We start from the raw sequence: 69,491 nt of genomic DNA on the forward strand, positions 1-69,491 counted from the left end.
CGTGATTTACCTTTGATTTTGGTAGCATCTATATAGAAACTGATCTTTGCTCTTTGCATAGGTAAAGGACATTTTACATGTCGACAAACCAAGCATGCATGCTTAACTTTAACCATCAATGACCAGCTTGTACTCTTTGCTTCTATTCCAAAAAGAAAAGAAAAGAAAAGCTCTAACTGCTCTTCCTGGCCCAATCATCACTGAACAAGTTTAGCCTAATTTCTTTCACAAAAAAGAAGTGCATTTAGTCTTTACTTTCTTTGTATGGGATTCTATGTCGGTTAAATTTATCATGATCACTTTAAGGGTGGTGTGTCCTCTGCTCACAACTTTTGATTGGTTTAATGAAAATTGGGTAGGTAATTGAATTATTAACTTCACCAAAAACACACTAACGACAAGTAAATACTAATAATTACACGTTAATAAGGGTGATCAGTAGTTTTGTTTGCTTCCAAAGGGATTTTAAAGGGGTTAACCATTTCTTTTGGATCATTCAATATAGTACAATAAAGAAAAAAAGACCATTTTAATTTGAGTTACACTCTGTTGTTCTAATTTGTTTAGGGGTCCCACTGGTCCCTATTCTTCTAATTTATAAGTGTTAGTCATGTTAGAGAAGAGGGGCAAGATGTCAGTGTCAATAGCTGGAAGGGAGGACCAAAAACCTCCATTAAACTACTCCTCTAATGACTCGGTACAAGAAGAAGGAGAGGTGCAATAAATTATAGAGGTATAGTTGGAGAGGAGAGTCAGGATTTGGTACCTAAAAACATCCATGTCTCCTGCACCTACCTTTGTCAAATATTTAGGTATATGAAGAAAAGCTTCCTGCTTCTTTTTCTTTCCTATATATAGGGTTTAATTTCCAGCAAAGAAAAAAAACCTTTATTTTTCGGTTCACCCCTTATTGTTTTTCTCGTATATGTTGGTTTGAGAGGTTGAAGCTGCCAGCATGATCTGGTAATGAACCTAGCCATCACCCTTTTTTGTTTTTATGTATTCTTTTGCCTCTTCAGTCTTTTTATAGGCAATTTAGCTATCTGTATTGATGACAGATACCAATAGTTAAGTAGATTGTACGACCACTTTTGGATCAAAATTCTTGAGTCCAACATGGGTTGCTGCTGTGCTCAAAATATTTTCAGGACAAGGATATTGTTCATTTGTAAAGGGGCTTTTTTTAGTTTGCCAGGAAATTTAATTAGATAAGGAACCCTGCTAGAACTTAGCTTCATAGATATGGTTCACCCATCAGGTCATCTTGCAGCTTCAATCACTCACTCACCAGCAAAAAGGAACTTTCAAGTTAGCTAGCTATGGATATTTGAGATTTTGCTCTCTCTTACAAGTGAGATCTTGATTCCAGGTAATTCCTCTATGCTTGGCTCAAAATTTTCCAATTCTTGATGAATTTTTCCCTGATTGATTTTAGAAAGAAATTACAGTCTCTGAATGTCTTATAATTTTCTTAACCTAGTGTCTCTAACTGATCTCTATATCTTTGTTGCTTGCACAAGTTATTCATACTTTTGCAATTATGCTTACATAACTTATACATGAAGCCACATACACAAATCTGCCAGTCAGAGTCAAATTAATTAATATGATAAACTTTCAACTGTATTGTGCCTGTTAGACCTCTTATTAATAGCTGAAATTTTTGTCAAGGAATTAAAGATAATGTTGATTCTGTATCTCTCTCTCTCTCTCTCTCTCTCTCTCTCTCTCTCAGTTGCTTGTGTTGTTTGCATGCCTGTGTGTGCAAATTTGTCTTGACCTTCAATGGTGGTATCCAGAATCAACAAGTAAAACAAAGTCCCATTACACAAGAAAGACATGATTGCTAATCAGACAAATGCACAGTGTTACAATATTTGTGATAGTGGTGTATCAGCAAAATTAACAATTGCAATTCTATATATAAATATATATAGTCAGTAATTTTATTTGTGATTCTTGAGTTTTGATGCCCTTTATAATTACCACATGCCTGTTTTCATATTACTTGTGAAGTTGAATTTGAATTCAGTTAGGGGACAAAAATAAGTGTGATTTGGTTGCTTCTTTGCCTCTCCATACCAAATACTGTTAGGGAACCAGTTTGAGGTTCATGACCCACCAATTTCAATACACTTTCATTCAATATAGTAAAAACCATTTCACCCAGAGATGGATTCTATTTATATATATATATATATGTAAGTTCATTAATATTGTATATATGCCCTACCTCAGAAATAATGGCATATCAATATTATTGGTGAGATACTACTGATGGGATTTAAGATAAATATCCAATGAAGAAGATAGCATGTGAAATGAATTGATTGTGTTTTTTTTTCAACTTATTAATTTACATTTTTAGTCAAATTAGTATAAGAAATTGTTTGATTGATTAGACTCATGTGTCCATATCAGAGAACCGATTTATGCTTGAATTGCTTTTGGGAACATGATTAGCTGATTTAGAATTGTTCACATCAACTCGGTGCCCCCCTTTTAAGTGTTTTTCATTTTCAGTAACTTCAAAGAAACAGTTAAATACAATTATTTAGTCATACAATCAGCAAATTATTTTTCTTAAACATACACCTTGACACACAAATAAAATTCAAGTTTTTTTTTTTCCAGTTTTTCAGGCTATTTCAAGTTTGGTATGGTACTTGTTTCGATCTTGTTGCTTTATTTTTGTCGCATTAATAAATTTATTTCTGTACGTTGAGCTTAGTAAAAATTAGAAATAAAAAGAAAAATGACCTTAACACAAAGCATGATCAGTATCAAGAGCCTTTTTTGCATAAAATCAAAGGCTTCACACACCTCATTATTTTGTTTTCTGTCAATGATCATGTAATGAGGAAACAAAAGAAACTGTCGTTAATTTAATATTGGTGTATAATATACATAAGATGCATGATTTTATTGCTTTTCAGGGTGGATATATTAACTTCTTCCCTAAAGACTTAAAAATTCTTCCAGTTTAGCCTTGTCATCAGCTTAATCTGGGAATATATAACACCATCCTCAGTTATATGTTCTAATGTCTGAGCACTCAGCAGTTACTTTGTATTAGTATGGAGTTAAAAGGAAGCATAATCTTCCAGCCTGTTTGCCAACAAAATATCTAGAGTTGCTTCTTCACTTTCCAAAATTATGATCAAACCGGGATGTTAAACAGCAATTACCCATATATGCTCATTATGTGTGTGTGTGTGTGTGAGTGTCAAATAATTAGCTTGGAAGGTTGGTATTAATTGGAATTACTGTGGCATAAAATGATAGTATTTATTTCATCATTAAAGTTTTGAACAACTGACCATCTGTGATGTTTTTTTGCCATATTCTTCACATGAACATTAGCACATGATCTTGGAATAGCAGTTGGAGGCACTTGAATTTGTGGATCAACAAAAACTTTTTATGGAAATATACATATCCCTATATAGTTTCTATGCATTTTCTTTAGTAGTTTGTTTCATGAAATTTGTTGAAATTAATTGAATCACTCAAAAACTGCATGCTCATATATATCTATATGTAAATATGTTCTCTTTTTAGCCTATACCATTCCTTTTTAGAGGGGTTAGAGGGGTCAGCTTCATTAGTTGTTATTTATGTAGCCTACATGCTGCAACATCTGACTGCAATATTGGTTTTTTCACATTTTTTAAAAATGGATACATTATTATCTGATAACTACTGATACTTAACTGCACTAATTAGGGTTTTATTTTCTTAATTTAGCAGGGGAGGAGAGAATTAGGGATTGAACTATGAGTAAGAATTCCATCCAAAGTTCCAAAAATCTTTATTCTTTATATTTAAGCTAAATTTAGATGGCGACTATACTGCATGGTTAAATTGATTACGCACACTTTTAAACGAAAGATGGTTCTTAAAGGGTTATACTTACATAGGCTAGCTAATGGTTTATTTATTTTTGGACTTATGGAAGTGATTTAGGGAGTTCATAAAGTAAAGGGTTTTTGAGTTTTCTTTTCTACTGCATAATTAGTTTCCAAATGAAGGTATAAAAAGGTTAAGAAACTAGCTAGGAGAGATAGTGATTTTCAGCAGTTTTTACACTGTTCACGCACACTCATTACACATACAAAAAACACACTTAGATCTTGCAGATATAAAGGTTGAATGAGAAATGGGTTTAAAGCTAGAGAAATATTGTCACGCCCCAAGATCGAGAAACAATACGATCATATTATCTGAAAGTAAAATTTCATAATAATACGAAAAAAAAAAATTTAATTATTTTAAAATTTTTTAATAACTGATAATAAATATCTAAAAATCTAAATACAAACTAATAAAAATATAAAATCATTTTGTAAGATCTCATTGGTCAATATCATCTCCAACGACTAAACAACTTTTCTCATTTTGATCTTTCAACTTCTTACAAAACTAAGTACACTTATTATTTATTCATCTGTAATAGGAAAAAAAAAGTGAAATGAGCAAACTACAGCTTAACAATTATAGGTTCACACATTTTACCAAATCAAGCATCATTTTTATACATACTATATAGATCATTCAAAATATTTTTCAAATCATAATATCAAAATATTTCAAAAATCATCATTATGTCAGACATTTCGTAAACTCACAAATCAACATCAAACATATCAATTCATAAATCATTTCAAAATATACTACCATTCAAATATTGTAATCAAACCAAATCACGAATTAATTTTTAAAAATATCATAAATCATCATTATTATTCTTTTATCATTAGCTACAATCAATGCTATAAATCTATGACATTGATCGTATTGATAATTTTATCCTCATGATCATTACTAATTATTATAACCTGCTAACCAGAGCTTACGTTAACTACTTTAATCTGTTAGCAAGGTTATATGATTATGGCTATGCTAACTATTATAACATATTAGCTAAGACAGTAGAACTAATTCTGGTGTCAATGATCTCATTTTCGAAGAATGTAAAAATGTTGCTATCATAAAATCGTTCTTTAAACATAAATAATTTCTCATTTCATTCAAAAGCATGATTCATCATTTACATAGCAAAAATACAAAATAATTATATACTTGATCCTACTTTCATATATAAAAAATAAAAAAATAAAACATTTACTCATTTAAAAATATACACATATACATAGGTTCGAAAATAAGCAAAGTGTATAAGATTATACTTACCTTCTTTTGATTTCACTATTTAGTTTTCTTTCAAAATAATTAATGACCTATTCAAGATCATTTCAACACATCAAAAATTAATCAACTCCTTTTTGGACTATTTATAATAAAAACAACTAAGTTATTCAAGAATTAACTCAACTAACTAATTGTAGTAGCCTGCGCTACTTTTACCAAAATTATCATATCTCAATATATATAACTTGGAATTAAGTTCTTTTTAATGTGTTAGAAACTAGACTTGATAAGTTTTCTAACCATATATGAACCACCTCGTAATTCTTTATAGATTAATTATAAAAAATTTTACAATCTACATCATTTGCTACTACCAGACAGTATGTATACCTTCTAATAAAAACTATATATTTATTCATAAGAGATTCCAAATTCAATTCCACTTATTTCTTTGAAAAGTAGACTCAATAACATTTTCAAAAATATATGGTTCAATTCTTGATTCCTTGTATAAAATTTAAGACAGTTTTCATAATTCAACCTTGATGCTGCTACCATATAGCTTGCATATTCCTAGGTAAAAATTAGACAGATAACTCTTCATAAAAAAACTCATATTCGACTTCCATTTGTTTTATTATAAAGTAGATTCAACATAATTTTCAACGATATATAATAATCATAGCAATATCTAATCATTTAATATAAAATATCATTTTAATCCACTGTTGTAGATCATCTTATCTGAAAATAAAATTTTTCTTTTAACTTTTAAAAATTCAAATTCCCACTTTTGCCTTTAAAATCTATTCAATAATCCAATAATTTACCCATATCAATCATGAAGATTAACAAAAGATTTTATAATTTTTTTTATTTTTCTTTCAAAACTTTAACTCCCAATAATAGCAACTAACATTATATTTTTTCTTAAATAAAAAAGAGTATATACTCACTTTTAAGAGATTAACTTGATTGTAACATCTAATTTTGAATCTTTAACTTATTTTTCATGCTTTCTAACCCTAAAAAAAAAAGAAGAAAAACTCACATTTCTTTCCTATTTCATGACAGCTAGATTTTTTTTCATATAATACATCAACCATTTTTCTTATTAATTAATCTCTTAATAAATTGATGCACTTTGATATTAGTATAATCTAATTATCATTTAGGCTAGGGTATTATAAATATACTATTCATTAGCTTTATATATGTCAATCAAATGACAAAGTTACCTCTAAAATATTCATGGAAATAAAATTTGTCGTCCATTTAGAAATGATAGGTAAATAGTTTTGATTATATTCAAATGAATATTAACAGGTAAAAGATTTAAAGTAGATTTGAATCTAACTGTAAAAAATTTAAAGGTAGATTTGGATTTAAGTGTATTTCATTCGAGGGACAATTAAAATTTAAAAATTTTCAGAGAAATCTAAACGTTAAAATCAGTAAGATAAGTTTCATCAAATATAGCACAAAATTTTTATTATCTAAATCCGACAAAAAAAACTTTTTTAATCGTCACTACAATAACCTTATTCACTATTTTCAATTTTACTGTGCAACTAAATAAATTCTTAAAGAAGTAACAACATTGGATATTATACAGTTAGGGGCTTAGAGTTTGCTTACATTACAAGAAAAAGGGTTTTCCACTGTAGTTTTATCACGATATTTCACTAAAAAAACCGTCGATACGAAAATGACAGTGACATTTATGAAATATATATATATATATATATATTTATGTATGAAAGGTTATAAACCCATTCAGCAAAAGACTTTTGAAAAGTAATTTTTATTTGCTAATTAACAATGCTAAATTATATAATTAGTTTTTTATCTCTTGTTCAGTTAACCAACCCCACCTTTGTTAGTTGTTTTAGCTTTTTCCTCGTGCATGTTTTCGTGGAAGAATCCTTATCCATCAATCCAGCTAATTTGACAGCATCAAACATCCATGGTCAATAATTTTTTGCTCAATATACTTTCGATCTGACGGAAACTTTGAGGCCTGGCGTGCTGTAATTGATTGGAAATACCTAGAATCAGTCATCACTCATCTGTCATTCAATCTCTATGCATTCTCGGTTCTCCTGCAGGTGTGCTGTGCTACATGAACTTGAGGTCATGATGCTCAACTGAAACCCAGTTAAAGATTTTTTTTTGTTTTAATTTATTCAAAAGCCTTAATCCACTTATGTGTTTCTTTACATATCCTCTGTTAACTTCTGATTTGGATTAGGGATGTGATATGGGACCTTCAATGAATAAGCAACCATTCCCTTAGCCATTGAAGAAACCCCTCTGGATTACAACAACGCTAATGCAAAGGCATTGACCTTAAAACAATTTCTGCAACATTACAGGGAAGCCCAATTGCTATCAATCAGGTTGCAGAGATTCATCAACCTTTTTGCTAAGCCAAAACTATAACATTTCCATGTTTCTAATTCTTGATAGCTGTTCATACTCCCACTTTGGGAGTGCTTATGGTACAACAATTCCACACAGTAACACGAATCAAAGAAATATAGCATAGGTGCTACATCAACATTCTTCTTTCTACTAAGACCGTATAACCCATATAGATAAACCTACCGTCATAATTTAACCAAATAATTGTGAAAAGGATGAACCTCAAATTCCTGTATGTGATCTACACTCAGTTTTTTTTCTTTTTTTTCTTTTTTTTTTTTTCATGTTATAATGAGGAAGGCCTAGTAATTTGATGCCATAACAGAAATAATTGTGTGACCTAATTTTGATATGATATCCTCAAGCATTCTCACTCCATTCCATTGCTCTTTCACTTCGAGTCTTTGATGCTACACAAGGAATCCGAATATTTTCTTGTCTTTGGTAAGCGGTCCAGGTTCACCCAACCGCAGTGAAACATAAATCTCCTCATCTGAGCCATTCCTTAATGCTGAAAGATTTCTAGATTCCTGGTTTTCCCGTTGGTTATTATCATGAGCATGAGACCTTCCATTGAAACTCGGAATAAATTGATGTTCCATGTTAGGAGCTGCTTCAACCCTATCTTCTGCTCCATACTCAGAACGCAGGATTGGTAGTATAAGTCCTTGCCGGGGCTCATCTTCAGCCAAAACTTGCAGGATATTTAAATTAATTGGCTCAAAGTTCTCTTCAATCTCATCCTTAGATGGAACCTGGACCAGGGAAGAAGACTCCCCAACCATAGAACCAATCCCTGCTGCAGAAGCATTTCTTTGATCTTGCATGGCAGCTATGTCAATAACAAAGACAAATAGAGAGTGTCAAAGCTAAGCTAGGACCAGATACAGAAAATATTAACCATAAAGGTAAGAGGCCTTTTTTACCACTTTCTTCCATTCTCCATTTACACTTAGTTTTGCTTGATAGATACTCTGCCTAATATACTGCATTTTTCCGACTTCAGAATCTAAATAAATAATCAGTGCTAGGAAGCATAAGGGAAATAAGGAGCCCAATACTCAAAACTGAAATTAACCTTTTGCACTAAATAACCACCTGGCCAATATCGTCTATTTATGCATTATCGTTCAGTGAGTGCTGTAATCTATTTATTTTTTCACTTGTAACTTGCAATGCGGGGTAATTAGCCATTACAAATGTAACTTCCATTTCAACATGTAGCTTGTTTGGCTTAAATCATAGTTTGCAGCACAATGTCATTTAACCAGATAATCATCCATAAGCACCACTAAGAAAGAACAAACCAGAGAGCTACAAACTGGAAAAAATTCCTTATTGTATTGGGAATACAAACCTTGAAGCCCTTCATTGGTTGTGATGAGATCGAGTTCAAGGAGGTCTAGTAGACGCCCAAGATCAACTCCACTAGTCCAATTTTCTGGGGGTTGGCCAACTTTGAGTTTCAACCGACCCCTATTAGCAGTCCCACCCCAAATGATCCCAACAGGCTGTGGCTTCTCCACAGTCTGACCTGTTAATAGAATGAGGCTTCCACTATCACCTTCAAGGTCAAAAGTCTGCTGGTTCTCCCCAACAACAAGAAAATCAGTAAAGAAACAGATCCCTTTCTCATCATTGTACTCTAAAGCATATGCCATTATTGTCCCAGTGGTCAAGCCAGAGCTTCTTCCCACTTTGACAACTTGCCTTCCAATAAGACAGCTAATCGGAGACTGCAAGTCTATGATATGAACATCACCAATCTGACCTACACCTTTTACAGTTGTAGTTACATTGTTCATATTGAAATCTTCAGCAAAGGGAATAAAAGCCCCATCTGCTCTCACAAATGTTTCTGCAGGAGGACCAAACCGAAATGGGCATGTAAGGGAGTCACCATGCAATGAAAAATCCATTAGCACAAATGCAAAGTTAAGCATAACATGCTTCAGGATACTGAAACCTTCAAAATCTTCTTTGAAATTAAACACTAGCCCCTAGCATCCAGATATATCATGTTCAATTTCTCTCTTTTTTGCTTAAATTTTCTAATGCAATAACCAATGAATTTCGTTGCAGAAGAATTGAAGGCAGATAATAAATTTGGAACTGCATTACCTGGATTTATACCAGCAAAGATTCCATACCAAAGGACATCTGTGATAAAAGAGGTTGCCCGCTCTACAGCACCAAGGTACACTCCAGGTCCAAGGCTGGGCGGTAAAGGATGAAACATCTTCTGATTTGGGTAGTCCAAGTCAACCGCAACATGCCGATTTGTGAGGAAACCTACCTGCCTATTCCCTGTTCGGCTCTTCACAATAGCACCCAGTGTTCCATATGTCTCTTGGCTGGCAACCTACATGTGCCAGGAGTAACCAAGTGGTTTAAATGGTAACAACCAAAACAAGAGATATATCAACATTTTTCAAAAACAGTACTCAAGGTTAAGGGCAGAGTACAAGAGGGAAAAAGCTTTTTTTTTCTTGAAAGACACAAGTTACTCAAAGAGGAAGTCCATCTATCATCACTTTATGAAGAAAGGTCTTAAGTCTTAGCATTCTCCTAGAAGGATTAGGAACGGAATTTGAAAATAAATTATACACATGATGCAAGCAAAAAGATACCAAGCACTTCTAGAATGAAGAACTCAAGTTTGACACTGTTGAAATGTCTGCACATCCATGATTCAGAGTGAGATGATTGATTCAATCACAGAAAATAAATCATTAATAAAGCAAACAGGCTTCAGTACTTCATTAATACTGGCAATAGCAAACTGCTTATTTTTACAATTCACAAATGCCCTTTTTCATTTAACCTTTCATCGATCCATAAGTTTTAGGTGCTGTATATCTATAAATACCCATCAAATTACCAATTCATACACCCTTAATAAGAACAATTACCTGTGAACCAGAACCAATGATTGGATCACTTCCCCTCAAACCATCTACAAACTCAGTATATAATTGTTCCTTGGGAGTTGCTGCAGGTGCGCCATAATATGAAAACTCCACAACATCTACATCACACCACACACCACCTGGCCCCTGACCCAATATTTAAAAAAAAAAAAAAAGATAAGCCAATTGAAGAAAGGTTAATCATACATTTGAAAACTTTATTGCTTAGATCATATGCTTGTTTAGAAACTTCCAAAACTATCAAACAACTCAAAATTTTAAAAGAGTCAAATCTGACATGAAATAGAAAACTTCTCAAGGATACAGATGCATCACATTAGCAGCTATGAATAATATCAAAACCAACAAATTTAAGGTAGTGTTAGAACAGAAACAACCTTTCCCTTCAACCCCCCCCCCCCCCCCCCAATAAAACTAGGAGAAACCAAAAAAGAATAAAATAAAGACAGAAAAACCAAGGAGGTTCAGAAAAGCAGTGAACCTAGAAGCATTAAACTTACACACCTCAAGAGCAGCAGGTAAACATTGAAACTGGCTAAGCCATTGCCTATGAACTTTTCGAGAGACAAAGACAATAATAGCTGGTATATCTGTCAAAACACCCTGTCGAATACGGAACCCAATTGCTGTGCCAAGACTAAACCTACGCAGTTTTTTACTATGAAATGCCCTAATAGTCATCAACTCAAGTAAGGTGGTTGCTTGCTGCCCCGATGGCAACTGTTCAAGGGTTTCTGGCAATACCCCTTTCTGTAGGTTCCCAAAATAATTTGCTCTATCTTCTGCAGCATCAATTAATCGACTTGAAGTAGGCCATGAGAAGTAGGCAGCATTGCTCTCAGAATGCTGAGTAGCAGATGCAATGGGTTGAAGAGGTGAAGGACTTGATGAAGGCAAATTAAGATGATTGCAGCAATTTCTTTCCAAACCTAAAGCAGATTCCTCTGATTCTGTTGATCCAGAGTGATAAATCTTAAATCCAATCTGGTTCTCTCCATCTTTCAGCTCTCCTTAACAATAATAATTCAATTTGTCTCAAAACGCAATTTATATTTTATTGATATAAAGCAAACCAAAGTAGAAATGTGATCATGATCACAGACAATACTTGTCATGGTTACATTCAATACTAAATTTATAATACCAATAGAAGAAAATGTTGATAATCATTAAAATAGATAAACAAGTATAAGTGAATCATGCTAACTCTGTTAGTTCCATAAAGGCCGATAAAATATATAGGCAGCTAAATTGCAAACCAGAGTAACTGCCAATGGCAAAAGATCAAATTAAAAAAAAAACAAAAAGAAGAAAAAGTTTCAAGAGCCGTGCACTCCAACCTCTTACATGGAGAGAATACTAATACAATACAAATCTATGAAATGTCAATCATACTCAACAACTAATTAAACATGGATAGAGCAGGTAACTAACCTGAAATACATCAATAATTCACCCAAAAAACAATAATAGAAACAAAACAGAACATCATTATATTCAATGTCCAATGGCCATAGAGGAAAGAAATTTCTTCCAAGGGTATTTTCACATGTGAAAGCCAACCCAGATAGAAAAATGATGTCATCCTCTTCAAGCTGAAAGAGGCATGTAAGAGTGAAGAAAATAAGACCAATAGGATGATAGCTTAGATAGCTGTAGAGAGGGATAAAACAACAGCCAAATTAGATACCCTTTTAATGGAAGATGGATGTTGAAAAATAGTTCCCCAAAAGTAGAACCTTTCAAATATGGGTATTTAGGAGTTGAGTAATAATGGATTAATACAAACCAAGAAAGCTAAAAAGCACTAATTCAAAATATTAAACCCCAAAAACAAAAAGAGCTCAAAGAAAAGACAAAATATTTGGACCAAAATTAGAAGCAAACCCAGATAAAGATATGACCTTTATGAGAATCCTGAGCATATATTAAGCTCAAACTCACCTATAAACAATGGTGGAGCTGGAATGGAAGACTCAAAGTTAAGCCTTTGGGGGATTTTCATGCCCTAGTGATTATTGCACACAACCTGCTAACCAAAAAAAAAAAAAAAAAAGAACTTTAAAACTGTCACTTTGTGTTATTCTATTTGTATCTCGGTGTAAGAAACAGAGACTCCAAATTTAGATAGATTGAAGCTTTTTTGAGGAAAAGAAAAAAAGATGACTCTACTTCAGATAGAGAAAGAGAAAAGGCCTCAAATCGCTACTAGGTCTAGCTGATACTATATTGTATTGCAGAAGAACTGTTTTAGTAATGGGTTAAAAAAAAAAAAAAACTTGGGAGAGAAAATAAAAGGGGTAACCTTTTTTCTTTCTTTCTTTTATGCACTCTTTACTATCTATCTTTTGTTTTCTTCTCTTTTGTTTTCTTTTCTTTTTTTTTTTTTTTTTCTGGGGGGGGGGATGGTGGTTCAATGGCATATAATGGTGGAAAAAAAATGGAAGCATGATAGTGGAAAAGAAATAAGTAAAGGCTAAAACAATTGCACATTGATATTTAGTGTCCAGGTGGTGAAAATTAGGGGCCCTCCATATTTGCTCCCAAAAATAGCACTTACTCTCAAATAATTCAAAGCCCACCCATTGAAGTGGGATTTAGGCTTTTGATTTCTTTTTGTTTTTACAAAAAATTTAGTAGTAATATTTTTATTTCCATTGTAAATTTTTTAACTCCTAAAACATATTTTATATTGATTTCTTTTCTTGATAGAGATACTTAAAAAGATTTCTGCGGCTATGATTTAAAGGTGGTTCATTATCAGATAATATAAGATAGAAATGTGGGGCATAAAGGACTGATATGGGGGTCGAAGCCCTTTTAATATCATTACCACTTTTACTTTTGCCCTTTTAATGGATTTTATCTAAACAGTGAAAGCTTCATTTCTCTCTCTCTCTCTCTCTCTCTCTCTCTCTCTCTCTCTCTCTCTCTCATATCATAGTATTATTTATGGTGTGTTATTCCATTGTTTTTGCTTTCCATAGCCTATCTCAATGGCAGCCCTTCGCTAAAGAGAATTGCCTTTCTGGACGTTAAAATCATAAATGATCAATTACTTTATATAAAATCTATTACTTTTAATTTGCCAAAACAAAAGATCTAATTCAAAAATAAATTAAAAAAATTATAAGTGTTGAAATTTTAATTTTTTTTTTGTTATCTATCATTAATATAATTAAGGAGGACAATTTAATGAAAAAGAAATTAAACCCTCATTACCTGGTACTTTTTTATTTGAATGTCAGAAGATTTGTTAGTCTTAGTAAATAGATTCCTATTTCTAGCATTTCCTAATGTATCATCCATTGAAAATCATGAAACCATGGTCTTCTAGTTGAAAGAAATAATGAAACTGTTTTTTTTTTTTTTTTTAATTGGAAATAACACTTGTGGCTTGTGTAATAACATCAAATTTGGCTATAGTTGGGAAAAACAAATATCATGGAAAATGTAAAACAATTTTCAAACATAATTTTGTTCAAAACTTGGATATGATCATTTGTATTACTGAGTCTCAAGTGTGAAGTGTTTGAGAGTGTGATAAATGGATTAGAAATGGAGGAACTGAAAAGTTCTTTGGAAAGGGACAATGAAGGGAGTTCAACAATGCCATTATTGAATCAATGTACCCAAAAAGAAAAGAAAAAAGGGCTCCACCACAATCAGGCCCTTTAAAGAAAGAGTGGCTGATTTGGTGAGAGCACTCACTTATTGTTGGATGTACTGAATTTCAATAAATTACAAATCAATGCACACTTTTTCCCTTCTTTTTTTCCGATCTTCATTTTACAATCTTTGGCATTATGTAAGAGAGGTGTAATGCTTCAAAAGAAAGCTGTTGAAGCCACCCCTCCATAAAAAAATTCAAAAAAAAGGCAAACTAGAGATTCTTTCACTGTCTTATACTTGGTGAAGATGGTTCTTTCTTTAGTTATTTCAAACTTTAATGACTGTTGAAATTTTTTTGTTATAGGTTATTCCAGGGTCTAGAATAGTGCCTTCTAATGGACATTCATTCTCTTTGGGTTTTCTTTATACTTGCTTTTTTTGTTCTTGAAATGCAAGAAGATTTCATGGAAATGACTGATGGTTTAAGCTCTTTGCTTCTGCTCATCAATTAGCAGCCATGTTTGATTCACCACTCAAACACAGCTACATTTTGCTAGTTAATCAAATCTCCCAGCAACTCAGCCCAGGGAAATTATTTTTAGCCACAAATGATGATGAAGCCTGAGAAGAAATACATTATGCTGATTATAAAGCAAATATTAGTTCATCTATTGTATACAGCATTGCAACTGTTATGGAGTAAAAACCTTTATCTAAGAGAGCAGATGCATCCTTTTTTGAGATTTTATTCATCTTCACATATGGTGAGGAGAGAAGTTGTCTATAGCAAAGCAAGCATCAGTGCATCATCATCATCCAAAATAAGCAACGGCTTACAGTCTGGGATACATACTGCCTATGCAGAAAACCTTGCTCTGTCATGTGGAGATGAATAGTCAATATTAGGGCCATGCGGAATTATCCCAAATGGATTTATAGAAGGATGACTTCCATAGTAATGCCGCTTGATGTGTTGCACATTCACTGTACTGTTCATGCCTGGAAATTGGTAAATGTCTTTGGTATAGTTGAACAAGTTTGGGTACTCTCGTAGAAGCTTCTTGTTGCACTTAAAATGAACTGCATAGACCTGTAAGCACAATAAATTCGTCGTCAAAATGCATGAACGATTCCATTGTAAAGATCTCAAAGTTTTCCTCTTTTTGAAAAGAACAATGGAAACCTTTTCCTTTGCTTCAGTTTTGAAGCTGTCAAAGTTAATAATTGCTTCTGAAAGAAATGTCTAGATTAAGATGTTTTTAGTTATACCAAATACATGATATTCGAAAGTTGTACGGGCAAATAAAATACCTCATCAAATCTTATGAGGGTCACAAACAATCGGATATCTGCCTCAGTCAGAATGTTTCCGCAAATGTATCTCTGCTTGGAAAGAATCTCCTCACATTTGTTCAAAGCTTCATATAATTGTTTTACAGCCTGACGGTCAAATGAGAAGACATGGTTAAGAAAAGAATAGGAAAAGGAAGAGCTCTTTAAATGGAAGATAGTAACCACATAAAAATACCTCATCATAAGGCTCTTGCTTTCTAGCAAAACCACATTTGTAAACACCATTATTAATTCCACTGTATATCCATTCATTTGTCTCATCAATTCGAGCTCTCAAATGAGGAGGATATAGGTCCAAAGAAGGATTCTCCGCTATATCATTGAATTCGGTATTAAGCATGCGGATTATCTCTGCACTCTCATTACTAACAATAGTTTTGAATTTCTGGTCCCATAGGACCTATCACATAACATAAAGCACCAAATAAACTTGAAAGATTTGAACATGGAAAAGAAAAAAAAGTATAGAGCAAACGAGAGCTGGGAGTGGATTTTAATGTTTAAGAACTTACAGGAACTGTGTACTTCCCAATATAGTTTGTACTTGCAAGCTCGTATAGTTCCCTTATACTCTTTGCTCCATTAAATGGGTCACGTTCAGCACCGGGCTCCTCTGTATTAGAGGTGGGAAAAACCCATCCCATATGCTCGTCAGTTTCCTTTGTCCTTTCCCATATGGGTTTGACTGACTGATCAACAATTGAACAGCAAAGATCATTAGCCTTGTGACAGATTTAATGGAACCACAAGAGCTAAAAGACATAACATAATTCACCAACCGTGAATCCAATGGCTTTGTCAAGTCCTTTGATCTTCAAGTATGCAAGGCACCTGGAAGCCCAGGGGCAAGCATAAGATACATACAAATGATACCTTCCTGACTCAGGTGGAAACTGAGAATTTGGGTCTCTAGAGATGAAGTTACGAAATGTTGCAGCAGTTCTCATAAAAGCCCCAGTATCTGACATTTCATCCATTGCAGATCGAGCCATTTGAAAAGTGTGCTGAAAAATGCATCACTTCAGAAATTATTATAACTTCTCAAAGTCCGACAAAAATCATGCCATCTTTAAGATTCAATTAGCAGACAAGAAAATTTCTCAACCCTAAAACATACTGTATGATCTTTTCTTCCCCACCCCCCTATAAATCTGGTTTTATATATCTTTCTCATTTCAGTTCTTCCTGTTCAGTTTCTTGTTTTTTTCTTTCTTTTTCCATTTCCGAGATAATTACTTAATCCATAAACAAAAATATAAATATTCATCAAGGAAACTAGACATAAACTAAAAGAACTCATTCGGCTGTTAGCTGGAGGCAATAATAGTTGCTCGAAAATAAAAATAAAAGTTCATTGCATGTGCAGCAAATCATTCAAGGCAATAAATCAAGTTTTTACAAATGATGTATCAATGAAAAACCCATTTTATCTTCACAACAGCTATAACAGATCTTTTGAAGCAAATAAAGCATACAGATCAAGTTGAGCCTAAAACCAGAAGCTGTTTTTACTTACAAAGACAGAGGCCTATGCTTAACTGATACTCCTACTGTTTATCTCACTAGTAATAAGAACAGATCTGACTTCGTCAAAAGCATAGTAGAGATACTATAAAACCCATTATTATCAAGAGAAATATGAACTAGAAACAATAATCCACAAAGAAGGAAACCTTCCTTTCTTGACAGGAATGAAATATTCAAGAGTAGCTGGAGGGACTAATTGATATGATGCAGCTTAAAAACTGAAACTCAGAAAGAGAGAGACAAGAGAGATAAAATTAAAGCATAATTCTTACCTTGAAAGCAAATAATGGGAGAGAGAAGGAGTTTTTTGCACCAATTGCTGACGGGGCTTTGCAAAAGAAAGAGAGTATGGGTTTTTATAAAGTGTGTTTTTGTTTTCCTAGAATACCCTCTAAGTTGACTTAAACAGATGCAATGGATATCATGCTACAAGAGGCAAAAACAAAACAAATAGAGCTTATATTGCAAATTGTGAGCTGTGACAAAAGCGAGACACACCAAAGGCATCAGGCCATCAGCCATTAGATCAGAAAAAGCGACATCTTTGACTAATTATATTAGATGGGCTGCTAAGATAATTCCTTAAAAACAAACAAAATTTATGACGAAAATTTGACATCATTTAAAGAATCTGAAGAAACTGTTCTTCTGTTAGTATGATTTTGGAGGTTAAAGAGTTTAAAAATAAGAAAAAAAAAAAAAAAGGAATTCTAATACTACTATCAATTCTAGTATCTGTGAAAGAATAATGCAGCTATGCCTACTTTCTTCTCACTACAAAGCTTCCTGATCAAGGTGTTAAACGTCCACATCCAAAGTTTTTTCTCCAGTCTTTCCAACATAACCATGGTAATGGCAGAATCACCTTTCTTGCAATACTCGTAAGCTAATGTCAACCGTGTTACTTCGCATGGAGAGAGCCCCTTGTCCATCATAGTCTCATATAACTGGCATGCCTCCTACAACCTAGACTCTTTGCAAAGTCCACTGATCAGAGTTCCATATGTGATGCTACGTGGTACACAACCGTGGTCATTCATCTTGTTGAAAAACTTGAGTCCCAAGCTTATATTTCCACCTCTTCAGTAACCACATATCTTGGATGGATATGTTTCCTTGGTTGGAACCAATGCAAGCCTCAATGCTTCTTCGCTTTTTCCTACGGAATGCAACAATCAATGTGTTATATGAATGCATAACAGGCTGGAGGCCAACTACCATCTTACTGAAAAATGCTATAGCTCGCTCAGTATCAGCCTGCTTGGAGTGCTGTGCTGAGTAATGAGAATGGTATATGTAACTCTATCAGATTGGAAACCATGTAGAAGGCCCTCTCCAAGCAGTTCATGGGCTTCTTGAACCCTTGCATTATATGCACATATATTAGGAGCAATGCCTTCTTTATCCATTACATTCATCAATTCATATGCTCGTTCAAACCTTCCCATCATACAATGGCCACCGTTAAGAGTGGTATATGCGTTGATGTTAGGAACAAATCCCTGCTCCTTTATTCTGCTCAACAACATCTCTGCCCGATTCAACTTCTCCTAGTTGCAATATCCACTGATCGTAGACGTATACTATGCACATTCGGCCTGTAATTATCACTCCTAACAACTTAAGGAATAACCTAAAAACCTTCTCAGTCCATCCTTCCTTGCAAAGCCCATCAACCAAAGCGGTATGCACATACACATTAGGCTTCAATCCTTTTCATCAAACCTTCTTCAAGGTTTCAGCCTTTAGCTTCAAGCCATGATTTTGTATCTCGAAAACCATCCCAACAGCCCCCTTTAACCTCCCAACTTCAGCAAAACTCCTTATCAGACACTGCATTACTTCATTGGCCTTGTCAAAGTTGCCATTTTTAATCAAAGAAGTGGCAGTTACAAAGTAAAATCTCATGAAATGTCTAAATTTGCAGATCTCAAGTCCTCAGTAAAAGAAACTCATGAGCTAGCAGAAGTGTCAAGTAATCCACCGGTTAGTGCATGGTGTGCTGGAGATGATCCAACTGCAACTACAGAAATTGCAGATTTATGTGTAGGTTTGTATGGTTCTGGTGCTGGCGGTGGGCATGTGGGTAAAGTTTACAAGGATTTCTGGGGGAACGGGTACAATGTGAACCGAGGTAAGGGAAGAAGATTTTTGGTTCAATGGGTGTGGAATCCTGTGAAAAGAAGATGCTTTGGGCCTAATGCCATGGATTAGAAGTGTAATATGTACAAAATTTTATTATTCGTTAACCATCCCATGCCTGAAAATGATGTACTATTTGCCTCTCAATGCCAAAATTACATCATCCACTGAACCTAATAGACAAATAAATTACAAAAAAAAGAAGGAAAGATTTTGTATTAGTAGGGCAGCCTAATCATTTAGCAAAAATGAAGGACTGAAATTATAGAAATTGTACAACTATACGAATTTCTAACATGAAATTCCGAATCTTAAATTATCACAGAGCAAGAGATTTTGCAACTGATGGTTAAGAGAAATGCTTTGATCAATTCTTGGACAGCACCGAGGACAGATGTGTAATTCACAACAATTCAGAGCAATGAATACAGAGATGATCCATAAGCCTGGTTACAAGGCTCCCCGGTTCTGGAATGAGAGCAGATGTCAAGCTGTTCCAGAAATGAAATGTCACTGACTTGGCCAGAATCTTGTTGAATAAAGCATCTTGCTGTGCGTTCTCAGTTTCTGTTCTCGGTGCAACAAAGTATCTGTTTTTGATCCAAGTTAGTTATGGCAAAAAAGATGAATGTAAGACTTCACAAAAAACAAAAAGGTACAACACGTAGTGTAATTTGGAGACAGCACAAAGAGTCATAGGGCAAGCTAGTGAAAATCCTGTCATGCAACTATAATGTACATTTGACCTCATGGATGCAAGTGAGCATGCCCTGAGGATCACAATTATAAGGTAATACCTTATATTAGTTATGGAAAGATAGCTGCAAGTCCAGTGTCATCGACAATCTGTTTTCTGGTAAAAGTAGGTGTTTTCTCTTTTCTAGGTTCTAACAGAGTTAGGCAAGGCAGAGAAACACCCAACACTCTCAGGTTACAGAAACATCAAGGAAAGTCAAAGGACTAAATGTTTATCCTATAATAAGAACTCTGCTTGAGATCATCTAACCCTGGGAACCCAAGGATCCATTATTTAAAACGTATTTCTAGCCAAAATCCTAGCAAAATTGCCAGTTAGCTGGAAAACCAATGCCCGAAAAGAATATAATAATAAAAGAAACCAGTCACTCATCCTCCCACAAACTAATCAATTACCATGGAAAAGCAGAAAAAAGCAGTAGGAGAAAAAAAGTTGGAGTTGAGGAGCATGGAGATGCTTCACTAGTCAGATTTTGCAATAATAAGAGCCTAATATACAATATGATTGTACACATGTACAGCCATGGATACAGGTTTATGTATGCATACATACATATTCCTGAAAATGCATTTGAATTGTGAATGTTATCAGACACATGCATTAAACAGATCATTTTCAAGAGACGGGAATGTACATGGAACAGTACCGTGTAATATGTTGAGAACTAATTGGGAAGAAAACAAAGTAAGGTTGCACATTCAACTCTGGCTGTTTGATGGATATGTTCTTTTTGTTCAAAAACATTTTTGCAACTCTTGATAGAAGATCAGCCCCATTCCATCTCAACTGGGTATCATCATACGTCAAATAGAACTCCTCCAAACACTCCATTATGAAGGGACTGCACAAGAGAAAGCAAAAATCAAAGAAATGATTTAGTTGCTGGTATGCAGAAAACCAACAATCCAGAAAAATGTAACAAAAATGGGAAAAAATTTGTGATAAATCCTTCTTAACTTCCAAGGCACCCTACCAAAACCCTGAGGGTAGCTCTCCTACAATCCCCTCCACCCAAAACTCAGAGAGCAAGACTTCTTATTTCAGAAACTAGATATAAATTATGGACCAAAACATTTGAAACATAGTCATTCTAAAACAAGGTATCCATAAATATGCAATTCCAATAAATTATGAGAAAATGCCTGAACACAAAATTAAAAAAAAAAAAGATACAACTTGCTACTGTAAAGTTATTCAAAGAAAAAAAAAGATTTTTTCTTTTTTAACAAAAATGAATATGATAGTGCAAAATAACCAAAAAAATTAAAAAGCTTGCTGAGAAGAAGAAAGTTAGCAGTTAAGTAGCAAAACTCTTCAAAATACTTATGAGTGCCAAAGCCCTTTAGACCAAATAGCAACTCAGACAGTTATGCCCTAAAATACAAGTACTGCCCATGTGATTTTAAGAATTAATACAAAAGATAATATATAACTTGAAAAATCCAAGTATAAGCAATAGTAATTTCAAAGAAAGCAGAAACTAGCAAACAAAATTGGAGAACTTAAAAACCAAGTTCAGTCATTACCTTTGCTTTCTAAATGCCATTAAAGCTCCGTTCAAAGAACTTCCAGCAAGCTGATCTTCCAGGCCAACAGAATTATTGAGTGCCAATAATGGTTTAAGAACTATAATATCAGAATCAATATAAATGCCACCATATCTACAAACAAGATAAAAAAAGACATGCTTGGAATAAGTGTACAAGGAAAAAAAAGACTGTAGATATTGAAGCTAAAATATAGCAGTCTAACCTACTGAAGTCTGATATGTAGCAGATCATTAAAACCAATGATATAGAAAGTTCAACTTAAGCAGAAAGGAAACAAAGACTTCTTCATAAATCTTCTATCTCACGCACCAAGTAGGAGTAACTATACACATCTAGCATATTAAAAACAGGGCAGTGAACTCAGAACTCCAAATACACCCACAATGGTCCTCAACATTTACGTAGGAAAAACTAGGAAAAACTACTTCCCTTCTGCATCACTTTAAGCTCATGATTTAACAGTTAGTTCCATTTCCCCCTCAAGGACGTGCCCATAAAGGTTAAACACATTTAATTTTGATGTACCAACAAATCTAATGCCTTAGTTTATCAAAAAATCCAAAAGATATTTAACAATAATAGTAAAAGGGGAAAAGAGATGATTTGACTACCAAAAAAGAGAACAACTCATTGAACCAAGGTCCAATTTCCAACATGTAGGGCAGCATTGATATAGCAATTCAAAACTGCATCCTAAACTTCACAAAGTATATGCATAAAAGAGTAAGCTTGCTTACTTGTAAAGAGCAGCAAGCCGTACAAGCTCACTATAATGAGTAGGATAAAACTTTGTCTTTCTCCATTCAAACCACACAGAAGCAAATACATGGGTGGGTGTATCTTTCAACAGTTCATCAAGGTTTGGCATTGCTACAGCAACTTTGTAACTGTGTGAAACAAGAAACCATTTATATAACAATAGATATAATAAATCAAAATACAGAACCAGAACAAAACTTACCCATCTTTCACAAAGCTGTCTTCGAAAAAATCAAGCTCAATCGTTTCAGAGAACACCATGACACAAGCATCTCGATGTTGAGCAAGCAGATTCTCAAGCCCTCTTTGATGCCTAACACTATACGTCCACGGAGGGAAATTCCATATCATAAAAACTCTCATATCACACTTACCTTTCCTAAAAAATGCATCCATAAAATCCGAAAAAGACAGCCTTGGATCCAATCCAGGATAGTAACCCCATCTCTTTGCATCCGCATATATATGACCAGAAAACTCAGTGTTACTCTTATCAGCCTCTAAATCTACATTCTTGATCTCATTCTTCCTCTTACTACTACTCTCGTTACTCTCATTTCCATATGTACTTGAACTCAAATTCTTACTACTATTTTCTCTTTTGCTTGACGCATTCCTCAAATTATCATTTTTCTTACTCTCACCGCCTCTTTTATCCTCCGAACCCGTCTCCAAAACCCCCAATGGTTTCTTCCCAGTAAAAGGGACCTTCTTAAACTCACTCAAAATTAACTTTTGCACCAGTCTATCCCCTCTAGTCAACCCAGTAACAGCAACCCCATCTGAGTCTTGCAGCAAAGGATTACTCAACGGATTCAAAACCTCCAAATTCGACCTAAACATCCTATCCCCTCTCAAAAAATCACCTTTCTTATCAAACCAATCACCCCATTTCTCCCTCAAAGGGTTCACTTTTTTCCCACCAACTTTCTTCACCAACAGAGCATCTTCAACACTTTCCACTTCACTCATTTTCCTCCTAACTTCCTCATCCAATGGGATATCATCGGATCCAAAGGCGGCCTTAACTTTAACATCTTCTCCCAAAAAACCTTCGTTCATAAACCCTCCATCGTAATCCCAATCTTTAATCGAACGTTTATTGAAAGCTCTTTTAATTGACCCGTTTAAATGGTCGAAATAAAAATGCCCAGATGAAAAGATCTTGTCTTTTTTATTCATTGTCGTGATTTCTTGTTCTTCTTCTTGCTCGATTTCGTTGTTGTCTTCTTCAGTTAAAATGGTGTCATTTTCTTCGAGGGTGTCGAATTCGTCAATTTTGTTGTCGGTTGAGGAGGAGGTGATGGCGGTGACGTCATCGTCGGAGATGAGAGAATTTGTTTGGAAAACTACGTCGTTGTTCTCGTCTACGGAGGAGAGGTGGGGATAGATGTGGGGTCTGGAAGAGAGAGAAAGACGGGTGTGGAGGAGAGAGACTGAAAATAAGTGGAGGAGAGCAGAGATCACGTGTGCGCCGTAACGTAGCCGCCGCCGATATCGGAGATTCCTTAACATTTTCCCCCGCCCTTAGACTCTTAACGGAATTCCGACATTGTATAGAATAGAGAGTTGAAGAGGAAGACGGAGTGCAACTGTTGCCCGAACTGCTTCGCTTCAGTCGGGTGCCTTCGTGGGAAATGGACTTACGTTTCTTACCAATTTTGCATTTTTTAGTAAGGTTGACGGGTGAAGTGATTTTGTCTTAGGTTTGTTTTTCTTTTTTTAAACAATGTTTGATTTTTAAAATAGATATAAAATATAAAAAATTATATTATAATTCGGTTTGTCACGTTTAAGTAGTTGACAAAACAAAAAACCAATTGCACGTCCTTCACCTTCATCATTGTAGAAAGTAATTCCACATCTAACATTTCCGTCATGTATTTCATGCTATGATTCTTGCATATTAAAGCAGTTGCTGCTTCCAAAAGTTGACTCATATTATCTCTTACCAAATACAAAAGATGGTTGCTGCTTGATTTCTCGGGAGTCTCGACTCTGCAAAAATATGTATAGTACTACAAGGACTCCAGGCGAGCCTTTCTCATTTAGAGTCCCGATTCCCTTAGCTCACATTGCTGATGGATGTCTCACCACCAACAGGGCAGAGGTCATTGACCTGTTCAATATTGTAAAAGAACTCGCTCTTTGCAACTCCATTGCCATCATTGTCTTCACAAATTTTTGGAGGTGACTCATGAGTGAAATGGATCACAACATTAGGATCTTGAGATAATCCATCCATACTTATATCTCTAGTGGTCAAATCTTGCTTAGTTTCGATTGGCATGACCCCACAAGAAACTGAAGTCATAGTTGAGATGCTGTGATTTTGTTGTGTTGATTCTTCTCCACCTTCATCAGCATTTCTAGAAGCAATAAAGCTTTGCATACTAAATTGTTCAGAGTTTGAGCCACTTTCCTCATTAGGGATGTTGCCTCCAACTGCGGTTTGGCACATTACATTTGGCAATTTAACATTTTGAGATATATCATTTTCATTTACACAGCAAACAGAAACCTTGATACGTTTGGCATTTCTTCTGACAGAACAGTCTGTTGAGAATGCTATTACATTTTCAGGAGCATCACCCGATATGGCCCTCCCAGGTGACTCATTCTCACAGAAGTCTGGCCTAATCAATTTTCTCTTTTTACAATGTGCAGCTGATGCACTCTTGTTATTCAGACTTTCACAATGGTTTCCAGTCTTACCATCTTCAAAGTTCTTTCTCACTGCACGTAGACGTTTGAAATTCACAAAAGTTGTCTCTTGAGCTTTTTGGCTGCTATTCTCCTTGCTTAATGAGATAGGCTTATCATTCATCTCCTTTGAGATCATAGCCATGCCCTTGTCAGATGACTCAAACTCGCAGAAATCAGGCCTAATCAATTTTCTCTTTTTACAATGTGCAGCTGATGCACTCTTGTTATTCAGACTTTCACAAGTGTTCCCAGTTTTATCATCTTCAAAATTCTTTCTCACTGCACCATGATGTTTGAAATTCTCAAAAGTCTTCTCTTCAGCTTTTTGGCTACTATTCTCCTTGCTTAATGGGATAGGCTTATCATTCATCTCCTTTGAGATTGTAGCCAAGCCTCTGTCAGATGACTGAAACTCACAGAAGTCTGCCCTAATCAATTTTCTCTTTTTGCAATGTGCAGCTGATGCACTCTTGTTATTCAGACTTTCACACTGGTTTCCAGTCTTATCATCCTCAAAATTCTTTCTCACTGCACTACAACGTTTGAAATTAACAAAAGTTGTCTCTTCAGCTTTTTGGCTGCTATTCTTCTTGCTTAATGGGATAGGCTTATCATTCATCTCCTTTGAGATTGTAGCCAAGCCTCTGTCAGATGACTGAAACTCACAGAAGTCTGCCCTAATCAATTTTCTCTTTTTACAATGTGCAGCTGATGCACTCTTGTTATTCAGACTTCCACAACGGTTTCCAGTCTTGCCATCTTCAAGGTTCTTTCTCACTGAGCTACGACGTTTGAAATTCACAAAAGCTGTCTCTTCAGTTTTTTGGCTGCTATTCTCCTTGCTTAATGAGATAGGCTTCACATTCATCTCCTTTGAAATCATAGTCAAGCCCTCCTTCCTGGTCGCCTGTTTTGTGTCCCTAACATTGGCAGCTTTACCATGATGTTTGCCTAACTGTTTACATCTTGTTATCACCCAATGGAAACGGCTTCGGTGAATCATGTCCATGACTTCATTCACTGAGGCATTTGTATCAATATCAGCAGTGCCAGGAGGGGCGTTTCTTTCTTGTTTATATGCTTTAGGAGGCAAAGCCAAGCGAGAAAACACACCACCCCTTTTCTTCTGGCAATCTGGATATAAGCCTACAGAATTCTGATATGCAGCAGGACTCAATGAGGTAACTTCATGGTAATCCACATTTGTAGGTTCATGAACATGCGGCTGGTGCTGAATCTCTTTTTGCTCATATTCCACATTCTTGTATATTGCAAATCTGCCATCCTCAATTGCTCTGTTATCATTATCGAAAAAGTCCCCATGATGTTGGGACTCTTTAAACATAAAACCATCATTACCAAATTCTGCATCATTTTTACGCTCTGGTGCTTGACAATCATGTTTGTCTTGTAATAATGTATCATACCTGTCAGAAAAGGTAAGAGATGGAAACTTGCTAAGACTTGCTCTATAAGATGATGGCTGCTCACTGATCCTGACATTACTTCTAGTTTCAGAAGAAGGAACAGATGCTAAAGAGGGCTTCAGAAGCGAAAGATCTCCACAGCCTTCTTTTTTAGAGTATTCAGCTGCTAGGTCATCAAAATAGTCATGCCTTGCTGGGCTACTCCTAATGGAGCATTCATATTGATTAGAATAAGGCAATGGAATGAAGTCCCTAGAACCACAGTTGACAGCAGGGGTTATGGTTGTCCTTCTAGTCTCTAACAATGAAGGAGACGACTGATTTGTGGAAGAACCAAGGACATTACCAACAAAACTATCATTATTAGCATATTCTTGTAATGAATCACGACCCCGATTGAACCACAAAGATGAGGAGCTCAGATAACTGATACTAGGGACATCGGGATCATAAGGAAGAGTAGTTGTAACAACTGAATCTTCAAAAGTCATTGGATAACTAACATTAGAGTTTTCCAGCTCCATTGACGGAAGGAATGTTGAGGATGAGCCAGTTGGATCATCAATAAATGAATCTATTTCTAGAACATGTTTGCTTGAATATGCCAGTGAATTAACTTTAGATTGAAAAGAACTAGGATATGCTGTTGAGAGGGTTGGTGCAAAACCGTCATCGTCGTAACGTTTTGTTTCAAGCCTATCCCTCACTGCAAACCTAACATCATTGGAAATGTCTCTGAAATTACCCGAAGAATACCCAACTGAAACGGCTGGTTGAAGCTCAATACCAGTATTCCATTCAATCTCCATCCTATCACCTTTGGCATATTCACCAACATCTATGTTCCCTCCAACTTTACCCATAAGGTCCTGAAAGCACTCATTTAAGAAGGCACTTGCTTTATACTCATATCCCACATCTGTGTATGTTCCAAATCTGCCATCAGCAGTAGCCCCGTTATCATTATAGAAAGAATCCCCACAGTGCATAGTTGAGATAAATGGTCCCTGATTGTTATCCACATTACATTCACCCGGTACAAGGTTACTCATTGGAGACCTATCATTATCCACTAGTCTTCTATTTTTACTTGTAGAATACCCACTTGGCCTTGCAACTTTACTTCTGGTCAACTGTCTATGAGGCGCCTGATCTTTCAACCTCGTCAAACTGAACAATGATAGAAGCCTTCGAACCTACACATTTTAAACAAAGAGTAAAAGACAAACATTTTTAAAAAGTAACATTTCAATTTATTCAGGTTGAATTTTGATAGAAAAAGGGAAAACCTGATCTTCTGACAGTCCAAACTTAAACTTGTTTTTGGAAAAATAGTTTTCTCTGATGGCATCACGAAATTCATTTTCAGAAAGTGGACGACAGAACCACAGAGGGGTGAATTTTACCTGTATGAAATTCTGTAAGGATTAACAACTCCAAAAATGCATCCTTCCCCATCCTTCTTTGAGGCAGGGAAGATGCACATAAAACACAAAATAAGTATAAATGTACCCATACCTGTGCAGGTAATTGCTTCCCTGATGAACTGAATACATTAGGCAAAATATTCATTGCACCATCAGAGCATGCTTGAAACACACCATGAAGTTCTCTCCTCCCAAATTCAAACAGGAATAGAATCATCCCATCTTTAATCTGTTTCACAAAGTGGGACAGCGAATATGGGAGTGCAAAAATTTTTCTTCTCAAACATTCCTTTTTCGTTGCATTGTTTGACATGAAGATAGCTCCAAACTCGGGACACCTCCCAGGAACACTATTATGCTGCTCATCATCCATTTTGATCACAAGGGCACACTGTCAAATCAATAATAATAATAATAATAACAATAAGAGGAACTAAATGAAGGTGCATATGGTTAATTTAATTGGTTAAAGCAATTAAATTAAAAACTGCAGTCATGGCTTTGACAACGCTAAACCTATATACCTTATCCAAGTTCTTTCAAGGTACAAAACTTCTTCAGCAAGCAACAAATATGAAACTCTTGAACCTGTTTCCTCCTCCTCTCTTAGTCAAATCAAGAAAGAAACGTCTTTAAATATATATATATATAAAATCATAACAAAAGGCATATCCATTAAACTATTTATGTTAAGCAAAAGGGTTTAGGGTTTGTGAAACAGATTAAAGATGGGATTAGGGTTCAGGGTTTATGTTAAACATATTAAGAAAAAGGGTTTAGGGTTTGTGAAACAGGTTAAGCACAATAAAAACAACACAGCGGCTTTCAATCTCCCTATAATTTTTTTTTAATTACCAAACAAGCAAAGTTGCCATGCCATTGCTTCAACAATCAAAACCTAATTCTGCTTATGTTCTTTCAAGCAAAACAATTACGATTTAGAAACTGATTATTCAAGCAAAACAAATGGGATTCAGCGAAATGCACCATAATAATAAACAAAGATATCAAAGTGTTTAATTTTCCAGAGAAAATCGATCCGCAAAAATAAACTCAACGAGGACAAAATCAACATCGTAAACAATAAAAAAGCAAAAAAAAATCAATAATTATTTAAAAAAGGAGAGATCTAAACCTTGAAAGTGAAGAATTTGTATTTGGTGTTCGTTTTCACAATCCCAGTATAAAAAAAAATTAACTTTTTTGTGATTAAAAAAAAATCGACTTTCTTTTTTTGTAATCTTTTCAATTGACTGTCAAAGGATGGGTCGAGCCCATGGGCCATTCATGGCCCAAAATATTAATTCTAAAAAGCCCAGCCCTGCCCACCTCTCTAAAGGCCTTCTTCCCGAGCAAGAAAACTCCGATCTAGCAACGAGAAAAGGCCACTCTTTTTCTTCTTGCCCTTCTCATTCAAAGTAAATCTCTTTTCTTTTTCTTTCATTACATTCTTCAATTTCGCTACTTTTTTTAACCATTTTTAATTTAATAATTTTCCTTTCCATTTGTTCAGGACTTTAGATTTTTTTTCGTATTTTTGTTTCTTCGTAAATCGAAACCATGGGTGATAGTCAATATTCCTTTTCTCTTACAACTTTCAGGTCTCCCTTCATTCATTAATAACTTTATTTATGAACGAATTTTTAAGTTTTTTTTCGATTAAAAGAATTTATTTTTTTGGGTTTTTAAACAGTCCTTCAGGAAAGTTAGTTCAGATTGAGCACGCCTTGACGGCCGTCGGGTCGGGTCAAACATCTCTTGGAATCAAAGGTTTATTTGTTTCTTTTCTTGTGGTTTTTTTTATAAAAGATGGGTTTAGGGTTTTTAGAACTAGTGAAATAGTTGCTGATGGTTGAATTTTTATGCTTGTAAATAAATACATTGGGTTTAATTTGATGATGGGTTTTAAATTACAGCTGCTAATGGGGTTGTAATTGCTACTGAGAAGAAATTGCCTTCGATCTTGGTTGATGAAACCTCTGTGAGTATTTTTTTTCAGTTAATTTGAATTGTGGATTTGCTTTAGACAACTTTATTTTTACAGTTATTCTCAAATTTGTTTAGAAAAAATTAAGTTTAATGTTAATTGATGAATGAAAATGACTTGCAACTATGTTGTCTCGACCTTGGTGTCAATGATTTTGGGGTTACAACCCGTGACAGACTAGGAAATAGTTGAATGCACCCGAGTCTGAGTGATGTAAACTTGCAAGGTTTGTGTTTGCTTTGTCATTCAATGTGTTGGTTTTCGGAATATCCGTGAGACTATGGTTGTTTAATGAAACCAATTTTAATTTGTATTATCATATAAAGGTAAACTCATAATACATGATGCTTTATTTGTCTCTTCCGGGTATAAAAAAGGGTGGCATTTCTGAGTTATTGTTTTAGAATATTTGAATTGATTAAAATCAGGACTATTCTATTTCTACTTCCAAACTAATGAGTAGTTATTAATTACCTTGAAATGCGGTTGTTTGATGTTTGATTTCAGGTTCAGAAAATACAGTGCCTGACACCAAATATTGGAGTTGTTTACAGGTTTGATTTTCATGTCTACAAGTATTTAGAAAGCTCCATTAGTTGGTTTTTTTTAGTTGGGGTGTATTGAATCTGATTAGCACATAAATGCATATTGCATCAAATATGGCTTGATCATACACCAATATTTTACATCTATGATTCTCTTTGTGTTTTCATCAATGACTTGAGTAAGTGCTGCTTCACGTGCACCTGTAAAATGCTTGGCTTTGCTAACTAGAGAGTTCCAGAAAAAACACTATAAACGACTTAACTTCATGTTTTATCAGGTGGACCATCTTAGAATACTGTTTTTCTAAATGGTGGATATACAGTACAGGGCCTCCCTTGTGGTTCATGGAATTATTCTCCTTTGAAAAGTTTTTCACTTTTTTTTTTGTTCTAAGCTGATTTAGTCGATTATCGCTAAAGTTTTAGTCAATTGAGGTATAAAGAATCATGCTACTCATATTAATTTCCCCAAGAATTTTTCATTTATGATCCTTTTTTCTTGTCAAGTTTTCTAAGAAAGCTTTTGAAGTGGTTTACCACATAATATGAGCACTTTTTATGTGGTTTATTATCCTTGGTGCCCTCCATGTACATCATCATTTATACAAGGCTTTGTTGCATATCGCTAATGTTGGATTACATATTGCTATCTGCAACAAAGGAAAGGAGACTCTTCTTTTGATTTTGAAAGGGAAGGCTGGGTATGTAGAAAGTTTAACATGCATTTTTGTGTACCAAAATAAGTAGTTGGGATTATTAGGCTTCTAAATAAGTATGCTTGTGACAGTTTCTGTGTTTAATCCAGTTATTTGCTGATAATATAACTTCTCTACTTGTGAGATATATATAGATTCATTGATACTTTCTCATACTTTTCTGTAGTGGTATGGGTCCTGATTTTCGGGTTTTGGTTCGGAAAAGTAGGAAGCAGGCAGAACAATATCATAGGTTGTATAAGGTATTGATGGCTGTTAATGATGCCTAATTATTTAATTTACTGCTTTATTGTGCTGAAAAATTAATTTCAGATCAAATCATGGGTGTAAAATCCAGCCTTGGTCTGTTGATCAAAGTTAATCTTATTTATACATTTACCTTTATACGTTTGGTTCAATAACTACTTAGTTCAAAATAAAAGGTCATATGTTGTTGTATCTTGCATGGCTTTCTGACTTGTCTGCAAAATTTGTGGTTGCAGGAACCTATTCCAGTAACACAACTTGTAAGGGAAACTGCAGCTGTTATGCAGGAGTTTACTCAGTCTGGGTAAAAATTATGTCCTTATGTACATCAACCATCCTTCTTCCCTTTTTCCTTTCCTTTTCTCAGAATTATGACAAAGAGTTTGAGGTGTCTGAATGTTTGGAGTTTGGCAGTTTCTTATAAGTGAAATTTGGGCTGTGGTTTGTAAAATAGTTAGTTTTATTTGTCCTAGAAGAAAGTAGCAAATGATTTTAATATAAGGTTTTTTCTTAGAACTTTTTTTATATTATAAAGTTTCTTCGAATGTAATTTTGGCCTTAAGATTTGTGCATGATAAGTGGAATGTGAGAATGAAAATTATGAGAAAAATTGCAATGTTATAGATCACTACTTTGTCACATGCCTTTGCTAAGAAAATTGCTGCTACATTGGGTCAATTTGAACTGGATCAAAAAGTGGAAATTGACAATTGTGCAATCTTCTGGACTTGATAGTTAAGTTGACGCATCTGTCTTTTTCTTTGTAGTGGTGTAAGGCCTTTTGGCGTGTCTCTACTGGTTGCTGGATATGATGACAATGGTCCACAACTGTATCAAGTATTTCTCATAAATATTTGATTATATTACCACAAGTAGAGATTGTATAGAATATGTTATGTGTTTTTCAGCTGTATGATTCTATTCCTTTTTGCTAGGTGGATCCGTCCGGTTCTTATTTCTCATGGAAAGCGTCGGCAATGGGTAAAAATGTCTCAAATGCAAAAACATTTCTTGAGAAGAGGTATTTGCTCTAAAATCCGGTTCTTATAGCATGCAAAACTAAGTTTATTGAGAGTTTCTTTGCTGTGTTATGTTGATTGTGTTCTTTACTGGTATTTGATATGACTGGTGGTGTCACTGTCACATAGCAGTCACCAGTCAGAACTTCTTTTGTAACCTTTCTTACAGATGGTTGTGGCATCCAATTTTTGTCTTTGCTGCTCTTGATTTTATTGATAGGACTCTTCCTTCTAGGCGGCAGACTATGATTGCATGATCTAATTAATGGTTGCTCCATGAAGTGACCATAGGATGACCACTTTTTTCATAGTAACCTTTTGGATGGAGGGGAAGGAGACAGAGGAAAGGAAGACCCTAATTTTAACAAGCTGAGAGAGGGGGTTGGGAGAGTTTCTACATTCCCTTCTCCTCCCCTCAATAGTCTAATTTCTCATGTTTCTCAAAATTTGGGGTTGGAGAGGAGGGGATAGGTCTTAAGTAAATTTTATTTTGTCTGTTCAATTTTAATCTCCCAATAATCTTTAGGAAATGGTAGAAGATTAGATGGCAATTTATTCAGCAAAGGGTTGTACAATAAATATGCATCTTTTCCAGAATGAAGTTGGACTTTCATTTACCTTCCATTTCATTGTTGTTGAAACACTGAAGATTCAGTTGATTATGGTCTTTCATTGTAGATACACTGATGATATGGAGCTTGATGATGCTGTGCATACTGCTATTTTGACTCTCAAAGAGGGGTAACTGTCGATGTTAAAATTTCCTCCACCTGGTTATTTATATGTTACACTTTAGGAAGATTTATGATCTTATATTTCAAAGAACATTGAGAAAAATTGTTGGTCTAAGGTGGTCGCTAACATGGTGTGTCTTTAGTTATCTTACGAGCCATTTTCTAAATTGTGCAGATTTGAAGGACAAATCTCTGGGAAAAACATTGAAATTGGGATTATTGGAACTGACAAAAAATTCAGGCAAGCCCTGCTTTGACTCTTTTCCCTCTCTTTCTAAATTTTTCCCTGGCATTATGCTGATGGGGATATGGCCTTTTGGCTTTAGGAAGTGCCGGAAGTGCCAGAAGTGACCTTTGTGAAATGCAGTTCTGAAAGTGGTGCTGTTTTACCTGCAATCAGCACCAGTGCCTTGCATATTCCAATAATTATTATTGTTCATGTAGTTTTTATTTCTGAATTTCAGAATGATTGTTTCTGTCTTGGTTCTCTGATCACGAAATCGTTCCTTTTCTGGTGGCTGAATTACTCTTATTGTGATTGCTTCCTTGCAGGGTACTGACCCCAGCTGAAATTGATGACTATTTGGCTGAAGTCGAGTAGCTTGTCTTCTCACTCGAGACAATCTGGAAGTGTTTATTTTATGCAACATTTATTTTTAGACTCATTTCGGTCAAATGTTGTAGGTGATGCACCGGGAATTGAAAACAAACACTTTTCCAATGTCTGCATGATCTTGGAAATGAATCCTCTGTGAGATGTGCATCTATACTTGGAATTCACATTCTCTTTGATTATTCTTAATCCAGCTTTCTCACTAAATGCTTGCTCTAGGTTACAGATATCTTTTATGGTATAATTTCTTGGTTCAATGGTAGTTTTCCATGGTTAAACTAGATCTTGCAATCTCCATGAAGCCACTGTTAGGAGATATGGTCGAAATTTCATCCTTCATATCAATGCCAAGCAAGAATTCCCATTATTTACAGAAATTTTTTGGGCGGCTCTGCCGTATCAATAGGGTTATATTTCTATTCTATATTCCTTTCTAATTTTTCTTTTAAAATTTCAAAGTAATCAAATTTTTATTTTTTAATATATTTAATATATATAAGTAAATAATAAAAATATTTTTTATTTAATATTAATATTTATAATTTTATCAAGTCAAAATAGAATGATTTAATTAAATTATGAGATGAGCTCAAGCATAAAAAATAAGCTTGAATTGAGTTTTAAGTATCAAATTTTCAAATAAAACCGAATTAAGCCTAATAATATATGAAGAGATTCTGAGTCCTAATAAAGATTAATAATGCAGAATTATGTCACCTTTTTATTATATTTTTCCAAATACCTCAGCTTTTGGAAATATCTAAAACAAAAGGTTAATAGAAAAAGTATTTCTTTTCTTTTGTTTTCATTCTCCTATTGTTAAAAGAAAACAGGTTTCTTACATTACATATCATATCTTAAGATATTTGTAAGTATTTTTGTCTGCATTATCCTCGCTCTCTCTGCACGTTATCTTTTGGAAAGGAAATTCTCAACTCTCAAGCTTTCAAACTGGAAGCTCCTCTTTGTATTCATGTTAAGTTCATTTCTTAGCTCTTCTATCAGTGCAACCTACTTCTTGCTTCACTTCCATTTTTATATCTGTTTCTGACTTTCTTTCTGGGGCAGTTTTCTTATTACTACTTGCTCTTTCTCTAATATTTTTTGCTTGTTTAAGTGGCATTTGCTTTGTTTTGTGAACTGCCTCTGGGTTTCAACTAACGAGAAAGGGGACAAATCTGTCTAGGCTGGTTGTTGGAAACAGTGCGCTCAACTATGTTTATATTGAACCAAGAAGCCATAGGCCTAGTTTCACATGGGTAGCAAAGAGTTCTTCAAGTGATGTAGCTATTGAGAAATGGAAACGTGATGGTGTTTACATTGACAAACGTGGCAAATTGCGGACCTTTCATCACAAAAAACTGTCCAGGAAACGAAGTAGTATCATCATCATTTCAGTTTCAACACTCATATATATATATATATATATATATATATATATATATATATATCAGTTTTGATTAGTTTTAGACTTTTATGTTCTTCATGTAGGTGGTTCTTTAAGAGGACAAGGATGGAAATATGGTTCTGGTTTTGTGGATGGAGTTTTCCCTGTTTTGAGCCCCATTGCTCAGCAGATTTTGGATTTTGTACAGAAGGAGGTTGACGCTGATAGAGTTTGGGGTTCTCTTGATAATCTTTCTCCCACTCATACTACTTGGGATGATCTTATTAATGTAGCTGTTCAACTTCGTTTGAATAAAAAATGGGATCCAATTGTGCTGGTAAGAAAGATAAAATCACTATTAGTATCACATTTTTTGTTCTTTTCTTCAAGATTTCGAGTGGGATTAACTGTAAATGCATGCTCTTTTTTAGTATTCAGTTATGTAAATTTGGCTTTCTTATAATCTTATTGAGTGTATTGCTAATTTGCTATTATTTCTACAGCTTTGTGAATGGATATTGCACAGGAGCTCCTTTCAGCTGGATGTTATGTGCTTCAATTTGCTCATAGATGCTTATGGACAGAAGTCTCTATACAAGAAAGCGGAATCTACATACTTAGAACTTCTCGAGGCTCGATGTGTACCAACCGAAGATACTTATGCCCTTCTTATCAAGGCCTACTGCACAGCTGGGCTGAAACAAAAAGCTGAAGCTGTCTTTACCGAGATGAGAAAGTATGGCCTTCCCCCAAGTATGTCTATAGTCTTATTTTGTTACCACCTGACTGTTATTTTATTTTGTATAGGGATCCATTATATACCTATAGAATCATTGCTATCTTGTGAAACCATGGAATTCTGGTAATCTCTGCATTTTATTTTCTTGATTTTAATGCAATCTGAGCATGGATTGAAGGACTTAGATTTGCATGCATTTTACTGCATGTAATCTTTGATATTGAATAGAGCTAATCTATCATTTACAATGAATTTACATAAAGGATCTTCTCTTCAGGTGCAGTTGTTTACAATGCTTATATTGATGGGTTGATGAAAGGAGGAAAGTCTCAAAAAGCTATAGAAGTCTTTCAGCGGATGAAGAGAGATGGCTGCCAACTATCTACTGAAACTTACACACTGATGATCAACTTATACGGGAAGGTAAATTAAAAATAACAAATTATCAGGCTTCTCTGATATCATTGCACTGCCCTCATTCAGATTATGCTCACTAGATAAGATCATCAGGTGTCAACAAAAATTAAAACGTTATGTAACTAAAACTTAATTTGAAGGTTCATATATGCTATTTTTCTGTGCAGGCAAGCAAATCGTATATGGCCCTGAAATTATTTGATGAAATGAGAAGTCAAAAGTTTAAACCAAATATCTGCACATACACTGTTTTGATGAATGCTTTTGCTAGGGAGGGACTCTGTGAGAAGGCTGAAGAGATTTTTGAGCAGCTTCAAGAAGCTGGGCATGAGCCTGATGTGTATGCTTACAATGCCCTCATGGAAGCTTACAGGTTCAAATCCTTTATCATTCTATACTTCTGATTCTGGCCAATAAGTTAGTAGTGCTGATGTTCTATGGTCAGAAGATTAATTGGACTAACTGGAGTTAAGTTCTTTGAGCCTGATTACGGATCTTTTCAAGGCAATTAAGCAATGATCCATCATCAAAGGTTATTTTTTATTGAAGTTGCATCCAGGTATGACCAAAACTTTTTTGACTCTTTTATCCCTAACAGTCGTGCAGGTTATCCTTACGGGGCATCAGAAGTGTTTTCACTCATGCAGCACATGGGGTGTGAACCAGACAGAGCTTCCTTTAATATCATGGTTGATGCATACGGTAGAGCTGGTCTTTATGAGGGTAATTACCAAGAACTGAAAATCTGTTGTTACCAAGGAATTACCTCGCAGACATCTTTTGAATACTTTTTTCTGCCTGAAGCCCAGACTGCATGCCTCTATCCTGAAAATCTCACAAGAACTTGAAGCTTGTAATTTCCTCTAAGTCTAAAGGGATGTTTCTTGAAAGAGATAAAATGGAAACAAACAAGGACATATAACTCTTGTCATTATTGTTATTTGACTGAAGTGGGGAATTTTTATTTTCATGAGAAAAAGTAAATCAACGATGGCATTCTTTTCAAGACACTATTTGATTCATATTAGTTAGTATATGATTTTTCTAGTCCAACATGGTATAACTTCAATGTAGCTTGACTGTCAATTTGTCACCAGATACTGTTCTCATGTGTTTTGACGTCTTTACATATATATTTCAGATGCTGAATCGGTATTTGAAGAGATGAAGCGGCTAGGAATAACCCCCACGATGAAATCTCACATGCTACTCCTATCTGCCTACTCTAGAGTTGGCAATATAGCTAAGTGTGAGAATATTGTAAACCAAATGCACAAATCTGGACTTGAACCAGATACCTTTGTCCTCAACAGTATGTTGAACCTGTATGGCCGGTTAGGCCAAATTGAAAACATGGAGAAAGTTTTAATTGCAATGGAAAAGGGACCATATAAAGCTGATATTAGCACGTACAACATTTTGATCAATGTTTATGGACGGGCTGGATATTTTGAGAGAATGGAAGAGCTATTCCAGTTGCTTCCTGCCAAGAATTTGACACCTGATGTGGTGACCTGGACTTCACGACTTGGAGCCTACTCTAGAAAGAAACTATATACAAGATGCTTGGAAATTTTTGAGGAAATGATTGACGCTGGCTGTTACCCAGATGGAGGAACTGCCAAGGTACTTCTCTCAGCATGTTCTAGTGATGATCAGATAGAGCAGGTTACTACAGTGATTAGAACAATACACAAGGACGTGAAGACTGTTTTGCCAATTTGAATGAATACTGCCTGTTAAGTAGATCACATTCAAATATATATCTGTGCAGTTTTTTTTTATCTTCCTTTACTACTTGATATGACAGGCGTCCATGTATTCACAAAAGTAAATTGCTGTATATGTCACAAACTGAAAGTAGATTCTCATGAAATGTGTAAATAACAGATACGAATTGCTTGCTGTCCAATATATCTCAAATGCCTATATAGGCATATGCATCATACCCTGCTATACTACTGAATTGAAATGACTGCTGATACCTCAACTTTCAAGCTTTCCGATTTACATATTCATTGCCTTGTCAAACAGTAAACGATTGTTATGCAAAAACAGTAAATGATTGTTATGCAAATTACCTTAAATTATATGCATGAGGGAACATAAAGAATGATAAAAAGGGAATGAAAGGAAGTAAATGGAGGGTAGCTCTGCATTCACCGGAAAACAATAATCTAGTGAGAAACATTTAGACACTAGACATGATAGCAAATAGAAATCACATGGAAAAGGGCTACTCATGGACTGGATGCTCTTTGGGGAGGACAGATGGACAACTTTGTTGATACAATGTTAAAGTTATATGGTAAAGCTATTATATCTACAGAGTTGAAAAGAATATAGCATTGTTTGAGTTTTAGGAGGAAATAATTATTGGAAAGTATTGATTTTTTTTTTTTAGTTTTTTTATTGATGGATTGGAGTTTTTATCTTAATTAAAGTATTGAAGGCCAACTTTGACTCATAGAAAATGAAAATGCAAAGAAATGAATTTTCAAAAAATGCTTTTTCATTTCTTGATCAATAGCCATACGTTTTTAGCTTGCATACGACATTTGATAACTTTCCTGCATCTCAATTCTAAGGTTATGGTCATGTGCTTCTCCAATTGGTGAGGGAATGTCTTCAGGTTCTCTTCTTGGTTTAACCCATCTGCCATGTTCATTACAAACCAATCCTTTGTTAGCCAATTGGTACCAGCAGCTAGGGATTCTTAGTTCATCCACCAAAATATCACATGCCTTATTCACCAAGCTAACATCCCTACGAGCATTAGATCGAAATGTAGAGTCTGTGCTGAGGAACCCATCGACAAGGTGAAGGTATGTCTCAAGGCTATGAAATCCCAAGGGATTGAATCCACGCTTGAGGTAAGGTGATGAACTAACATCCAGCCTCAATTCAGCTCCAACATGTGTATAAACCCATTCCAATGTTCCTGTTATATCATCAAACCGTTGTAAACTCTCATTGAAAACAATCCCTGGCATTCTAGGGACTAAATCTTGCTTAACTACCACTCTCAAAGCTTTAACTCCTAATTCATCCAGCTCGTCCCGGAAGGCACTGTTGCCAACTCTAGGTGCACCGAAGGAAATCACACTAACATGAAGGCCTGGAAGATCGGTTGCAGCTTCATAGGCATTGAGCAGAGCCAATGCACCACCCAAGCTATGCCCGGTTATTGTTAAACTTACTTCTTCACCGTTTCCTTGGTAGAATTGCACCAGCTTTATCACTTCTTTCATGACTTGCTCCGAAGCACTTGACTTGTTGTATCTTGAGGATTCATTCTTGGAAGTGTAAATGCTAAGAAACCCATGTTCAACTTTGGCATCTCCAACCCCTATTGGTTCCAAGTTCCTTTGAAAATCCTCATACCACTCGGATGGTGCCACCGTTCCCCGCCAGGCCACCACAATATCTCTCCGTCCGATCCTATGGGTCTCCTCATCGTCGCTAACCGCCACGTAACCCATCCAGTTGGAATGTTTGCTCCACGTGTCCATCAAGTGTGACCTCTCCAGCCACTGTGGCATTTCAACATGTGACATAGCATAGATGTACTTGGTCACCTTATAACCATTTTTACCAAGGCCTACTTTCTCAAAAAGCTTGTTACGATTGTACCTGCAGCTTCCGCAATACTCCGAAAAGGAATCAAAGTCAAAAGCATCATATGTTGCTTGAGCAAACTCTCCATACTTGACAATTTCTCGCCGCAGCCAAGGGTGAAGTGGGTCTAAAAGACTGTCCCAATCCATAGAACCATGAATATCACGCCATTTATCAGCAACCAACTCCTTGGGAGAAGTTGTTGGGGTATTATGTTTCTCTTCATCAATCAAATCCCAGCTGGAAAGTTGAAGATTTTTCCTTGAAGAAGGGGGTTCGATATGGAGGTGAAGAAGGTTTGATAGTGATTCAGCCAGACGTCGAGCACCCCTATTCGATGTCTTATTAGTTTTCGGGAGATCAAAAACAACTTCCTGATGGCCATGGATGGCAGAAATCCGGTTAACACCGGTGCTGAGAGTGGTTGGAAGATGGTTATGGATCATTGTTGACAAGGCCATGATTGATGATATAATACAAGAATTGGTAGCAAAATCTTTTGGTTTGGCCAGCAAATGACCAGGAAATGCTAGGGGAGTTTGATCCTTGCGGAGACCAAGGTTTGCAAAGTGCAAGAGGAATTGTATAATAGGAGGAGATATATGTAAGGCAAGGTTTCAATATGAAAACATCGGATTTCCGAGAATACGTGGGAGACTAAAACAACGTGATCCGTACATTGTAGACTCACTCTCTTTGATCAGAACTTGACATATTAAAATGTTGACTAGAATTGTTTATTTGGACTAAGGGGCCTATGGCTAACAATTTATTGGAGGAAAAGTTTAGGCAGAAGGAACACAGAAACAGCAAAGAAGTAGAAGTTGACATTCAACGCGTAATGTTGGTTTTTCAGTTTCTTGTATATGATTTGGAAGTTAAAATAATTCCATTTCACACATTTCTCATTCATTGTTTAACTATTAATTGATATTAGCACCTTAATCAAATAGTGATGAAGCAGAAAGAGTGTAGATAGCTAGTTGTAATTGTCTTTAAGCTTCGAGTTAGCGTCTGATTACCCCAACGGGACCCGCAGTTAGGTTATTGAAAGTGACTGTACATGGTTTTTAGACAAGTATTGCCGTCCATTACCATCATTAAGAAGCAAGGTGGGGTACGTACTTGCCATTGATTACCTCAGATGGCATTATGTTTCACATGTGAGTTATCAAAGTAGGATCAATTATTCAAAAAATTGGATCGATCCCACCTTCTAACGTTGGACACCTTGACTCTAATAACGATGCCTTCGAGAAAAGTCGTGTGACCTGCCCTGGCCCTTGGTCGGTTTCTTCCTTGTTGCACCTTGGCCAACATATCCGGTAAAAGTACTTGAAGAATGCTTTCTATATATTCTCACCTTAAATTGTAAAGTATTAATAAGTGAAGCAATAAAAAGCTGATAAATGAAAAAGTTTTTTATGGCTGAAGCAATAAAAAGGCTGAAAAATGAATAAGTTTTTGATGGCTGATTATATATATATATTCTGTTTTTTAATATATGATCTAGATTCATGGTAAATGATGGTATAAAAGTCCCTAGCTGCTTCTATCTCTGCATTCCGATATCGTTTGGGTAGAGAAACGAGCAAAATACCATTGTTAAAGAGGAAGGAAGAGTAGCATATATGGTCAAATTAAGATGATTTATTATAATTATAACAACGTTAATAACGACGTCCCAGGAAACATCGGCTGCTTCATCAGACAGCTTCTCAATAAAATCCAAATGTCGTTCTTTCTTTTTAGGGAGGAAAAAATCCAAATGTCCCCTTCGACCAGTTAGGTACCAAAAAGCCTTGTGATCAATGGCGCTAGAAGCTAACCAGAGCAGTGAGGCTCGGTAGAATAGGCCATGATCCATTCCAAGTAGTCCATGCAGTAGCTATATATGAGAAGAGGAGGAGACATGGCACCAGCCCCCAAGAATGCATAAGCAGAATAAATTCCAAGTCTCAGTAGTTCATGAATGTGCCCGACAGACACATTTTTTGGCATAAAATTAAATAATAATAACAAGTACAACGGTTCTTTATATGATTAGCTGAAGATAAATTATTGGATGAACGATGTCATACCAACGGCCGATGTTTCACGTATAATTATTAATTTCGTTTCGATATCGATCAATGCGTTTTTATTATATCAAAATATAATATATTTAAAAATAATTTTTTTAGTATAAAATTAAATAATAAGAATATAATATTAACAAGTACAATTGTACTTTATATGATTAATTGAAGATAAATTATTAGATGAATGATCTCATACCCATGAATGATGTTACATGCATATTTATATTAAAATACAATATATTTAAAAATAGTTTTTTTATCGAATTCATATCAAATTTGACATTAAATAATATTAATTATTTTCATTAATTTTAATTTATTTCAATAAATTTTGATAAAATAATATATTTTGACCTATACGTAAATGTAAAATATAATTTGTAATCTTTAAGTTATTTTTTGTTCTTTAATTATTTTTAACTTAATAAAAATAAAATTAACAAAATAATCCTTAAAATTTAAGTTTCTTTATTTTGTATTTTAATTTTTTTACTTTATTTTTTCAAATCAATATTTATAAATATTTCTTTTTTTTGTGAAAACAATTATTATGCTTTTATAAAATTTAACAATCATAAAACCTTAGATTAATTTTTTTTTATCTTTTTGTTTTTATCTTAATATTTATATGAAAAATACTTATTTAAATATCATATAATCAAATTAAGTATATAAAAATATTACAAAAAATTTATGATACTAATTTTTATGCTTTTAAAATTATTTATTTGATTTTTGAATATACTACATATTTATCTTATAAATTATTAATAATATTATAATATACAAATTCATATATATTTATAAATATATTTGTACAAAATTAAAAAATCTAAAATAATATATTGAAACAATCACTACCGGTATATATCATATTTTTTAAAAAAGCCAAAATATTATCTGGTACGGGTATTAACAGTGAAAATCACCATGATTGAGCTAAATCCCACGTTTCTTGGGCTTTAGTGGAACAAATGGTTGGTAATTGGACATAAGAAGAGAAGAAGAAAAGCCGTCTTACCAAGCTAATTGGCAGCTACACGCTAACTTCGTTTTCAATTATCTGGCTGTTAAAGATATTGTTATTCAGATTACAGGAAGATTGAAAGTGGATTAAAAAAAAAAAAGGTCAAAGAAACCAAAACTACGAACTTGGAAGGCTTGCTACCAAGCGCTCCATCGACTTGAATATCATAACGCATATAAGAATATATAATCTACAATTGGCCCTGTTCTTCCAATTCAAGTCAATGACGTACTTATCAGATGTGACAGATTAAGGGGAATAATCTGTATCTTGTTACAGAAAGCTGTAACTCAACACTTAAAACCCTCTAGAGCTCACTTCATAGGACAAAAATGGGGGAGAAAAGTTGAGGAAGGCAAGATGGACGTGGATAAAATCACTTTAAAGAAAGCAAGAGCTACCTGTTGTCATCTGAAGTTACAGCAACGTACCTGACCTCTCGAAAGCTTGTCCCAAAGACAAATCATCTGCCTTGGGGATTGGTAATGTGCAGTATAATAATCTACGATGCATCCATATTGACAGAACTTCCAGTTGTGGGAATATTGGACAGTCGTGGACCTGTTAAATTGTTCAACCCACATTCCCATACTCACATCTTCCATCTTGAAAAGCTGTCAATAAATAAAACAAGGAAGTCGAATCCGATCAAACTGATGAGGCAGATAGGAAGACAACAAAGATATTTTCAAAACCAAAAGAGACTAGATAGGAAGAAAAGGGGAATTAAAATAAAATACTTGTAAATTTTTTCTAGAAAAGGAAAGAAGCAGATAATCTGCAGAGAAAGTGGAGTCAATAAGAAATTTTTTTTTTAATAACTAACCCTCAATTTTCGATTGCCATGTTGGGTGACAATAAATTGGGCAACATCACTGGAAATGATATATCCAGGTCCATTGGCATAGGGAGGATAAACTTCTTCTGGCCACTCCTGTTAAATCAGACAATAATCCTTGAGAAATAGGTTGGCATTAAGAAATTCTCAGCAATTAATTTAATTCTTGAAGCAAGAGATCCAAGCCAAAGAGTTTATTTACTTTCAAATACTTAGAATGCTTCTAACACAACAAAGTTGAAGGTAAAGAAATTTTAGAACTAGTCAAATAGATAAGTAATTAAATGCTTAATCACGTAAATATGAGATTAGAAAGACCACAGCAAAGAACATCAATTTGCAGCTTCTTATGTTTACACACCAGCATTAACAGTTTCAGAGTTCAGACAACTTTGCATTTTGCAGCTGAAAATTGGAAATGGAATGAAAGTGAACATGGCCTTTTAAAATGGAGAAGACACATAATGATGGAAAATCACAAAAAGTACAAATATATATATATATATATATATGCATACCTCAAAAGTGACAGCCCATTTTCCATTTCTCAAAGGACGATGCAGGAGGTTGAGATTGCCCATATAAAGTGACCTTTTGGGCGAGATGCCATCAATTTCTTTCAAGACAGTATCAACTCTGACAAATGTGTCATCATCACATTTCATGATGTAAGCAGCTGACACATTTTGCACCTGCAAGGAAAAAATTTGGAGAATCAGAATAATCTTTAAAAGAAATTCAACCCAGCAAAACACATAAATCTAGAAAAATGATATTCGTGGACAAGAGTGAATGAATCGGATGACCTTTTAAAGATAGGAAATGAAAGAAGGATAAACCATGAACTCACCCCAAATTCACAAATTGCAATAGTTTTAAGAACGACAAGCTCATAGCGGTCCATAAATGGCAAAATCACAATATCACCAAAATAACCTGCCTCTTTCTTCAGCTCTGCGTTCACCTCCTTCCTCGGATTCTGCAATTTATTATAAATGAGTCGAGACAAAAATATTCAAACAAACAATGTACACTCAATGGCTAGAGACGAATGTCTCAAAAAAGGACAGCTACTTAGGAACCAGAAAGAGTATATGAATAAATAAAAGCCATGCTGGCCAACAGACATACCAACACTTGTTTCCATAATCTCATGTAGATATTAGTGAAACAAATTGAAATTAGCATGCATGATATTCAGGCATTTAACATGATTTTAAATTCTTAAGGGAGTTAAAATTAAGGGAGTTAAAATGAGAGACCTCACCAGTGCAACAAAGAACCTGACCACTACATTTGAAGACTTGATGGCCGAAGATTGCATCCAAGTTTTTCTAACTGCCATGCGTTCTGCAAAGTGATTGGTAGCAGAAAGAACCCCAATAAAAAGTTGAATAGATATCCTAGGCAAAGGATAAGCTTTCCAATTTGGTGACATTTCCAATACTCGTTGAGGAGAGAAACTTGGATGAGAGGTGGGAAGAGAGGTTGCATAAACTGAATGAACATCCACGTCTCCTTTTATGGCCAATCCTGTTGCATCTTCAAGTGAATAACCCTGAAAATACAATTTTGTTTTTATTTTTGCAATCATAGTGTGAGATTTCCAAGGCTATGAACCATGAAAGTTAGATGCCTTGATGGAGATGTTGGAAAGCACAAACATAACTTTTTCTTAAAATTAACCAACATACTGTACGATATGCAAATGAAGTCACATGTCGACCCCCAACATTGATATGATATCCATCAACACCAGCACGCAGAGTCAGGATAAACAGTCTGCCCTCTGCAAATGGAAATGGCCACGTAACTTCTGGTTTCTGTTCCCGTCCGATGAACCGTTTGAACCAAGATGTTGTCTTGGACTCTTTGGAGTTTACAACATCGTTCCGGATCCATTTTTCACATCTTCGATGTCCATCAACTGCCAAAAGTATGGATACTGGATAAATGTCCTTGGAAATTTTCAAAACTCAAACACACAAACAAAAATCGAAGAAATAAATTGAACAAGACCACAAAAATACTACATGAAAGCACTCTCACTGCCACGCAAAATACCATACACGTAACATGTCCCTCCTTCATATTCTTCTAGCATGTAGTCACATGAAAACACAAGCATAACAAAGTGCTTCAACTGGAAATAACTTCCCCTAAATTACCAGCTTACAAGCCTTCTTCTAATGCTCCTAGCGAGCATAATCTTCCTTAAAGCAATTAAGCAAAAACCAGAAATCTTTCTAAACAATTCCAGCCTGTTTTCATTGATATATTAAAGGAATTGAATAAATCCAATAGACCGATAGAATTCCAAAATTACTGTAATGTTCTAGTTTCTTGACATTTTAGTCACAAATTTATTTATCATCTCATTTTCCAACAAAAAATTGGCATAACAGGTTATTTCCAAACAGTTATAAACTTGGTAATTTTTTTTTATTCCCCCAAGGACAAATGTATGACAAATTTAACTATTTAAGAGGAAAAATAAACAAGGAGAAAAAAACTGAAAACTATTGATGCTTGATAAAATTTTACCGAGCATGTCTTCATCATCCTTGGATGGTAAACCATCACATCTTTGAGCCGTACCCCATTGCATTCTATAGCATGTGTTGTGCTCAATGACTGGCCCATGGCTCCAATCTCCTTTCAATCGAGGATTTAAATGTAAAATTTTTGGCGGATCCTCCCCATCCACAGATTTCAACCCTTGCAATTCAACCATAAACTGTGAAACCATCACTAGGCCATCTCCAAACCTCAATTTGGCAAGCTGGGGTACAAACTCCTGATGGGCATATCGAGGTGTTCCAACAACAGTAATTGAAGAACCCGCTTTAAGACCACATGGAAGGAACATCAGCCTGTCTCGTCTTGCCAAATCTTCTCCACTTACAGACAACCATGAAGGACAGGACTCAGGCTTCCCTTCAAACAAAGAACTCTGTTCGATATCCTTTCCATCAAACTTATCCACTTCTTCCCATGCCTTTAATCCCAATGTCCAAGCCTCATCCGCCATTCTCTCAAGCACTGACAATTCACTAGTTTTATTCATTCGCCCCATAATCTCACCGGTTATTCGACCATATGGATGCTGAAGTGGCTTTATAGGCTGTACTACACCTTTCTCTTCCTCCAAAGGTTCCTTACTAGGCCTCAAAGGCACATCCTGGTTTAGATTATCCTCTAATTTCCGGTGAAACGCATCTTTGTAAACAGAATTAACCAATGGTTTACTCAAATCCGCATCATTAACATCCCCACCCACTTTCCCACCCAATCCACCATAGCTATCATCTCCACTCAAAATTGCTGCTATCTCCAAAAAATGTGGAAACTTAAAAGCTATGAAGATTAAGTATAACCCTCCTATACCCAACAAGAAATTAGACAACTTGAACCTCCTCCCAGTGGAAAGTTCACTTTTTACCCTCTTCATCTTACAATACCAACAAACAAAAGCACACAATAAACTTCATAAAACTCAAAAATAACTAAAACCCATTTCTTTAATCAGGCATGAAACCATCAAAACAAGCAAAATCTAGATTCATCCAGACCTTCAAAATTCACACCTTTATCACCCTATCAACCCAGATCAATAAAGCCCTAATATTTTTCCAAACAAAAAAACAAAAAAAAAAAAAAGAAAACTCAAACATCCTTCCTCCCAATCAGCCAATATCGCAATTAAACAACATTCAGGAACCAAGAGTTGATCCTTTTAACAACGTAGAACCGAAGCTCCTCAACATTTCACCAGCATTCTTGAAATGGGTTCGATCTCAAGCAAGAAGGAAACAAAAACTTAGAGATTAAGGTAAAGAAAAATGTACAATTTTTTAGTTTGTCTCTTAATAGGACTTCGAAAAAAATGCAGAGAAAAGGGAGATGGCTACTGAAATCGTTACGTGGGAAAGAGTGAAACGGAAACTGTTACGGGAAATAAGTAAAAGTTGAAGGACTTGACTGCAAAAAAAATATGGAATCTATTAAAGTGGAAAGCATGTAAGAATTAAAAAATAAAAAGCTTGCCGCGTCAAAGTTTTTTGGGATAATATCATGATAGATTTTTAAGTTTAAGTTATAAAAAAATATTTAATAAAATGATTGAATTTAAAAAAATTTTAACATGTTATTTGAATCATGAATTTAATAATTATTGTAATATTTAATTTTAATATAATTAATTTTAAATAATAAAAAATGATAAAAAATAATTTTTTAATATAATATTATTTAATAGATTTATAATTTAAATATAATATTTAAAAAAAATTTAAATTTAAATATTATATTAAATATTTTATTATAATTTATAATCATTTATAATATTTAGCTTTTTTATCATATAATGTAAAAACAAAAATATTTTTTTTGTATTTTAAGTGGTTGGTGAGAGTTTATTCTTTTGTTGTTATATTATTTTTTGGCAAAATGATATTTTATCTCTTTCTTTTTAAAATTTTTAATGTGTTATTACATTTTTATGATAACAAATATAAGGACTTTAATTTTTTGTTGTATGGAACTAAATTTATACGGAATAAAAAAATTAATTTATGTTAAGGTTATAAGATATTATATATTAAAAAAATTGAAAATTCTTAAAATTAAAAAATATATATATAGAATAGACCAACATATAACTTGAAAAATAAAATAAATATAATTTTATTTATTTTATTAATCTAGTAAACAAAAATACTATTTTACTTTTTTTTATTAATTTTTACAAATAAATGTATTAATTATGATGGACCGGACATTTGATCTTCTAAATAATGGGCTTGGAACAGATGTGGCCTAATTTCCTGCAGGGCTTGGATGGGTTTTGGACCTGATGGACTTGTTGAATATGGGGAATTAAGAATTTAGCGTATTTCAGGACAGCTAGAGAATAGCACTCATTCGAAACTGGGCTACCATTGGTGGAAATCTAAAAATCTTCCAATTCAGAAGTTTTTGTTATTGGGTCTGCTTTGGTTTGGAGGAGTCTGATCTAAGTTTATTAAACTTCTTAATGTGTTGAAACTATAAAAGAAATACTAAATTTCTTTTTTTTTAATTAAAATATCGTAATCTGATAATAACAAAAGAAATTACATATATATGAGATTTAAATTTTAAGCTTTTTAAATATCATTTTTTAATAGTGATTATATAAATTAACGGAATAAATTTTGGATTTGCTTGACTAATTTTTTTTCTTAAAAAGTGTTAGGAATATTTTCAAGTTCAATTAGGCAAATCAGTTTTTTCTTCATTATAGAATATCAGTAAATGATTAAAGATATTTTTAATTTTTGGATTGATTTGATATATTATGCAATCAACTTGATATGCACAGTGTCATATCAACTTCGATACGTCATTATCTTATCACACAGACTACTCACCTTCTACCATGAATAGATGTATTTAGGTACTATAAATCCAATCTAACTTTTTTTTACTTTCTTATTTTCCTTTATTTATAATCTATCTTGTTCCGACCTCTAATTTAAGTGTCAAAGTGCAAATGCAAAGAACATCTACATTTGCTCTTAATCGCTCTCTTGTCTTTCTTGTGATTTTAGAATTTTGACTCTCAACTCAAAACTCAGCACCAACAAAAACATGAAGAGAATCCCCTAAATAGCTTTGACTTCATTTAGATTGATGATGAGATTAATTTCGATAAAATAAATAATAATAATTATTATTATTATAATTACGATTAAAAATTTTATATTAAATGAATTTTATTAAAATTTATATTTAAATTTAATTAGTGATGTGATGAACTCAATTACATCATACCGAAAAGACGATGAAATCCAAACCTATCCTTAGAATATTTGGTGATCAAGTATTTGTTTATTCTTGAGTTCCAAATTGGTTAAAGGTTTAATATTTCTTCTTCCATTTCCCTTCTTCAGCTATGGTATTAACTATTTACAAGCCTATAAAAAAATTACTACTTAATTACATTATTTCCATGAAAAAAAATTAAAAGCACAGAGTCCCATCAGCTTCAGCTCCCCTGTTTCACCTCAAAATTTAAAAAAGAAGAAAAAATGAAACAGCCAAAAATAGTGAATTGAGGCCTTCAAGCATTGATCTGGTCAAAAAGCTGGAAAAAAAAAGTAGAGCAAGTAAGGCAGCCCATACATATGGTTTCTTTCACACACATTTATGGTTTAGGTTATAAACCATTCAATCCCATTTCCTAAGCCATTGATGATTGAATTTGCAGCCCTTTAGTGCAACTTGGAAGATTTTCTATGATTCAAACCAAAAAGCAAACTTATAATAATCTTTTAAATAATATTCAAAACAATACATTTTCTCCTTCAATTCTGAACTGCAAACCACTTCTGATTTTCCCAAACTCAATGTTCAGCCACTTTTTTTATATACAATTCTAATCTTCAAACCTATTTCTGTCCTTTTGTTGACCGAAACACAAAATTCTTAATAGATTTGATAAATTATATTATCGTGAATTTTATATAAAAATTATATATCATAATTCATATTGATATAAAAATATAATATATATTTTTTAATTTTATTAAATTTATTTATAAATTTTACTAAAATTTTAAATTATATTATTTTCATATTTTTTATTTATATTATTTTTGTATTATATTATTATATTATATTTTAAATTATCATTTTTAATTATGAGTATATATTTTAACTTTGTTAAAGATAAAAATTCCTCTTCCTCATGATTAGGAGATAACATCATTTTTTTTTTATGGAGTGTGGCTGAGAATAACAGATGGACCAAATGAAAAAAAAAAAAAGGCATGGCAATAATACTAGGAGTTTAGATACCTTGAAAAGTGGCAGGAAAGGTCCATAAGAATCCCATGCAAAGGAAGTGAAAGGGATCATTAGGGCTAGACCACCATTTCAGACTTAAAAATAAAAAGATTTATCATTTGTAAGCAAGATTTTCACACTTTTCTCCACATTTCAAAGTTTGGGTATGTTTCTTTTTTGGCCCTTGTGACTTCCAGAGGATATGTATACATGCAATTATGCATCAGAAGCTGTCCCCAGCTACCATCTACCTTAATTTATTCCCCACTGTCCCACACTATCTATCTTGATGCCTTTGCAAGATCTTAAAAGTGCTTTACATTATTTCTTATATTTTATGTTATCATTCCTCTATAGAAATCTAGACATTTAATTAAATTTTTATATGAAAAATATCGTAATCGAAAAATAAAAAAATTATAGATATTAAAATTCAAACTTCTATTCTATTGAATATCATCTATCAAATGTAATTTTATAAATTAATTTAATTAAGCTCATGTTTTGATTAATTTTCTTTTAATGCTCATTGTTCTCCATTTAATTAAAAATCTGGACCTGAAGATTATTTTAAACTGACCCATGCTTTTTTTACCTGATTTGATGTAAGTGTTTCGAAAGTGGTCCCTTTGCATAATAAATTAATAATGCATTAATGGATTCTTACTTAAGACTTTAAATATTCTATTATCAAGATCAGAATCAATACATATCCATCAAATATTCTATCCAATTTCACTTAGTAAACAAATCTAGCATTCCCATAAGAGGATGGGAAAAAAAATATAAATAGGCTACCTAATCACTTTGACTATTTTATTTAAAGTGCTTCAGAAGAAATTTATTGTTACATTAAAACATCCACAATGGTTGGTTGGTTCATTTTTCTTTGACCTTTAATTACTTGGCTCCGAAACTGATGAATGATTTAAACGATTTTGAACAGAAGAATGGCATAGACCTTAGAAATTTTATCTACACATTTTCTAGGGCAGGGAGAAAGGGAGAAAAGAGAAAGTTTGACTTTAAAAACACACTTGGATTATTTGTAGTTGTTGGGACAATAGATTTGCCTGGTTGATATAGGAATGATTAGAGGATAAGACTGGTCAGCAAACAGCAGAATTAACACTAATATGGTAATGATTTTACTGTTTTTGGAGACTCTTTGTCACCCAAAACATGATCAAGAAAAGATCCAAGGCATTGTTTGGTCTGCTTTCTTGCTCTCCTTGCCTCCCCCCCAATATGAAATGCCCCCTTGAAAAACAAAAGATAAAGTTCAGATAAAAGCACTATCACAAACATGAAACATCGGGTCAACTCTGTTTGATTCTACGTACATGTTTGTCTCTCTTGCATCGTTTGCCTCTTGTTTAGAGGGGGAGGGGACTTAAACGTGAGAAAACAAAATAGGGTCATTAATCATTATTAATGAACCTTTCAACATCGATTAGTCATGTTGTCATTAAACATTTAAACATGATTAATAACAATGGGCTCCACATTAATTAAACAATCTACTTATGTTGCCCTCTCCTAGTCTCCATTTGTGTCATTTTGTTGTTCAGCTTGTCTCATATGCATATTCAACTCTTTTATTAATAACAATACAAAAAGAAATCTTAGTTGTTAGGGAATTAAGATTACAACGTTGGGATGATTAAGATTTGAGAGATCTTTAAAAATTTGTATTAATCATCAGATTGCGACGTCGATTTCGACCAATCAAAGATATTTGCCTGTTGGTGTGTATGGTGATTAGGGCAACCATGCATGACACATTTTTAAACATTTATCTGTCCAAAATATGTCAGTCTAATCTTTCGCTAGGTTCCAACTTTGGCCATGAGCAACGCCAGGGGTTTTTCTTGGCCCTTGGGTATGCATCAGTTTTCTTCATTAGTACTTCAAACTACATGCTTCTGTCTGACAAGTCAAAAAGCAAATATGGAAAATGGCAAAAAAGCATGAGAAAAACACAAAGAAAACATCCTCAAAACTATTTTAACTGTAAACTACAGTACTTGCTACAGTATCAAAAGCAAAGGTTATTACTTGAACATGAAAATAGGTTTCAAAAGGCAATGTATCCATTTAAGGTTTCAAAAGAAATTTAACCCTACACTAAAACATGAAATCTCTCTTTCTTTTTTTCTTTTTTCCTCCCTGTTAATACATGCATGATTTAAGAAATTTTAAGTGAAAGTAGGGCATGTGTCTAAAAGGGTTGGCATGCTTCAAACAGACTTGAGAGAAAGAAAATGATTGGTTTCTTTTCTTCTTGTCTTCCCTTTATCAACGAATGTATGCTTTCTAGTTTCTAATAAAAGTTGTTCTTTCAGAGAAGGAATGGGTTTCCTCAGCTTGCAGCAGGTGCTGAAGTTACATGTATCTAACATCTTAAACCATATTATTATATGTACAAATAGATGTTAGATGCAATGGCTTGCTTAGGATTAAAGCTAGGCACACTGCCCTAACCTTGTTTGGACTACTAAAATTCCAAATTCCTTTTTAATAATAACTCTCTTTTTTTTTATTTTTTTTTTGTAACAAAAATACCATAATTTGTGAATAAAAAAATTTCTATATATTGAAATTTAAATTTCAAAACTATTGGATATTACTCTGTGTTCACAATAATTTTATTTTTTTGGTTTTGGTTTATGCAAAATTTTAAGTTTTTTTAAGTGGGGGTTTTGATTTCTCTTCATTCTTTGCCATATTAGAGAGCAAGGTTAGGGTTATGTTTAGTATATTTGTTTTTTTTAAGTTCTTAATTTATTCTTAAATCTTTCATCATATTACTTATTTGATTAAAAAAAATTACATACATAATTTTTTTTTTTAACTTATAACTTTTAATTGTCAATTTTGATAATATAACAACAGATACAAGAGCCGATCGACAATGTATATGCCTATCTTTCTATCACCAACATTGCATGTGTCGCATTTTAAGTTGGGCTGAGATAGAAGTAGTCTAACATCGAGCATGGGCTAAAGTTTTCTCAACACACATTCATGACCGGTGATGAAAGTTTGTACATTGTACAGTACTTCCTCCCAAAACCATATTCAAGCCAAGTTATCACAACATAGTAAATGATCCCTTTCTTTTTTGTTAAATGAGGACAGAAGGGGAAGGGCATTTGTGATGAAATGTGGAGCTTGAAATCTTCCTATTAATTTCAAACAATTACTTTTATTCACCCAAAAAAAAAAAAAAAACTCGAGGACATGTATACCAAAAACATGGTTTCAAAGAAAAAGAATTGCGAGAGACGAGCAAAATAAATTCAATACATTTGAATCAAGTATTAGCTTGAGCAAGAGAAAAATGTACTATATTATCGTATAAATTCATTTTGGATTCAAATTATTAAACTTCCATTTGATCAGTAATATTTATTTTTTATTATGATTTTTGATACTAAGATTGAGAATTTTATTGAAACATAAATAATCTAAATTTTATTTAATTTACAATATTAATTTTTAAAATTTTATTTAGATAATAAATAAAAAATTTTAACTTTGAAACGATATAATAATGCAATAATTTTTTTTATATGATATAAAATGAAGCATAAGTGTATTAATGTCTGATGGTTCAAACTTCAAACAGTAAGAAGGTTCATTTTTTTAAAATAAAATTTTGATTTCGAGTATTATGAATAAAAAAATTAAATTTAAAATAATTTATTTTTTTATAAAATTTAATTTAATTTAATTATAAATTAATTAAAATTTAAAGTGATTATAATACCGAGAATCGAGGCAAAAAAAATTTAAAGCATAAGTGGCTAACATATACGAATCGATTTTTTATATAAAAAATACGATAAATCTAAATGATTAAATAAGATATGATAGAAAAAAGGATTTTAATTATTTTTTGAATGGGACCGACTTGTCCAAATTGGAGCCTACGTGCAAGAAATGTTGAAGAGACAATGGTGGTTGCTTTAAAGTTTTTTCTTCCCATCACTTTGAAATTTGAAATCGAATGACAGTAGCATTTGATATTTTTTTAATTAGAAGAACATGGTAAGAGCGGAGCCGTTAACTAAGGAGAGGCTAGAGCCGGGAAGCCGGGAAATTTGGGGGTCGCTTCAAAGAGGGGGAGATGGGACCACCAAATCTAGAGAGCAGAAATGGCTGGACCCCACAAATCTAAGCGGTGATCTCTTGCTTTTTTGACATCTATCGCTTTTTCTTCTCTCTCTAACCTTTTTTATTAAAAGAAAGATGGCGAGAAAAAATAATATAGCCACGCGCAAAACGTTGGAAACAATTATTAGGTAAAAAAAAATTTAATTTATAATGTTCGATTTAATTCGAATTAATTTTTTAATTAATTTAAATTAATTTTAAATATTAAATATATATTAAATTTAAATCAAATTTTAAATTAATATATAAAAATATAATTTATATAAATTATATATTTTTTTAATTTATATATATTTTAATTTTTTAAATAAAAATAATAATTTTATATCAAATTTTATTTAAATATATTAAAATAATATATAAAAATTAAAAATTAATAAATCGAACCGAACCGATAAAATTTAATTTAATTTAAACCAATAAAAATTTTATTTAAATTTTTATCAAATTTTAAAATTTTATAATATTATATAATAGTTAAAAAAAATTGAATCAAATTTAACTTAATATGAATCATTATCATCATAATAATTATGATATTTAAAAAAATCTTAAATTATCAAAATATTTGATGACTAATTTATATATTTTATTTTTATTTATTTATACTTATTTATTAAATTTATCAAATGATAATAAAATAATATTTTATAATTTATTAATTGAATTAATATTATAAATATTTTTAAATTACAATAAAAAATTTAAAATGATATTTAAACATTAAAATTTTTTAATATTATATTTAAATTATAAATTTATTAATTAATATATTATTTAATATTAACATAATAATTTTAAAAGATAAATATGATAAGTAAATAATTTTTAAAATATTATATTAGTTAATAAATTTATAATTCAAGTATTATATTAAAAAAATTTTAAATTTTAATATTATATTAATTTTTTATAATTTAAAAATTAAAATGAAGGAATTAACAAATTAGCCACCTTATATAATTGGTTGGTACTCAAAGAATCCACTTTGAAGGTGTTCCATCCACTTTAATTTTATTTATTTTATTTTTATAAAATAGACATAATTCATAAAAGAAAAAAAGAAGAGGTTTTGATTTCAAATTAAAATCTCTGTATTTTTTTTTTAATAGCTTATTAATTATTAGATAAAAAAACTAAGAAAATAAGAACACTTTAATTTTATTTTCGACCTACTGTTTCTTACATATTTTTGTTGAAATGAAATTTAATTTATTTCAATTATTGGTAATTGGTGATGTTTTTGGCCTCCATGAGCATGGAATTTACGATGGCTGCCATGAGTCGATGTTAACGGGTGAATCGTGATGGAGACGTAAAATATCTTTGCCGACTTTTTTGAAAATAATAAAATAATAATCTAACCTGAATAAAGTTGGAAAAAAAAAAGTTCGATATGGCCGAACTTTTTTCATATTCCGCTGCGTTTTGATTCCTTTGGTAAAATTAATTTCAATGAGGTCACATAAAATAATAAATGTGAAATTAATTAATATAATTAAATAATTAAATTTAGTGATAAAATATATATTTTTATATAAAAGTAACAATCATATTAAAATAAATTATAATAAAAATATTACAAATAATAGATTAAAATTTATATTTAATAAAAATTTTAAATTATTTAATATTTATAAAATGATTAAAAAACTGAAAATTTATTAAATTATTTTTATGTTAAATAATAATTTTATTAATAAATATTTAAAATTAATAAAAATAATAATGATGTATCAAATAATATTTTTATTTTTATTATTTATGTAGTTATCTATTTTTAGTTAAAATAATAATACAATTTATTTATATAATAATAAATTTTATTTATTTATTTATTGTATTAAATTAAATACTAATAAAATTACTTGATAGTTTTTAAATAAAATTGATAATAAAATAATAAAAATTATTTATATAATAATAAATTATTATTTGCAAAATCTTTAAATTACTTACATGAAAGTTACATTCAAAAAGATTTATTCATTTATTTTTTTCTTTTAAGGTTTCGTTTGGATCGTTAATGAGATAAATTTTAGTAAAATTAAAAATAATGATAAAAATAAAATTAATTATTGTAACAATAAAATAAAAAAGTAGTGATAAGATATATATTTCAATATAAAAATAACGGTGTGATTAAATGAAAAATAACCGTTAAAAATTTTATTGTAAAAGTGTTGATAAATTATTTTTATATGTATATTTTAATGTTATTCATGACATTTATTAAATAATTATTTTTTGGTCAAATATTAATTTATTTTTTAATTATATCAAATTAACAAAATCATTTCAATATTTTAAAATAAAATTTTAAAATGTAAAAAAAAAATCTTAAAATTATAAGGCAAAAATGAAAAAAAAAAAAAAGAATTAAAAGGATAAAATTGAAAGAAACGATGCGATGAGATTACATAATTTTCACTAACACTAATTCGAGATCCAAATCAACCATCAAACATTGCATAAAAATTGATCACTCATTGAAAACATGACACACTTTTTTATGGTAGTATATGTATACATCAAAAAATTATTTTTTTTTTTTTTTTTGTCATTCAAAGAGATAGAACACTACGTAAAGAAAAAAAAATTAAGGTTCGAACCTTAATTTTGATGTCTTGTTTATTATTTATTTTTTATTATTTATATAAGTTTTTCATGCAAAGTGTGGTTCCCACGATTTTTTTTTTTTTTTTATTCCCAATCTACAAAGCGAAGTCACCTTCCATGAATTCCACGATTGGAGTTATATTGGCCCCTAAGTGAATTTATAATTCACCTCTTGTAATTTTCAGTGGACCTTTCCTTTTTTCCTTACCCTAAATTCCATCACCAAAGTTGAAAAAAAAATCTTCAAAGCCCCAAAATATTAATGGTTTATGAAGTTGAACACGTTTCAAGTTTCAACATCATCGATTTTTAACCATAGAATATGACTTAACCTTATCAAATTCATTGTATCTAATATGGTAAAAATGTGGGTCTGAAATTAATTTGCGGGTAAAAATGTCAGTGAAAAAGAGTTAAATAGTAGGGTTATTGTTCTTTCTAAAACAGTACCATATACATATGTTTTGAAAATTATTAAATTTGCGATTTTATTTTTAAATTAAAATATTTTATCAATAATTTAATATTTTAAACTCAATCGAGAGCCTAAACTTAGAAATTCATGTCATATAGGTGGACTCAAACATTCGAGTCACCATGAACAAGTCTAAATCCAAAAAAGTTTTTAGGAATTTTATTAAAAAAAAAAGTGAAATGGCACTGAATTAGTGCTCTCTAATCTTTGAATGTGTAGTAGGAGATGAATTACTTTTTGACTTTACCATGATTCTTATGAAGTAGGGACATGGAAAAGAAAAGTTTCATTTTCTTGGAATCTACTATTCACCAAAAATTTTCCACAAAGAAAGAAAAATGCAAAAAATATATATAAAAAAAGAAAGACTAGTGGCTTTTCCTTTCTTTTTTCTTTTTTTTTTTATACATATATATTCTATTGAAAGGGCTTAAAAACAATAGAATTCAATAAGCCAAATATTAGTTAAAATTTATTTTATTTTATTTTAAATAATTTTTTTATATTTTATATTTTTTAATTTGTATCTTAATAAACTTTTATTTTAAATAAAGCATTTACCCATAAATTATTCAAATAAATTCTTAATCTTTAAATTATACTTCAAAAAATTGCTATAATTAAAAAAACTATTAGGGTTTGAAAGGGACATGGTTTCTACTCCGTTGAATTTGGGGGCTTTTCCACATGCAAATCATAATTCTTGGGCGCTTCATGTTAAAATTAAATATAAGAGTGACTTAGTCAAAATAAGCAAATTTGGTGGCCATAGTGGGATTTAATTATGATACATTAATTCCAAGGAGGTCCAATTTCATTAATGTAACAATTCTTTAAAATCCTAGAATCAAGTCATTAATTTTAATGGAGGAATATATTACAAATCTTCTAGCCTAGGTTCTACTCATGAAACTTGAAAAACCTAGTTCTCCCTTTATACCAAATCTTCCCCAATCCCATATATACCAAAATTTAATCCTTAGCTTTTGCCCTTTGAATCTTTTTTTTTTTCTTTGCTAATTCTTTTATGAAAGTTTGGAAGTGAAAGATTTGAATCAAGAATCTCTTTTCTTAAAAGTATATCTAGTAATTTGAAACATAATATGATAACATGATACAAATAAATTATACGAAGATAGTATGACTTTAAATTTAAAAAAAAAATCATAAATAAGTTTAATAAAGTAAAAAAATTATATTTTATATTTTCATATCAACATGAAATGTGACACATAATTTTCATGAAAAATACGACACGATAATATGAATTATTAGGTACACTTAAAAGAGAGGTATGGCATCTAGTTTAGTTAAAGTTAATTATGTTTTCTATATATTTTTTTTAATCCAATGCAATTTTTAAATAATAGAATAAATTAAAATTTAAAATTGTTCAATGCTACTTTTTAAAAATAATTTTTATATTCGATTGAATTAAATTTTTTCGATTCATTATATATAATTATTATAGGTGAAGTAATCATGAAATTTGAGTTGATTCTACATCTCCACTTAGGGTTCTAGGTAAAGATGAGTATATTCTTACAATACAAATTGGTTGGCTGAAAAATTGCTCTAAACGAGATAAGGTTAGAGAAACAAAAAAGGTAAATCACTAGTAAAGTTAATCAATTCTGTATATGATTTGAAATTCTCAGGCTTTATATATTTGGTGATTACAAAGATATGCCAGCTTATAATCTTGAATAGGATCATATATATTTGAAGTCCTTAGATATTTTTACTTCAAACTACAACTATAAACAAGGAGTAATAAGATAATTAAAACTATCAAGGCGTGTTGATTATCCTTTAAATCAGTTGACATGTTATTAAAATTAATACTTGAAAATTATAAATTCAAGGGAATTTAAACGAGTAATAAGATAACGAATACAAAATTTAATAAATTAATCTTAGTCACATGTTTTTTAGTTGGTACATGCATGTAAGAAAATAATTAAAAAAAAAAGATCAAATTTCTGATAATTTCAAATAAAATAAACATGTATAATTTGGTTTGCTTATTAATTAATTAAGTCGACGTGCATTGTTAGCAAGGGTAGCTCTCTAATGTGCAATTTAAACCCAAAAGAAAAAATCACGTTTAGATCATGCCATTATTCCAAAAAAATTCAAACAATATATGCTTTTTCACAGTTGAACCAGCTAGGCTTCTAATTGAGGATTGGGGGAAAGACAAGCCATGTTTACTTGCTCTAGTTTTGAAAGAGATGAAGGCAAAAAATTTTCCACGATAACCATATTTGGATGAGGCAAGAGCTTTGGCAGTAAACCAGAAATGGGATGATGATGTGATCTTGATTTGCAATTTTATGGAAATTATATAATGAATAATTTAAGGCATCCTTATCCTTGTAATGGGGAAAAAATGAAGGTAGGGCATGGCCATGGCCATAGGCCAAACCTCCAAAGCAGTTGGGGGGTAGTTCTTGCCCATGAACATTAATTGAAAGAGATCAAACCCTAGGGATCCCCCATTCAATGTGGTTCAGGCAAATTACTAGTTTTTGTGTTGTAATTTATAATGATTTTGATTCTTTTACTTATATGAAATCCGTTCACATAAATCAAATAAATCTTTTGTATATTTCTTTTTTTTTTTTTATTACATAAAGAAGGAAAACTCTTAATACAAGTAAGGAGAAAGGAGAAGACTTGGTTTTGAACCAAGCCCTTGATGTCCCCTCAAACCTCTTAAACTAGGTTAAAGGCTTGGGGATAATTTTTTGTATATTTTAGTTTATGATAATATTTATATTATTTTTTAATTATTTTTTAAAATTTAATTATATAAATAAATTTAATTAAATTTTAAATCAATTGACATGAAACATTCAACATTTTAAATTATGATACATTACTTTGTTACTTGTGTGATGCACAAATTATCTCTACTTATTTAAATATGTAAAAACATAGATTAATACTATTTAATCATGTTTAAGATATATATATAATACATATAATATAATTAAAATATCACATCATAATAAAATTAAGAACTTTAATTAAAAATTTGACAAAATTCAAAACATACTATAAATAATATTTAAGGGAAAAAATTCAAAAGATATTATAAATAATATTATTAAGTACACCAACAAAATGTTAAAATAAAAAATAAAAATTTCATCACTTGAAATTAAATTTTTTTAATTTGCATCATTTTCATCTTAAGTGATTATTTTTATACCCTACAATGTTTAAAAGGCTCATGATCTTCAACATGTTCTTATTACCAAGTAAAGATATTTATAAAATTATTTAAAAATCTCTTGATTTTCAACATGCTCTTATTAGTTTAAAAAATGGATTTAGATGGATATTTAAAAATGTTACAAATTTTAAACAATGCTCTTACCTGTTTAAAAAAAAAAAGAAATTTTAATAAATAGATATAAATGGACATCTAGATGTTTAAAAATGTATTATCGAAATAATAAATAAAAATGTAAGTTTGAGAAAAAACTTACGTAGCTATTTGTGAGAAAATTTACAGATTAAAAAAAATAATAGTAAAGTAACGTATTTATAGGCTTATTAAATAATAATTAGAATGTATCGATAAATTTTAAATTAAAAGGTATAAATAAATTTTAAATTGATAAATATATTTCAAATTAAAAAAATGATATTGTGATTTGAAATTGTTAAGAATTTTAAAAATAAAAAGATTATAAAGAAAATTATTAAAATAAAAATATTTTTTTGAGATTTTAAAGTTTAAAATTTTTATTACGTGATTTGATCTTGAATTTCATTCTTCACTTTTTTAAAATTTAAAATATTTATCTTTTCATATTCTTTAATTGGTTTTTTATTTAAATTTTAAAATTTTTAAATAATTCAATCATTTTTTAAATATATATTTTTTATAAATAATTTAAAATCAATAAATATTTTATGTATCATTATATGAAATAGTTTTAAAAATTTTTTTACTTATAAAAAAAATCTATCTACATAAGAAAAATTATTAATAAATAATTGATTTAATTAATAAAAAAATATCATTCGAATAAATTTTAAATTTAAATTTAATCGATAATTATTTATTAAAATAATTTTAAATATATAATTTTTAAATATTTATTTTAAATTATTAAATATAATATATTTTATTTTGATCCAAAAAATTAATAATTTATCTATTCTTAATTTTTTTATATAAAAATTTTTTTAAAAAAATTCACCTAAAACAAGTGGAGAAAAAAATGACAATGATATTTCATCCTTTGATTTTTATTTTAATGCCCCACCTTATTTCGTTTTCTAGTTGATCAATATTACAATTTCTGCCACTTCCCCAACCCCAACTGACAACTGTTTCATCTTTAGAATTTTTTGAGTGATAAAAGCCGGGTGGGGACAATTTATTGCGTGTGCCGCTTCTCCACCGTACGATTCTGACAGTGATCAATAAATAAGTGAACAGTTACTAAACGTCAAGTCCCCATCACAACTCATTCGGGTCCCACCTTTCCTTAAACCAATGGTCAGGATTCGTCCTTCAACCCCTGATTTCATTTTTATCGTACGTACGTATATTACAAACCAATGGTAACGTAAATACGTAAAGTAAATCCCTCTTTTTATTTAGATTTTAAATAAAAAATATATAAAAAATATATTCAGTTTTACGATTTATACGGTGGGGAGAGATAAAAATGATAATTTTTATTTTTATAGCATATAAAATATTAATAACTTATGTATTAATTTAATGTATTACATAAAAATTATATATTTTAATTTTGTACAAATATAAAAAATATTTTTTAATTTTTATTAAATTTATATATAATTTTATTAAAATTTTAACTTATATAAGATGTAATATTCATATATTTTTTATCATATCATTATATAAACATAGCTAAGAGAACAAATAAGGGCCACGACCCTCCAAAGTCTTTATCCTGTTATAGAATAATATCCGATCAAACCAAAAATAATGTTAGCCTCCTCTTCCAATAGAATTACAATTTAATATTTTTATATTTATATTTATATTTTTATATTTATATTTTTATATTTATATTTATATTTTTATATCATCGTATCATATTTTAAAATAATAAATTTATTAACATAAATAATAAATAATAAGAGAATTAGATAAAAACATATGAAATTAATTATTATTATAATAAAATATATATATTATAATGATAAAATTAATTATGATTTTTAAGTCTTAAATTGTAGTTGGCTTCATCTATAAGCTTAGCAAATCTACTTTTCCAAGCATATATTCCTGGAATCTTGCATTAAAGTTTTTTCTAACCGGTAAACTGGTTAGTTGTTTGATTTTCCTGAACATTGACTGCAAAAACAAATGTCACACCTAACAATATATATATTTTACTTGATTTTTTGGTATTCAATAATTATTTTAAATTTTGATTAATTTAAAATTAAATCAGATTGAATTTTATAAAAGAGATAAATTTTTTAAATTTATTTTTTTATTTATAAAATTTATAATTAAAATTTTTATCATTTGAACCAACAAACGATGAGATACCTAATAATATTGTTTTCAATAAAAACACTGTAACTGTAATTTCTTTGCAAAGTGGAATGTTAATTAAAATCATACTATTATTTTAATATTTCTATTCATTTTCAAAATTTTAAATTCAAGGTATCAGTTTTCAAAGCTTAGAAGCAGAGGAAGTGATTGAGAAATTTCACGAAGTTTGAATATTTTGATATTCAATTATATGAGATATTGAGAGATTGATTAAGATTCCTATAAAAGAACCGACAGCTCGGACTGGATTATAAAAAGCAAGGACCCCAATTTAAAAAAAAAAAATTCAGTTTTTTCTTTTCTCCGACTGGATGGACCCTATGGAAGGATGTGATCCCCCGTTGAGTTTAAATGAGAGGGGACCCTAAACTCATAATTTCCCTAACAATTTCACCTCAAATAGTATATTTTCTTGGATAGGTGGACCTAACTAAAGAAAAATATGTAGATAGCCCTTCCGTCGCATTCTTGTATCATTTTGTAATAAATAAAGTCTATCCAAGCATTTTGGTTGGATGTGATCTATTGACATATATTGAGTTTAATAATTTTGAATATAATATTAATAAAAAAATTTTGAATTTAAATTTTATTGATGATTATTTATTAAAGTCATTTCGAATGTATGATTTATAGTTAATTATTTTAAGTTATCAGATATAATTTATTTTATCATAATTTAAGAGATTGAATAATTTATTTATTTTTAATTTATTTTTAATTTTAAATATAATAAAATAATATGATAAATTTTTTATAAGATTTATGTATTACTTATTATTGCTATTGTCTTCTCAAAAATATAAAATTTATATTTATATTTTTATCTTTCACCCTTTATTTGAGAAAAAGAACAAGCTAAAGTCAAAGATGATAAAAGAAAAGGAAGTGCCTATGACTAAGATGGTTGTAACTTTCTAAGTCTTGCAATGGAACCATCCCCGTCCTTGTTAGAATGCAGACACGTGAATAATTGGACCAAAAACAAAATTTTCATCTTATATTGTCCTTGATTTAAAATATTTAATTCACCAGTTACCATCACTTCATTTTCCTTTTAAAAAACCATTTTTTATCATCAATTTTGGCTATGACAACGATTATTCTTAAATCAATTGATATATTATTACCGTTGATACTTAAAGATTATGAATTCAAAAAAATTTATGTACATAATATTTTATTCAACTAAATAAATAATAAAATAAGTGAATTTAAGGGTAAATTAATAATTTCAAAAAATTTTTGGTTATAATGCTATAATAGAAACTATACTATTGGACTGTGCTGTTGGGCTTATATGTTGGCCCAAAGCAGCAACTGGCTCATCAATTTCATGTGGATGTTGAATTTCGAAGGTTTTTTTTTTTCTTTAATATAAAAAAGAAAACCTGTTTCAAATAAATGGTTCATTAGTAATTATTCAAGTATCGAAGGGCAATTCAATCACCTCCAAAATTTGTCTGACGACCCAAAGTCTTGCACTACCAATAAAAATTTTTTTTTTCTTCTACGAAAAATCTGACACATTCTCTCTCTTAAAAACTTTTTCTTTTCCCAAAAAATTTTCAGTGGTACATAAAAAAAAAGACATAAAAAAAATAATGGCGGTTGTGTATTCATTGATTGGAGGAGCAAAGCAATAGCAGAAAGAGAGAGATAGAAAAGAAACCAAGCCGCATAGGAAGAAAGTGGTAAAATTAGTAGTACTGGTAAGCGACAGGGAACTCTCTCACTCTCTCTGCCCATTCTCTTCCATTAGTCACCACTCGCCACTGCTATTTCCATCCATTGCTGGAAACAAAAGGAGCCACCTCCCTTAGTATCTACGTCTCTGAAATCCTCAACCATAGATATAAGACATATATTCTTCGACAAACAAAATCTATAAATACCCAATACTGCTTTGGAATACAGTTGGACTGTACGAAGCAGAGAGATAGAGAGCTTTGAGAGAAGAAAACCCAATGCATAATAGTACTATATGATTCTTTTAACTTGTACCCTTTGCATCAGTTTTTTGGTCTGTGACTGAGAACAAAGATCTGGGCTTTTCTTTGTTAAAAAAGGAAACTTATTGGGGGGAGGCTGCGAAAAATCGTCATCATTCAAGCTGAGATCTGTTGGGTATTTCTGCTTGCTGGCGTTAGTGGTTACAAGCTTCGAGGAACCCAAAGAAAAAGCTGGTGTTTTGTTTGCACTTTAAGGATCAAAAGTCTTTTTTAGGAGGTGAAATGTGGGGCTAAGGTGTTGGAGCATAAAAAAGAGAAGATTATGTTGATGTTTTAGCATGAAGGTTTTGGTTCAGGAGAACAACACTTGGGGTTTTTGGGTGAAGAAGAAGATAGGAGGCGGATGAGGCTTAAAGCGATTGTCTTTTGTAGTAACACCGGTTTCGGTTGAAAAAAAAAGACAAGAAGTCTCGGGGCTTTGTGTTTTTATGTTGTTTCTAAAGTCTGTTTTTTGATGGGTAAATTGAGAGCTTTTTGCTCAATTGGAGCTGGTTACTCTTAAGACACGGTGTTTTTTGTCGAGACAAAAGAGTAAAAAGAAAGGTCTTTGAGTGTGGGTGTCCTTGTTTGGAGGATTTTGGTGCTTAATTGGTGTGGTGGTTAAAGGAAGGGTTGTTGGGGTGGGGATCTTTATCTTTGAGAGTATAAACTTGGGATTTGAAGGTTTTGCTAATTTTTCTTAGAAAAAAAATGAGACTTTCTTCAGCTGGTTTCAATCCACAAACTCAGGAAGGTATGCTTCTTATTATCAAGTTTCTGTTTCTGTCTTTTTTCCTCCCTCTTTTTTTTTTTTTTTTTTTTTTTCTAAGGATTAGATTGAGTTTCTGGGAAGAGGTGAAGGGGGAGAGAGGAGGAGTCGATATTATCATGTTGTTGTGGAATTTGGGATGTCCATTGGCTTTGTTTGTGGCTTGAGAAAATATAGGAGGATCTGGAACCTCAAAATGTTAAACCTCAGATCAGTAACTGCGGTTTATTTGGATTTACCAAGTCTCAAATGCAAAGCCATAGGAGGATAGCACGCTTTCTCTTTGTTGGTTACTTGGTTGGTTGAATTCAGTCTTTATTAATTCATTTTTTTTTTTTTAATTTTTTGGTCTGGGGTAAAGAAGTGCAAAAGATATCTTTTTCTGAAAATTTTATTGTACTTTGATTTCATTCATCGTTTCTTTATGACAAGCTGAGATGTTAAATATGGTTATGTCTTACTGAATTTGTGCTTCTTCACGTAGCATATGGGTTTGTTTTTTGTGTTCTGCTCAAGCGTCATTCTAGAGTTTAATGCATACCCATATTTGTTGTAAGTTTGGATTTTCTATCTTTTGGCATCCCTTGACCTTTATATGACATGTTTAATTTACTAATTGGGGGTCTGTAATCAATATCAGCTCAGTTTCTTTAATTATATATATTTTCGCTTTTGATTTTGTTGAAGTAGTTTTAAATTAATGCGAAATAAGAATTTGCAGGAGAGAAGAGAGTTCTGAACTCTGAACTTTGGCATGCATGTGCGGGTCCTCTTGTTTCTCTACCTCCCGTCGGAAGTAGGGTTGTCTATTTTCCACAGGGTCATAGCGAACAGGTTAGTAAGCTTGGATTTGGGATTAGCTTGTTCCTAGTAATGGATTTTGAAGCAGATTTTGTGTGTTGCAGATGATATGTATGTATTAACTTGCGATTGCTTCATGAAGAATAAATTATGAATATTGTTTTACTATCTTTGCCGAGGAAAGAGGAAAAGTAATTTTGCAGCATATAATCATTACTGCCCTTTTCCAATTGATTGAAAGAATGTAAATAACGAAAGGGCGATCATACATCTCTTTGATAGTTCCAAATACCATCTTACTGTATGGCCATTGGCATGAGCAATCCTTTTTGCTATCATAATTGATCCTCCTGTAGATCAATAGTGGACTTGAGTCTTCTAGCATACTATGTGCTTTTTTACCCTTTTATCCTTTTTTAAAATAAAATTTAAATGAAGTTTGATAATTTTTTAAAATCAGATCAACAGAGGTTTGTGTACTTCTGGAAAGTAAAACTGGGGATTTTTCTGGCCTGGAATTTTGTATAATTCTCTCATAAATAATATTTTATCAGACTCACACTAACATTAAAAACTTGCGGTATACATTTATTGGTCGTTGAAAGTCCCTGGAAACCCATTGTTGACATCTAACTTCCCCAACCCACCTTGTTAGGGGAGACCATAAATGACTGTTCATGGTTGCCAATGCCAGTAAAAAGAGGTTTGTTCTATGTGGTGGGAACCATTGGCTATATCATCCTAAGTGCTTGTGTGGTCATGGATCATAAGGAACTATAGGTGGAGCTGTATCAAATCTAATTCTAGTTAAACTAATGTCTTTATTGAGTGACAATCCATGCATTCGTGAAGGCGTGCTTTCATTCACTCTTTGGTGGAGCTGGAATATCTTTCTTCCAGATTTTGAGTCCCCTCTGGTGTTTATGATGTATAGATCCTGTTATTTTTGCTGGTTCTTTATATTTGAAGTTTGAAAACTCTTTTCTTTTTGGCAAGGATTGGTATATAAGTACACATTTGAGTGATAATTGCTGGTTATTAGTCTCTGTCCTTCTGTTATTCATGTACATGGCATGTTTCAAATATGTAATTTTTAATGTAAACCTCTTATGAGACAACTTAAGGTGTTGAAATTGGTGTCCTTATATTGTGTTTTGCTCTCCGTGCCTGACTGTAACTTAAGAGTCATTGGCAATCAATCACATTACTTGACGTTATCAATTTGGTTCTTTCCAAGTAAAGTGGTTCATTGTACTTTATTAGACATCATATTCGGTAACCAAACATATTTTTTGAATCATATATTGGTGGTTTTCTTTTTAGGTAGCTGCATCAACCAACAAGGAAGTGGATGCCCAGATACCTAACTACCCAAGCTTACCTCCACAACTTATTTGTCAGCTTCATAATGTCACCATGCATGTAAGGCTTGTTTAGTTTGGTTTTCTGATGCTATGTCCTCCTATTGAATTGTCTCTGAAGCCTCAAAATTTGCCAACTTCAGGCAGATATTGAGACAGATGAAGTATATGCACAAATGACCTTGCAGCCACTGAGTCCGGTATGCTATTTTGTCTCGGTTCTCTTGTGATTCTGTCAGTCTTATTGATTTCTTCAAGTGTTGAAGATTATTTGTTCTACAGCAAGAACAAAAGGAGACTTACCTACCAGCAGAATTGGGCAGTCCCAATAAACAGCCGACAAATTATTTCTGTAAAACATTAACAGCCAGTGACACAAGCACTCATGGCGGGTTCTCTGTTCCTCGCCGAGCAGCTGAAAAAGTGTTTCCTCCACTGGTAAACTGTTGTCACCATAGAGTGTCGATGTCCTCTTGTGCATTTAATTGCAATGGTTTATTTCTAATTTTATGCTATTGATTGCTTGCAGGACTTCTCCCAGCAGCCTCCAGCTCAAGAGTTAACTGCAAGGGACTTGCATGATAATGAATGGAAATTTAGGCATATATTTCGGGGTGAGTTATGAAGTACTCCCTTTTCCTCTTCAAATGTGTATATGTTTCACCAAGAAATGGAATTCTCAGCTTCATATTCTTTGCAAAGATGTAGAAAATGGCTTTTTAACTTATCATGTGTGCTGAAGAAGTCATAATCACTTAGACAATTGACACTACCTGAATTATAATTGTGGCTACTGTTGATTATTCGTCATGTATGGCATACGGTGGTTTTATTCCAACCATTAAATTGCCCTAAGACTATAAGTTGCACTTAAACTAACAGTCAATGACTTGTACCCATGCAGGCCAGCCCAAAAGGCACCTCTTGACAACAGGGTGGAGTGTATTTGTAAGTGCTAAAAGACTAGTTGCGGGTGATTCAGTGCTTTTTATCTGGTAGGTACCTGGCTTGTCTCCCATTTTAGCTTGCCTCTACTTGCACCAGAAGAGACTGGATTTAATTCTTTTCTCTAGTATTCCAGTGTCCAAGTGTATGATTCTTGCTGTTCTTTAGTTGAACTTTGGCATTCTTGCCTGCCAAAAAAAAAAAAAAGTTCTTGAGAATTCTAGCTTGAGT

The 69,491-nt window shown here is 32.3% G+C and overlaps 7 protein-coding genes and 3 pseudogenes across 20 annotated transcripts in view; 3 read left to right on the forward strand and 7 right to left on the reverse strand.

Moving 5' to 3' along the window:
* Nucleotides 1–7,746: 7,746 nt before the first annotated feature.
* Nucleotides 7,747–12,704, reverse strand: LOC111278059 (protein NARROW LEAF 1-like; annotated as a pseudogene). The gene is made up of 7 exons (XR_016344088.1): nucleotides 12,678–12,704; nucleotides 12,450–12,534; nucleotides 11,010–11,515; nucleotides 10,488–10,631; nucleotides 9,697–9,937; nucleotides 8,933–9,433; nucleotides 7,747–8,407 (listed from the first exon to the last, which is right to left on the reverse strand). The product of XR_016344088.1 is annotated as a protein NARROW LEAF 1-like (transcript).
* A 2,022-nt stretch (nucleotides 12,705–14,726) lies between these two features.
* Nucleotides 14,727–17,409, reverse strand: LOC111278060 (uncharacterized). Of its 2 annotated transcripts, none has more exons than XM_022864495.2 (6): nucleotides 17,270–17,409; nucleotides 16,250–16,474; nucleotides 15,983–16,159; nucleotides 15,646–15,870; nucleotides 15,429–15,557; nucleotides 14,727–15,207 (listed from the first exon to the last, which is right to left on the reverse strand). In XM_022864495.2, the coding sequence occupies exons 2-6, from the start codon at nucleotides 16,460–16,462 to the stop codon at nucleotides 14,974–14,976; spliced, it is 978 nt and encodes a 325-aa protein (XP_022720230.2). In that variant the 5' UTR covers nucleotides 16,463–16,474; nucleotides 17,270–17,409; the 3' UTR covers nucleotides 14,727–14,973. The 2 variants fall into 2 exon arrangements, with proteins under 2 accessions (XP_022720230.2, XP_022720231.2); XM_022864496.2 differs by having other exon boundaries at nucleotides 16,987–17,272.
* Nucleotides 17,410–17,651: 242 nt separating this feature from the next.
* LOC111278064 (uncharacterized) lies at nucleotides 17,652–19,029 on the reverse strand (annotated as a pseudogene).
* Nucleotides 19,030–19,254: 225 nt separating this feature from the next.
* Nucleotides 19,255–23,922, reverse strand: LOC111278063 (uncharacterized protein At4g19900-like). The gene is made up of 5 exons (XM_022864498.2): nucleotides 22,408–23,922; nucleotides 22,184–22,333; nucleotides 21,423–21,557; nucleotides 20,543–20,737; nucleotides 19,255–19,729 (listed from the first exon to the last, which is right to left on the reverse strand). The coding sequence occupies exons 1-5, from the start codon at nucleotides 23,718–23,720 to the stop codon at nucleotides 19,543–19,545; spliced, it is 1,980 nt and encodes a 659-aa protein (XP_022720233.2). The 5' UTR covers nucleotides 23,721–23,922; the 3' UTR covers nucleotides 19,255–19,542.
* A 35-nt stretch (nucleotides 23,923–23,957) lies between these two features.
* On the reverse strand, nucleotides 23,958–28,972 carry LOC111278062 (uncharacterized). 6 transcript variants are annotated; one of them, XM_089764812.1, is made up of 5 exons: nucleotides 28,901–28,972; nucleotides 28,290–28,370; nucleotides 27,857–28,156; nucleotides 27,628–27,744; nucleotides 23,958–27,534 (listed from the first exon to the last, which is right to left on the reverse strand). In XM_089764812.1, the coding sequence occupies exons 3-5, from the start codon at nucleotides 28,136–28,138 to the stop codon at nucleotides 24,271–24,273; spliced, it is 3,663 nt and encodes a 1,220-aa protein (XP_089620938.1). In that variant the 5' UTR covers nucleotides 28,139–28,156; nucleotides 28,290–28,370; nucleotides 28,901–28,972; the 3' UTR covers nucleotides 23,958–24,270. The 6 variants fall into 6 exon arrangements, with proteins under 6 accessions (XP_089620938.1, XP_089620939.1, XP_089620936.1 ...); XM_089764813.1 differs by having other exon boundaries at nucleotides 27,857–28,123; nucleotides 28,901–28,948; XM_089764810.1 differs by lacking the exon at nucleotides 28,290–28,370 and having other exon boundaries at nucleotides 27,857–28,123; nucleotides 28,901–28,971.
* Nucleotides 28,973–29,109: 137 nt separating this feature from the next.
* On the forward strand, nucleotides 29,110–33,832 carry LOC111278067 (proteasome subunit alpha type-2-A). Of its 6 annotated transcripts, none has more exons than XR_016344091.1 (12): nucleotides 29,110–29,183; nucleotides 29,279–29,366; nucleotides 29,459–29,535; nucleotides 29,682–29,746; nucleotides 30,260–30,306; nucleotides 31,180–31,255; nucleotides 31,496–31,563; nucleotides 32,027–32,096; nucleotides 32,195–32,280; nucleotides 33,188–33,253; nucleotides 33,339–33,452; nucleotides 33,565–33,757. XR_016344091.1 is itself a non-coding variant. In XM_022864502.2 (12 exons), the coding sequence occupies exons 2-12, from the start codon at nucleotides 29,326–29,328 to the stop codon at nucleotides 33,611–33,613; spliced, it is 708 nt and encodes a 235-aa protein (XP_022720237.1). In that variant the 5' UTR covers nucleotides 29,110–29,183; nucleotides 29,279–29,325; the 3' UTR covers nucleotides 33,614–33,832. The 6 variants fall into 6 exon arrangements, 3 of the variants coding, with proteins under 3 accessions (XP_022720237.1, XP_022720239.1, XP_022720238.1); XM_022864502.2 differs by lacking the exon at nucleotides 33,339–33,452 and adding an exon at nucleotides 32,957–33,019 and having other exon boundaries at nucleotides 33,565–33,832; XR_016344090.1 differs by lacking the exon at nucleotides 29,110–29,183 and adding an exon at nucleotides 32,957–33,019 and having other exon boundaries at nucleotides 29,192–29,366; nucleotides 33,565–33,832.
* Nucleotides 33,833–34,462: 630 nt separating this feature from the next.
* Nucleotides 34,463–38,114, forward strand: LOC111278065 (Tetratricopeptide repeat (TPR)-like superfamily protein). Its single transcript, XM_022864500.2, has 8 exons — nucleotides 34,463–34,600; nucleotides 34,812–35,002; nucleotides 35,117–35,349; nucleotides 35,516–35,765; nucleotides 36,029–36,174; nucleotides 36,336–36,541; nucleotides 36,767–36,891; nucleotides 37,310–38,114. Coding segments are annotated over exons 1-8 (1,737 nt in total). The 5' UTR covers nucleotides 34,463–34,598; the 3' UTR covers nucleotides 37,894–38,114.
* A 480-nt stretch (nucleotides 38,115–38,594) lies between these two features.
* On the reverse strand, nucleotides 38,595–40,523 carry LOC111278066 (phospholipase A1-Igamma1, chloroplastic pseudogene; annotated as a pseudogene). Its single transcript, XR_016344089.1, has one exon. The product of XR_016344089.1 is annotated as a phospholipase A1-Igamma1, chloroplastic pseudogene (transcript).
* Nucleotides 40,524–42,896: 2,373 nt separating this feature from the next.
* Nucleotides 42,897–47,692, reverse strand: LOC111278070 (hydroxyproline O-galactosyltransferase GALT2-like). The gene is made up of 7 exons (XM_022864506.2): nucleotides 46,277–47,692; nucleotides 45,427–45,659; nucleotides 45,000–45,290; nucleotides 44,583–44,711; nucleotides 44,251–44,424; nucleotides 43,721–43,828; nucleotides 42,897–43,508 (listed from the first exon to the last, which is right to left on the reverse strand). Exons 1-7 carry the CDS (start codon nucleotides 47,181–47,183, stop codon nucleotides 43,302–43,304), a joined length of 2,049 nt encoding a protein of 682 aa, XP_022720241.2. The 5' UTR covers nucleotides 47,184–47,692; the 3' UTR covers nucleotides 42,897–43,301.
* A 17,229-nt stretch (nucleotides 47,693–64,921) lies between these two features.
* LOC111278068 (auxin response factor 6-like) overlaps nucleotides 64,922–69,491 on the forward strand; it is an 8,308-nt gene continuing 3,738 nt past the window's right edge. Inside the window, exons 1-7 of the mRNA XM_022864505.2 lie at nucleotides 64,922–66,138; nucleotides 66,875–66,987; nucleotides 68,278–68,376; nucleotides 68,459–68,515; nucleotides 68,598–68,753; nucleotides 68,845–68,929; nucleotides 69,220–69,310. Of these exons, the coding sequence (XP_022720240.2) occupies nucleotides 66,096–66,138; nucleotides 66,875–66,987; nucleotides 68,278–68,376; nucleotides 68,459–68,515; nucleotides 68,598–68,753; nucleotides 68,845–68,929; nucleotides 69,220–69,310 (644 nt within the window). The 5' untranslated portion in view covers nucleotides 64,922–66,095. The remainder of the gene's footprint in view (nucleotides 66,139–66,874; nucleotides 66,988–68,277; nucleotides 68,377–68,458; nucleotides 68,516–68,597; nucleotides 68,754–68,844; nucleotides 68,930–69,219; nucleotides 69,311–69,491) is intronic.

The sequence above is a fragment of the Durio zibethinus genome, chromosome 8 (assembly GCF_047325235.1).
Source record: "Durio zibethinus cultivar Kanyao isolate XHJ-2024 chromosome 8, ASM4732523v1, whole genome shotgun sequence".
Lineage (NCBI taxonomy): Eukaryota > Viridiplantae > Streptophyta > Magnoliopsida > Malvales > Malvaceae > Durio > Durio zibethinus.

Excerpts from the sequence above, each read along its gene's own strand:
- LOC111278065 (XM_022864500.2), top strand. Across the intron at positions 36,175-36,335 it reads TGATCAACTTATACGGGAAG|GCAAGCAAATCGTATATGGC; the intron begins GTAAATTAAAAA and ends TTTTCTGTGCAG. Across the intron at positions 36,542-36,766 it reads GCCCTCATGGAAGCTTACAG|TCGTGCAGGTTATCCTTACG; the intron begins GTTCAAATCCTT and ends TATCCCTAACAG.
- LOC111278063 (XM_022864498.2), bottom strand. The coding sequence starts at position 23,720 with ATGTTAAGGAATCTCCGATATCGGCGGCGGCTACGTTACGGCGCACAC. Across the intron at positions 21,558-22,183 it reads CGGCTTGCTGCTCTTTACAA|ATATGGTGGCATTTATATTG; the intron begins GTAAGCAAGCTT and ends TCTTGTTTGTAG. Across the intron at positions 19,730-20,542 it reads AGTTCTCAACATATTACACG|ATACTTTGTTGCACCGAGAA; the intron begins GTACTGTTCCAT and ends GATCAAAAACAG.
- LOC111278067 (XM_022864502.2), top strand. The coding sequence starts at position 29,326 with ATGGGTGATAGTCAATATTCCTTTTCTCTTACAACTTTCAG. Across the intron at positions 29,536-29,681 it reads AACATCTCTTGGAATCAAAG|CTGCTAATGGGGTTGTAATT; the intron begins GTTTATTTGTTT and ends TTTAAATTACAG. Across the intron at positions 31,564-32,026 it reads CAGGAGTTTACTCAGTCTGG|TGGTGTAAGGCCTTTTGGCG; the intron begins GTAAAAATTATG and ends TTTTCTTTGTAG.
- LOC111278060 (XM_022864495.2), bottom strand. The coding sequence starts at position 16,462 with ATGGCTCGATCTGCAATGGATGAAATGTCAGATACTGGGGCTTTTATG. Across the intron at positions 15,871-15,982 it reads TTGGGAAGTACACAGTTCCT|GTCCTATGGGACCAGAAATT; the intron begins GTAAGTTCTTAA and ends GTTATGTGATAG. Across the intron at positions 15,208-15,428 it reads CCCTCATAAGATTTGATGAG|GTCTATGCAGTTCATTTTAA; the intron begins GTATTTTATTTG and ends TTGTGCTTACAG.
- LOC111278070 (XM_022864506.2), bottom strand. The coding sequence starts at position 47,183 with ATGAAGAGGGTAAAAAGTGAACTTTCCACTGGGAGGAGGTTCAAGTTG. Across the intron at positions 45,291-45,426 it reads CTTCATTTGCATATCGTACA|GGTTATTCACTTGAAGATGC; the intron begins GTATGTTGGTTA and ends TTGTATTTTCAG. Across the intron at positions 43,829-44,250 it reads AATGGGCTGTCACTTTTGAG|GAGTGGCCAGAAGAAGTTTA; the intron begins GTATGCATATAT and ends CTGATTTAACAG.
- LOC111278062 (XM_089764812.1), bottom strand. The coding sequence starts at position 28,138 with ATGGATGATGAGCAGCATAATAGTGTTCCTGGGAGGTGTCCCGAGTTT. Across the intron at positions 27,745-27,856 it reads GGAAGCAATTACCTGCACAG|GTAAAATTCACCCCTCTGTG; the intron begins GTATGGGTACAT and ends AATTTCATACAG. Across the intron at positions 27,535-27,627 it reads TTGGACTGTCAGAAGATCAG|GTTCGAAGGCTTCTATCATT; the intron begins GTTTTCCCTTTT and ends TAAAATGTGTAG.